The sequence below is a fragment of the Heterocephalus glaber genome, unplaced genomic scaffold (genome assembly GCF_053883595.1).
Source record: "Heterocephalus glaber isolate CG9 unplaced genomic scaffold, H.glaber_assembly_v1.0 deba00001733, whole genome shotgun sequence".
In the NCBI taxonomy this organism is placed as follows: Eukaryota; Metazoa; Chordata; class Mammalia; order Rodentia; family Bathyergidae; genus Heterocephalus; species Heterocephalus glaber.
In genome coordinates this window covers 6194395-6266483 of record NW_028258444.1, presented here as the reverse complement: position 1 = coordinate 6266483, position 72089 = coordinate 6194395, and the positions used below count along the sequence as shown (strand labels likewise).

Here is a 72089-nt window from a genome sequence, read left to right as displayed (position 1 = left end):
TTTTGCGAAGGCACAGTATTCAGATCGTAGCATTTTCAATATAAGCCTATTGATTTTGCAAAATTATGTGCATGCACATATTTAGCATGGAAAAAATTCACATTAAATAAAAAGAATGATAAGTAGCTTCAGATATATTTAGTAGCACTTTAAAATTCATTTTTTATTTTATGAAACATGATTGCATTTACCTATATTTGAACATTTATATATAATTTATATCTGTTAACTATCTTCAAAATGGTCAAAAAATGTCCATGACTCGGAACTCAGTACAGCTTTTGAAAGATCAACAACTCACAAGTTTGAAACCATTATTTTAAATCTTAAATTTTAACTCACTGAGGTCTGAGAAGGAGCTATGGTGATTGTACACAGAAAAACACATTGTGAAACATTCTTTTTTTGTGTGATTAATGGAACATATTGTAAAAGGGGTACTTCCTGAAGAGAGGGTGATATAACAAAATCTGTAGTAAAAAAGGTGATGATTTTCAGACAGTGCATGAAAAACATAAAGCTCTAAAATCAACCCAGCCTTCTCCCATCCCACTTCCAAGAATAATGGAGAGTACCCCAGGAAGAGAAAAGAATACATCCAGAGGTATTTGGTTGTTTTATCTTTATGCAAAGAACAAGCCTGAAAATTTACCTCCTCTGTTGAGTAGCTAATTATCTGTGATGTTGCTATGGCATTAGTAGTTTATATTATGCAGCAGCATGTTAACTAAGCTCCTTGGGAAGACAGTGCACAAACAGTTAACACCAATCTGCACCTTCTACTGCAAATTTACTATATAAAGATCACCAGTAAAGACATATTGGTTCAAATAAAATAAGAAAACAAACCAAAACATCAAATTCTGCCAGGCCTATCAGAGACTATTACTAAAGATATTAAGCCTAAAAAGCACACGTGCATTCTATAAAGATGAAGCATGACTCCAGAATTTTTTTCCTATGAAGATTTCCCTTTACTTCAACTAGAGGTGTAAATGTATAAACTACATCTTTTAGAGTCTCAGAAAACTTCACATTTTGTACTACTGCCTTGTTAAAGAGTTTATCATTTTAAAAGCATTTATATAATACCTTCTACATCCAACTATTGTGGCAAACAAAGCCTGTGTCAAGTGTACAAAGACAAAAAATTAAAAATGAAAACAAAACCCTTTTTTTGCCCCCTAAAAGCTCTATATCTAATAAGGAAAAGAATGCAAAGTCTTAACTGCAAGATGGGGTGTGTCCATGGAAGGAGCAGTTGAATGCAACTAATTGAATAAATTATGGCTACCTATAATAACACAGATATATCTTAGGAACATAATATTAAGGTAATCAGTAATTTGCAGATTAGCATGGTATGATTCCATTTATAAAGACTAATATATGCAAAACTGAAGAATTTATTGTCAAGGGATATAAATATAAGTGGCAAAATTACAAAGGAAAGTAAAAAAGATAAACACAAAATAGAGAAGTAATTTCCTCTGTACAACAAATAACCTATTTCTCTCCTGCTCAACAATCTACCACGGCTACCCACTGAATCTGATAGATTTCTACTATTTCAGAGAAAGAAGAGAAAGGATATAGGAATTTTTCTTTTCTTAGATGCCATAAAGATACAATGATGATACAATGGTAACTCACTTTTATTTTCTTTGCACTCTTTGAATATTTCTTAAATCTTCTACAAGCAAGTTAACATTTAGTGGTAAAGGGACAAAAGCATGATAACGTGATCAGGGAAGTGTGTGTGACCCGCTTCCAGACGCAGCCCTTCTCTCAGAGGAGAAGGTCTGGACCCATTGACTCTTCTGCAGGTGTTGTCCACTTACTGCTTTCAGATGCTTCTTGGAAGAAAGCTGCACAACATTTCAATCAACAGCAGATTACATACACAATAAGGATCCTGTAAGATTATAATAGTGCTAAAAAATTCCTACCACTTAATACTCTTACTAAAAACCAGTAAATAGATTTAGGTATACAAATACTTAACCATTGTGTTACAATCAACTACAGTTGCTGTACAGGAAGAGGTGGAGGTCTATAGCCCACAAGCAAGAGGCTATCTCATACAACCTAGATGCCCAGTGGGCTTTAATGACAGGTTTGTGTAACTGTACTCCATGATGCTGATACAAGGATGACATCACCTTACAATGTGTTTCTCCAAATTCATCCCTGTTGCTAAGCAATGCATGAATATATGTGTTCAGCTGTGATAATTAATCTTAATTGTCAGTTTAACTGGGCAATGGTGCCAAGATATTTGGTTAAACATTATTCAGGCTCTTTCTCTGAAAATATTTTTGAATGAGAGTAACATTAAATCATTAAACTTTGAATAACCCAGATGACCCTTCCTAATGTGGCTGGCCTGCTTTAGGTCAGCTAAGAGCCTTACCAGAACAGAAGACTGATCTTCCAGAGTGAAAGAAAGCTGCCAGAAGACAGCATTGGGGTTTGAACTGCAGCAGAAACTCTGCCCTGAGTCCTTCTGGTCCATCCTGCAAAGTTTAGGCTTGTCAGTGACATCCTAAAATATATATGGCGCTGTTGATCCTGTTTTTCTAAAGAACAATAGCCAATAAATAGTAATTAAGATACCAGCCATGTATCAAAAACATACTTTTCAGGTGTTTGCACAGGTTTTAACTCTAAGAACTACATTCTTAGAAAAATAGGTGGATCTATAGCAAATATTCAGTAAATAAATATTGAGACGAGGTAGAAACAAAGGTGGAGAGTGGGAGAAGACTCAGATTGATGGACAAGTCCCAAAAGGCTGCATTCCTTCTCAACTTTCCTCTGCACACGGCCAAAACTTCCTCAAACATCACCATCCTTTTCTCGCCTGTAGTCCTCAGAGACTCTCCCCATTAAATTCAATAGATTTCTGTGTTAGCCAGGAAGTTCTTTACTGTCCCCCAAATTGGCAATGCTGACAGCTAACTGCATGCTTGCTCATATTGTCCACCTGGAAGGTTTTCCCCTTCTCCCACTAATTATCTGCATCCTATCTTTCAAAATGTAGTCCATTTGCCTCATAAATGACATTTTTCCAATAACCTCAACCCAAGCCAAACTTTTCTGAAACCCCATCATAATTCATAGATTTTTCTGTAATTATTCCTTAGTCATTAGTCCGTGAAGACAGAGTATATTGGCTCCTTGTGTATCTTCACAGGAATAGTGTAGTGTCCTATTATTCATAAAGATGTCCTAAGAAACATGTTTAAATGCACTTTTTCATTAGTTGGTTATTGCCTGAGTTGATATTCCCCAACTTAGATTTCTTCATTTTCTGGGTACTATCTCTGGAGCTTTTTTCCATAGTTTTTGCTTTGATAAACACAAGCTAATTTGATTACTACTTCTGCTAACTACCCCAAACTTAGTACCTTGAAACAATACACACTTTAATATGCGTACAGCTTCTGTGGGTCAGAAATGCCTGAATGGCTTATCTGGGAGGTTTCTGTTAGGGTCTGTCATCTCATTACAGACCAGGTATGGTTAGGGCTGAAGTCATTTAAATCCTTAACAAGACAGGTTCTTCATATGGCTGGTGTTGGACCCCCTGGCTATTGGCTAGAGCTATGGACAGAATCATCTCCACATGGTCTCCCCACATGACTTGGCTTGCCCTTGACCTCAGGGGATTTGAACTTCTTAGCATCTCAGGGCACCAACTGTAAGTATTCCAGTGAACACACTGGGAGCGGCATCACCATGTACGACCCTGCTTCAGCGTTTGACACTGTCACTTTGCCAAACTGCACCAAAGTCATGTCCAAAAGCAAATAGAAAGAACTAAAATCAAACGAAAGTAACAGCTGCCAATACATGGATTACCTAAAATACATTTAGGGAATATTTCTCTAAAACTTTAGTAGTTGCAAATTCCAGGCAGTAGAGAAATGCATCATGCAAAGACTGAGTTGAGACAAAAACCTTTGCTAAACCTAATTACCAAGTAAGTGTGTGAAAGTTTTGTTTCACAGAGAATTACATTTAGAATATGTATTCTTTGGGTCCTGAGAGACTATTAGAATGATTATATTATCTAAAATGATAATCAGAAAAATCCCATGTTTAGGCTGAAAAACAGGAGGAAGAAGTAGGGATATGTGAAAATCCTCTAAATATTAACCTTTGAATTTCAAAACATCATGTTATTCAAGACTTGTGTTTTACTCTCCTGCAACCCAAAACTGCAATACTAAAACTGGATCATCTGCTCTTCTAAAGCAATCCACATTTCTACTTCTGATAGAAATACTGGTCTGACCTTCAAAGCATTATGCTAACAGCATCTTCACGAAGACAGTATGGTACGAGGTCTTCCTAGACATTAGACATGTCTGTCTTCTTCCCTAGGTGGATATGTACAGCTTTACCTAAGACTTTACAGAAAGGTGCAACAAAACCATAGTTCTCCCCTGAAAATTTGAGCTTAATTTGAAGTCCAAAATGCTCTATTATTTCCGAGAAAACACCCAACCCAGAAACAAAGAAAAAATAGCAGATTACTGTTTTTCTAGAAAGGTAAATAAAAACTCCAGTGCTTCTTCAGTAAATTATATTCATTCTTTCACATAAAAATATGAGAGGATCCCTGTCCTCAGTACATGAGTCATTTGTTAAATATAATTGCAAATTATCCCAGGCAAACTTCCCCTTATGTCGCAGAACATTTATGAGGTTTCTGAAAGCTTTTGTTGGTTAAAACTTGAAGTGACATTGACCAGTATATCTGACCAGAAAGAAGTGAGAAGGAGCTGCCTTGTGAACTGAAAGTAATGAATGAGATTGGGCTTCAGGTGTCATTTCTGCCTGAGTTCAGATTCCAGGGTTCCTGCCACATATTTCATGCAGGAATTTGTCCAGGTTTGAGCTTCCCTTTTCCCGTTAATGAAATAGAAATAATAATGTTTATTTCAAGAATAGCACATATAGACTACTGCTGTAGAATACATGTATCCCTAGCACTGTACCTGGAGTGGCTTGGTGGTATAACAAGTACAGACCTTGTGCCTAGTATTGTGCTAAAACGTTAAAAAATAAAACACACGGGGAATACAGGCACTGCTGTTGCCCCAGGTTCCAAAGTCTTGCAGGAGAGACAGGACAAAGATATAATTTTAAAAAGCAATTTAATATGTATTCATCAAAATTCTACAAAAGTGCAAAAAGGAAAAGCATTTGCTCTGCTGATAAGGAAAGGGTGCGATGAAACAGTCTTGGAACAAGGTCATTCAAGGCAGAATACAAGACCATATTTGACAACAACCAAAGGCTGTGTGTAGTCCTTTGCCTTTCTAGAAAATTGACTCCATAGAGGCATTTCGCCGGATCTTCAAGAGGAAGATTTCTGCCCACAACACCACTGGCAAGTGTTTATCCAAACTTTGATTGACATTTCAAAGGCAGGAAGTTGACTACTTTGTAAATAAGTCTATTCCATTTTTAATAGCTGTAATTGTTAGAAAATCCAATCTTTCCATAACTTCTAGTCATTTTTCTTAATTCTACCATCTGGTCTTTCAAACAATAAATACCTAGAACCTATTTTAAAAGTGTGATGCTCTTTTAATTAAGCCTAAATTATGTAATGCATTAAATTGAAATTTTAAAAGAATAACTTTGCAAGTCTCATCAATTCACCATGCAATGATCAAAACTAACTTTGCAACACAATTTTCCCTATTGCATTGTTCTGGCATGTAAGTTTAATGTACAATATGGAATTGAAAGTAGTTTCTCAATTCAATTTAGGCTCTCTGATGCTTTTATCTATCTCCTGAGTATAACTTGCCTGCGTTCACCAGGATTAAAAAATGGAATGATACATGGCTCCCCTAAGGACTACTGGATGAAATTAATATTCATGAAATTTTACTATTAAATGTCAATCTTATTCTTATCCTGTGGATCCAAGACTTGTGAAACTCTTAGAGCTCTCACAGGTAGGCTCACTGCAGTTCATACTTTCTGACACTAAATCATTCTTTGAGTCAAACCAAAGCTATTTTATATCAAAATCATTCCTCCAAAAAAAATCAAAAGAGAAGATTTAGAGTAATTTAGACCACCTGGAATAAACACAACATAAATGGTGAGTTTCTTATCTTTATTGATTGGTTGCCAATTTGAGCACATCAAAACAAAAACTGAAGGAACTTATCTGTACCAGAGAAAATCAAATTGAGAGCCACTGTGCACATATAGGCTATATAAAGAGAGGGGGTTTCAGATTAAGAACAAAACTGAAACTTCATTTGAAGAAAAGTGGGTGGTTATTTAAAGACTCAAGTAATTGAAATATCAGTTATAACTACATGTTATATATCTTCCGGCCATGGAAATATGTCATTATATAAATAACATTACCTTCTGAGGGTAGATTACACTCATTTTACTTTACATAGCTTCTTCCTACTGCTCACTTTTTAAAAGCACTTATATGAGCACCTATTAGCTTCTCTTGTAGGTTGATGCAAGTTACCAGTTTTCAGGGTTTTCTTTGAAAAAATAACAGTATATACAACTGCCCCTAGATTATCATAATACCGTGTAGTACTTTCTGGTTTTTGTGTGTGTTTTGTTAAAGATAGTTTTCATTTTTGTATGTTAACTTTGCTAAAATGTAAACATTGTTCCTTAAGAATACCAGTGGAGGGCCGGGGATTTAGCTCAGTGGTTCTGCCACCTGCCTCGAAAGAGCAAGGTCCCAAGTTCGATCCTTGGTGCCAAAAAAAAAAAAAGAATACCACTGGAAGCTTTCAGACAAATATTGTTAAGACACTCCCTTTAAATAATAGTAATTCTCAATAATATGACTCACTAGTTCAGATGAGAAAGTCTTTTTCAAGAGACAAAGCTCAGAAAGATTTTGCTGCAATTGGTATTTTTAAAATGTACAATATCTAAAAAACCTAAAATGCAATTTTGATTTGTCCCTGCTGTGGATAGTCTTTATTACATATACACAAAATGTATAATTAAATATTCTTACAATGTATACATTACAAATAATTCATAGTATCCAGAGGGAGAAAATAAATGTGATTTGACTTAATATTGTTCATAGTCTTTCTGTAAAATACATGTATTTTTAAATTACTTCCTGGATGCTACATTTATTTAGGATATGACATTATTAAACTTCTCTAAAGTGAAAAAATATATAAATATAATAGAAAGCAAAATAGGGTTTATTTGTTGAGTCAACTATATTTAGAGGCTAAGAAATGCTTAAGCCATAATAATCCCAAACAAAATCATAAATCTATATTTTAAAATATAGTTTTCAAATATAAATTCTGTGTGTATAGACAGATAAAATTGTAAATGTGGTGCCTACTATTTTGCTTTGTAGTTATGACTATGATTAGTTTTAAATTTTTTGGATTCAAAAATTTTTTCAGAATCCAAACGTAACTCTGGCAATGATCTCGTAAAATCATAATTACAATAAAATTGTTTATTAAGGAACTATTATGTGCTATGCTATGAGGGGGGTAGAACTTTGAAATTACTCATTAGGGTAAGTTTGCTAAAGCAACAAAATTAGCTGAAAATTTGGGCACATTTTGTTGAGCTACAGAAAGGTCCTGCAGTATGACAGCCCTAGATCCTCCCATAATGTACTCATCCTAGGAGAGAAAGTGACAAGCTGACCTAGTGTGGAAAATGAGTAGAGAATAGAACTTCTGCACAGAGCTACATTTGGGCTGTCTTTGGGTCTGGTGTGTGGGCACCTGGGCCAAGGTATCTGATGAGCTAAAGGACAGTGGGCTCTGCAGATCAGGCCCATCTCGATCCCACTCTCTAGTAAAGCTTCATAAGTAAGTGCTGCACAGGTGGCTTGGAGAAAAATAGAGGAGTGAACAGAAAAAAGCCATGAACTTCTCAAGCTCGAGAATGTTTCCTAGTGTTTCCCCAACAATGTGGAATTCAAGGCTCTCTGGTCTGACCCCAGGTTAACCATCTCATCGCAGCCCGGTTGTAAGTGCTACAAGACCTGTGGTCTGTTCTTACAAGAATCACCCCACACACACCCTGTGCTATCCCAACTCAGCTCTAAGTGGAACCGAACCTGTAGAAGTGCAACTTTATTTAAAAAAAGAAAAAAACGATGAGTAGAAAAAATAAACAGTGAAACGATACATACAAAATGTTGAAAAGCACTTCTCATAAGTACTGTGTTTATTATTATTGTCAAATATTATTAAATGAAGACTCATTTTGTTTCTTTTGTGAGCAGAAAAACATTATTATTTGCCTTTCATTGGACATAGAAATATGTTTTGCTTTCTACCCACTCAGTCAAGCATTTCATATCTTTTTCTTACAAAGAAAGAGCAAAATATAACACTGAAAACAAGAAACTGAAGTTTCTATTTTCTGTTTTTATTTAACCATCATCTTTGTTATTTCTGACATATAAAATTATACAGCAAGAGCTACATCATTTTCTTTATGCAGATTGCAGCGATGGGAGCAGGTGAGGTGGGCAGCATCCCATCTCCACAGAAAAGTTGGGTGTTTTCATATTTTGCCTGCTTCCCTGAGAATCAGATCTGATCACCTCTAAAGCCCCCTCTGGCAGTAAAATTCTGACTCTAAGTTCATTTCTGTGTTCAATCTTGGTTACCATTTTCACTTGATATTTTGCCTATATCTGAATATTTCTACTTGCTTGTCTGTCCTTGACTCAACTTTTGCATAAAGTTCCACAAATTCTAATAGAATTTAGTTTGAAATATGATAAAAGTCAGCTAGCAAAAAGATCTGATGCTTAATAAAATTATATTTATGGCTGTTGAATTATATCAACTTGTCTTCCTCTCTTCAATTTTACTGTTCAATATTCTATTTCTCTAAAAGAACCACCATCTTGGAATTGTGAGGACAGGTGTTACAATTGTACACCTGCTCATCATTCATGTTTTGTGGCAAATTTAGGAGAAAATTGTTTTGTTCTGGGGACAAATGTATGGATGAATTAAGTGTGAAGAACTGCTGCTACCCTACTTATACATTTGGATAGAAATATATCCATTTGTGTTACCTTTAAAGTTCAGGAAAAGAAGATAAATAAATATCTTACTGTTCAAATTTCCCTTTAAATCTAAAACACTGTTATGGCTTGTGTCTAGGTATCCCCCCAAAGCCTTATGCAGTCATAGGTGGGCTTTTCAGAGGTGGTTAAATCTAGAGTGATGCTGGGATTAAGGGTGTGTGATTACTAAATCAGTCCACTGATTGGTTTGGCATATTTCTCAGTAGGATTAAAGGTGCCTCACACTGGGTGTGAGTGTTACCCACCTTAAGTGTTGATATCCTGGGTGGAATACAAGGGGCAGAAAGAGGGTCATTGCTTGCCACTTGGTGCTCACTTCCTTGCTACTTCGCTACTTTGCTTCCTTCTTGTGTTCTGCCTGCCATGAACTGTTTCTCCTCTGTGATGCCCCTCTGCCATGCCACCCCATCTTGGAGCAACCAACTGTGGACTAAAACTTCTACAAACTGTAAGCCAAATAAACCTTTCCTTCTTTAATTTTGGCTGTTGAGAATTTGGCTCGGCAACAAGAAAAGTAGCTAAGATGAGCCATTATACAAATGGATAATGTGTGTTGTGGCAGTGCTCTGGGCCATGTTCCCTTTCTATTCCTCATAGAAAAGGAATGACCACAACCTACAATGATGTTCTCTAATTTTAAGGATGATCTTGTCTTTCACATGACATTTATACATTCTCATAAAACTCAACAGAAATCATTTTTCGAATATGTCTATGTACTCTCACTCTTCTTAATAGCAGGAAAAGAAAGACATAGTAGGATATAAATTCTACAAAGGGCAACCTACCTGTGATGATTGCAATGCCTAGGAAAAATTTGAATTAAAAACCTACAATAGTGAATAAATAATAAAGGAAACATAGAATTTTAGAACTAGAAGAGATCTTAAAGGTCAAAAATCTTCAAATAAAATCTAAGATCACACAAATAAATAATGCTAAAGGCAGAATCAAAGCTATCATCACTCAATGGCTTTTCTTCTCTGACACTTTGTTCTCATCTATTTATTTTTAACTTGATCTCAATCTCTGAGTTTATAAATGATAGATAAATATATGGTTGCTTTGGAACTCTTAACAGAGAAAATACGTGTCGAATTAAGTAGGTGATATTTCTTTTAATTTTATATTTGCTGAGTTTTATTGTATATTAGGCACAACACAATAATGTAGGCCTTGTTAAGAAGGTAACATTTAATTTAAGACCTAAAAGATAAAGAAGAAGAAAGTGGAGGGTGGAAAGTATATAAAAATGCCCTGAATCAGAAAAAAGTGAAAGAAAATAAGACATATTTGAGCATTTTCAAAGGAAAGAGAAAAGTGAAGTGGTGAGGAGTTAAAGTATATAGAACCCTGAGGGACAGGGTGAGAAGTTTTGAATAATGTTTGTTTGTAAAAATACAGAATATTTTTTCTTTTCTTTTTTCTTTCTTTCTTTCTTTTTTTTTTTTTTTTTTTTTGAGACAGGGTTATGGACTATGTAGTCCAGGCTGGCTTCAAATAAGTAACTGAGATTACAGGCATAGGCCACCATTACCAGAGAGAAAATATGGCATCTAAGTGTCCATGCTTGGCCAAACATGTTAGACTATTTTCAGATTATAAAGCTATGATTTGGAATATTCTTGTTCAAACAATTTTAAGTACTACTTTTCAGTGTTTCCCAGAGCCAACTCTAGGATGAGGGAAGAGAGTAGCTCTGTCTTGGGTACAAAATTTAGAAAAATACTGAAAAACTTAGTAACAAGATATACTTTTTAAAAACCAAATTCTGTAATGAAGAAAAGATGGATTTTTAAATACTATTATAACGTTTCAGTTTCTGTATGTCACTTTCCCAGTTGCTAGGAAAAAACATTCACAACCTAAAGGAGGAGAGGTTTGTCTTGGATCCCAGATTCAGTGGATTCAGTCCATGGTCAGCTGGCAGCAAGGCAGAAACATCATGATGGAGGAACGCTGCTCACCCTACGGCAGCAAGGGAACAGAGAGAGGAGAGGAGCAAAGGACTAGAATACATTCTCCAAAGTCATAAACCCAGTGACCCACCCTTCTGACCAGGACCTAACTCCAAATATGAGACTTTTGGGGGATATTTTAGAGCTGAACAGCATATACAACAGTATATTATTATATATTGTATTATTTATACCGCATAGTTCCTACACTTAGTTTAACTTTTATTACATTTCTTTTGATATTTATCTTAGTCTCCTGATACACTATAATTTTGTTGGTATTAAAAGCTGTGACCTACTAAAACTAGAGCTTTCCCTTTGTATAGAAAATCCTTAATGAATGTATGATTAGGATGCAGCTCTGGGCGAGATTTAGACAATCCAATGTGGTCCTCAGCACACACTGCTGGTAGAGGACAGTGGGCCGAGGTGGTCAGCTTTGTCGCTGCACTGTTCTCAGTCACCATCTTAGGCTCCCAGCAGAATGTGGCCTTGGACCTAAGGCTGAGACAGGCCCTGAAGGGACACAGCTGGGTGCTGTCAGGGAAGTGCCCACAGCAGCCTGTGTTCTTGAGAAGGGACATGTGACCAGGCCACCACCATGGCTACAAGAAGACTACTTGATGGAGGTAGTAATAGAAAGACAGAGGAAGCACTGAAATTGGTTAGTCTACTGGTCTTTATTTTACATTCTTATTTCCACAAAAAATAGATCCCCAAAATGATCTGCCAAATAAATTGTTATCACATCTATAACTACATTGTGAAAGCCCATGTCTGTTTGTCTAACGATTAAAATGTTCTGTATGGAGCTCTAAGAAAAAGTCTTTAAAACTGGATTTTACAGTGAAATTATATTGATTTTATTAAAAATCTTGTTCGAGGAAATACGTCTACACACAAATGGCAGTTTATTTTATATATCTTTATCTTGCTGAGTAAAAATAGGTATCACTTTTTTCTGTCTTTTGAAATGCACTAGAATGGGCTCAAATGTTAATGTAAAAAAAATATGCAAGAAGAAACCTGTTTCTCTACACACTCCATTTAGATGAAGATTATTCAGTTACTAGTAGTCTTATACAAGCAGGACTGACTTTTGCTTTCAAAATGCAAGCAGAACTTGGTTACAATATTTTGGCACATCATTTTAATATTCTTTATGTTTATTGTATAGCTCATTAACCTACTGGTTTGGTTGAAACTTTTATGACATTCTAGAATAAATTACCAAAGTCTAATACAATTCTTTTTCACATCTTTGAGATTAAATAAATGGCATTTCAAATTCAGGATAAATTTTTTAATCTTATGGAAAAACTGTAATAAAAAAATAAAAATATGGGCCGGAGATTTAGCTCAGTGGTTCTGGTACCTGTCTCACAAGCACAAGGTCCCGAGTTCAATCTCTGGCACCAAAAAATAAATAAATAAATAAAAATATTTTAAACTCATGTTATCTTTTTTTTCCTTTTTTTTCATTAAGTTTGTTGGTACATTTTAGGTATAAAATACAGTTACATTCATCATTGGGATCTTGTACCATTACGTGAGTATCTTGGTTCTTATTTTTTCTCCATTCCCCTCCCCTCCCTTCACCCCTCCACCCTTCCCTATTTACAAAGACTTTGTTTCTATTTTTTCCTTTACTTATATTTTTTCTTTTCCCTTCTTTTCCTTCCCTTACCCCTCCCACTTCCCCTGCTTCTTTAGACCTATTCTTTCTATTTCACAGTATCCATGTTATCTTTTTATAAAATAAACCTACACATTAGCATCTGTTACATAATTATATATATTATATATTATGTATATTATATATATGAAGGTTAAAATTTAAATAAAGAAAAAAATAACACTGGAAGAAAACGAAGAAAAATGTCTATACTATTTAAGTGAAGGAAACCTCTGTTATTATAGAAATCCAGAAAGCATAAAGATTTGAGCCATAAAAATCTGAAGACCATCATGTAAAAACCATAAAGATAAAATTTTTTTAAACAAACCAGATAAGATTCTTAATATCTTTTAAAATTCTTTTAAATCATTATGGAAAATTATATCTCAGTAGAAAAGTGAGGCAATTGATAGGAATAGGCAACTCACAGAAGAAATATAAATAGCAACTATATGTGAATATATGAATTAAATGTGAATTTATAAATTATATCATGAATAATTTTTAAATGCAAATTTGAAACAGTATAGTGTTTTGCCTGCAGAAATAGGAAAATTAAAATGAAGAAAATACCCAGGGCTGATGAGGGTAACATAAAAATAAGTCAGATAGTCTTACATACTTGAATTAAGTTAATATTTCTTTCTTGAAGACAATTTGCAATAGATATAAATATAAAATGCAAATATCTTTTGCTTCAGTTATTTTGTTGCCAGAAAATCTTCCTAAGGAAAAAGTACATATGTGTGTGTTTATATAAGGATGTGTGTGTGTATAAGAAAATCCATTACAACTTTGAGTATGTGTTCAATTGGGAATTTATTAAATACATTACAGGATATTCCTACTCAAGCCACACATCTTCATTTCCCACCAAAACACCTTCAGTTTCAGTTACCCTACATCTTCTGAAACACTTCTGCCTCTGCATCCACCATCACCCAGCTGCTGTCATGCTTGACTCTCCTATTCCAGATCCTTCAAAGAAAACCATCCTCTCAGGTCAGGTCCTAGGGAAAAGGTGACTGAGGACAGGCCATCCATCCCTTTATTACTTTAGCCCTTTCTTAGTCGCTGAAATATATTACCCTTCATGCAGTACCTACTAAGGTGGTAAAACAAACTACAGCTCTGTGCAGTATGCCATTTCCTTCAGCCCCAAGGGAAAGCAACCTAAAGCCAAAAGTTCCCAAGAGACTCTCTCATAGCTACAACTGTTTCTTAGCAGTTTTTCTTTCAGTTTGCATTTTTTGTTAGTATGTGGTTGCAGTATATAATGATTACATTCCTAATGGGAAATTGGTACATGTACACAACACATCTAATTCTTTTTTCATCCCTTCCCCCTCTCTTTCTGCTTCACTCCCTCCATCTCTTGGTCCCCTGACTTTTTACAAAAGATCTGTCTCCCTATTTCCTACTATCTTTTAGTCTGCCCTTTATTTATATTGTGCATTTCTCATACACATGTATGCATACATACATACATCATATAACCTGTCATAAAGATGGAAGTGTTTTCTTTTCTTTGGGTAAGGTCAATTAGCAGAGATGACCACCCCATAGAATTAGGAAGAACTGGGCTCCACATATGGTACTGACAAGTTCTCTTACATAAGAACAAGCTACTGTTCATCTTGAGAAAGTGAGTACCAAGATATACCACCCAAAAATATGACTGAGGCACCTGAGTATGTCACCAAAAATATGCATTTTTGGCATAAGGATTATTTGGAGAAACTGCATACACGGGAAACAGAGTAGAAAGTTTGAAAACGCAGTAGTAGTTTGAAAACAGAGTAGAAGTTTCCGTTATGTATGGGAAATTTACATCTATATAGCAACTTGTCATTTGTGAGAGTGTCTGTGTGTAAAAGAAGAGAGGTGTGACAAAATCACTAGAGACTCTTATCAATGAAGGAGGCATTAACTCAAATCCATAGATGTCCTTTGCTGGATGACCTTCCACTCACCATTCCTTTAGATGGGCCACAGATACCCACCCCACACTTTTGTAATGTAAATACGTACTTTATCTTAATGGAATCCAGATTTGCCTCATAGTGGCTGTGCCTGAGGAAAACAGGAAGTGATTTCTGTATTCATCCACTTTATAACAAAACTAAAGGCGGAGTACATGTTGTCAACAAGTTAGGCAGCAACTGTGATGTCACTTGAGACACCAGGCATTGGCCAATGGTTGTGTTTTACTCACTCCTAAACACATGTCAGGCATAAATAATTTCACAGTTTACAAAGAAAATAACAACCACAAAATATAACAGAGAAGTTTGTTTAGAGGATTGTGACAGAATTGATAAAAGATCAATTACAACAGAGGAAGAACAATATGTATCTGCCCAAGGGGCTACCAAAAAAAAAATCTGGAGCACACCAGCTGTCTTGGTTACTTTCTCATTGCTGAGACAATTGCTGTTATGGCTTGCGTTTAGCTGTCCCCTCTAAGGATCATGCAGTGATAAATGGGGCTTTTTCTAGAATTGTTTCCTGGTGCAAGGCTAGGCTCAAGGCCACTAGGATGGAGGGTGTGAGTACTACTTGCCCTAACTAATCTGCACAAGATAAAAGAGGCAGAAAAGCACTGCTGCTGAGCCCTCTCCCTTCCTTTGTTGCTTTTGCTGTCTTCCACCACTGCCACCACCATGAACTGTTGCCCCTCTGCCATATGCCACCCTGCCTTGGACCCAGCTGATTATGAACTGAAACCTCTACACACCATGAGATAAATAAACCTTTCCTTCTTTAATTTTGAGTGTCAGGTATTTTGTTACAGCAATGAGAGAAAAATAACTAATACAATACCTGACACCCAAAGTTAAAGATGGAAAGGTTTATCTGGCTCACAGTTCATGGAGGTTTCAGTCCACAGTTGCCTGGCTCCAAGCAGAGAGGCACAAGGCAGAGGGGCATCACAGAGGAGAAACAGTTCATTTTGGGCAAAGATAGCAAAAGCAACAAAGGTTCCTTAACAGTATTTTTCTATCCTATTTATTTTATCCAGATTACTTAGGGTGGGTAGCACTCACCCCCTTAATCCCACTGCCCTTGACACTAGCACTGTACCATGAGTCAGTTCCAGGGTCACCCACTCCAGATCCATCCACCTCTGAAAAAGCCCCACCTATAATTGCATGAGGCTTTAGGGGACATCTAGACACAAGCCATGACACCAGTGAACAGCCACATGAAACATGACAAGGACCTTGTAAGGCAACAAAAAAACAGCAAAATGTCAAGTATGTCCTGTCAAAAAAGACAAGAAAACAAGACACACATGCTATCAGTGTAAGTGATCCCTGTGTATGGAACATGCTGTTGTCATGTGTGAAAAATGTCTTAGGTGTGATCACTGAAGTACAGATTATTTCTATGGTAGAGTTTCATTTGTATTTTCACTGTAGTTCATGTATGAATTTATTTCTGTTGTAATTTTTTACATTTAGTAGGCAAACAGTTGTAGAAAATGTTGATGTTTATTCTAAACACTCATTACATATTTGATATTTTATTTTATTGATATTTCATTTTCCTGCTAAGAGCACATTGTATAATATAATAGGAACCTCCTGAAAAACTACTAAGGCAAGAGAGATGGCAAGTATATCTTGCCAAAAAAGACAGGAAAGCAAAACACACATGCTGTAAGTGTAAGCGATACGTGTGTATGCAACAAGTTTTCATGTATGAAGACTGTCTTAGGTGTGATCATTGAAGTACGGATTATTTTTATCATAGTTCTATTTGCATTTTCATTGTAGTTCACGTAAAAATGTTCACCATCAGGCTGGGGATTTAGCTCAGTGGTTTAGCTGCCTGCTTGGCAAGCGCAAGGACCCAAGTTCGATTCCCGGTACCAAAAAAAAAAAAATGTTCGCCATCACTGAGCCAGGGACTCAGTAACAATATCAGCAAACAAGAATCCAGAGACTGATTCAGGAGTCCAGCACCTTCTTAGAACAACTCCCTCTCAGAAGAACTTCCTCAGGCCCTTCCCAGGGCAGCACCTTCTATGGACTAAGGACTTCCCACTCACCAGACTCTACCTCTTAAGACGCTATCATGTCTCCCACTGCTACACTGGGATCCAACCCCCAACACAAGAACCTGTGATGATTGAACCACATCCAAACTATAGCACACATGTTATTAGGCATCTATTTGATTTTCTTATTAATCTGTCTCTTGCTAAAAGACTAAGAATTACAAAAGGTAAAGAAAAATTATCCCCCCATATTCATTTTAGGTGCTCGTTTTTTAAAATGGGTCTTTTAAGAGTCTAATTTTTTTGAGTTCTTTATGTATTCTAGATATTAGTCCTCTGGGCAATAGCTGGAAATAATTTTGTCTTATGCTGTAGGTTGTCTCTTCACTCTGTTCTTTCCTTTGCCACATAGAAACTTTTTAATGTTATTTAATCTTATTTGTTGATTCTTGACATTATTCCTTGTGCACTTGAGGTTCTATTCAAAAATGTGTCTATGTTTATGACTTTAAAGTGTTTTACCTATTTTATGTTCTAGCACATTAAATGTTTCTGTTTTAACATTTAGATTTTTAATTCATTTTTATTTTACTTTAGTGTATGATGAGAGATATGGGTCTAGCTTTTATCTTCTGTATGTGCATAACCAGTTTTCCCAGTACCGTTTATTAAAGAGGCTATCTCTCCTCCAGTGCGTGTTTTTAGTCCCTTTGTCAAAGATCAGAAGGTTGAATGTGTCTGGGTTTTTTCTACATCTTTAATTTTGTTCCATTGATCCTCATGTCTGTTTTTGTGCTGAGTTCATGCTGTTTTTATCACTGTAACTGTGTAATATAAGTTGAAGTCTAAGGTTGTTATGCCTTCTGCTTTGCTCTTGTTGCCCAGGATTGATATTCTGGTTCCATATGAATGTTAGGATTACTTTTTTTAGTTTTTTTTTTAGCACTAAAAATAAATAATAAGACATAGGCAAGCACCATATACAGATGAAACAATATTTTCCCATAGGAACTTCAAACTGTCAAGTGAACAAAATATGCCTTTTCTCCTGCATAAAGTTATTTTTCATTTCATAATAATCTATATGATTTGAATATTGCATATGGTAACATTAATCACAAAAAAAATCAGTTTGGTTTCTGAACTGTTTATGTGACCATCTGTCTATTCTCTAGGCAGTATACACCACATATACAAAAACTGACACTATTAGGTTTATTTACAATAAGAAATTCAGACATGTCTTTCTTGCTAAAGACATTCTATAGATGACAGGCACTCTATGGTATTTTTCTGCTAGTATATGTCACTAGCATCCCTATAAGGAAGTCAATGTCTACACAGGGTGATGAAAAATACATTAATATTAAAATTTTTAAAAAATGTATTCCAGTAAAAGATATTGCCATTAATCCCCCTAGCATCACTCCCCTTTGCTTCAAACACACTTATTCCATCATTCATGCCACTTTCTGAAGGAGTTCTGGAAAGATTTTAGCACAATGTTCAGTATATGACAGATTAAATGATCTAAGCAGAAAATGCAATAAGACAGAACTTTTTGCACATAAATTAAATACCGCACATGATTCTTAAGTGCATAAAAATTATTGAGAAAAATTTCACAAAAATTATTTCATTGGCATTACATTTTCTGAATTTAATAGTACTACTATGGTTATATCTCAGCTACTTTTTCTGAGACAAAATACCCAACACCCAAAGTTAAAAGGGGAAAGGTTCATTTGGCTTACAATGTGTAGATGTTTCAGTCCATAATTGGCTGGCTCCAAGGCAGGGTTGTAGAGGGCAACAGTTCATGGAACCAGAAGACAGCAAAGGCAACAAGGGACCTTAACAGCATCTTTCTGCCCCTTTTATCTCATCCAGACTGCCGGGATTAGTGTGGCGCCAAACCAATCACTCATGTGGTTTAGTAATCACACACCCTTAATTCCAGCACCACACACTCTAGATTCAGCCACCTCAGAAAAAAAAAAAAAAAACCCACCTATAACTGCATGAGGCTTTGAGGGGACTAGATCTAGATATAACCCATAAAGGGCTATAAAAGTGAATTATCTTTATTTATATGAAATATGCACTGAAGTATTAAGGGATAAAGTGACACAATGAAAACTATGGAAAAGAAGTAAAAGATGTAGGGGAAATTTCCCTACTACTCTTTCCACTTTCCTGTATATTTGACATTACTTCAGGGGAAAAGTTCACAAAAGATGGCTTATTTTGACAGAGGCTTGCATTTGTTTGGCTGTCTGTTCCTGTCAAACTCATTGCCCTATTTTCTCCCAAGCTATAAATCACAGGACACAGCACAGAGTCACTAGGACAACCAGATGCATTCTCAAAACACTGCACCAATACTGGAGGCTCAAAGTGATCCTTGTTGTTATATGTTTTGTGCTGAAACTTTCTACATTATTTTAATGAATGAGGACTTAGAGTAAATGCCAGCAATAAAATATGTTCATGCTTCATGTTCATTTTCCCAATATTAATTCTTTCCCTTAAAGTAGCCATGCATGCAAGAGCCAGACCTCAATATTTTATATATTAAGAATCAATTGTTCAACCTCCTTTCTAGAAGGAACATTGAAAGCTCTCTCATGGAGTGGAGAACACTGCAGATACTTGGTAAGTGCATTTAACAGTATGGATGATATTGTATGAAGCTTTTAGGGTGAATAAGAGCCTCTGATGATCAACTGGCAGACCATAGCTGTGTGAGCATGATGTAGCAGATTCTAGATGACGCTAAAGCTTATGGATTCAGACTGCAGTCCTTTGGGAAAGCAACTAACAGAACAAGACAGAGTGGCAGGAAACTAAGCAGAATTTCAGAATCTGGCACAGACAAGGACTGGAAGAAGTGCAGCTCAGGGAAATACAGGCGGCCAGCAATTGGAAGAGTTTCAGAATCAGATCCTGATTTGGAAGAATGGATGATTAGAGAAAGACATCAGAAAAAAGCTTCACAGAAAAGACTAATGCTAAACCCAAATCAAAGGAGCAACTAGGGCTGCTTACATACTTGCTGTCAGAAAGCCTGGATGAATAGCTATAGGAGTCAGAGGCTAGGGAAATGAAATATTATAACATTTTCTCTTTATTCCTCTGGGAATAAATTAATTTGAAAGGCAAATTGCTTCCTAAGAAAGCCTATATTATATATCACCTATAACTTCCAACTTAGAATTTCACTGGCCATACTATTTTCAAGTAACTCTTTTAGTCACTTAGTTTTGCCTCCCCAAGGGCATGTCTCATGCTTCTTTACAAGTCAGTGTTGATGCTAGAAAAATACTGGGATAGTAACAAATGTGTCTTTTACTGAAGAAGTAGGCTATAGATATAGTCCTCATTATATCTACAAGCAATTATAACACAGAAAATTTAGAAAATGAAAAATATATGCTTCTATTTCACAACAAAAATGAATTTATTTTCCCTTTCCTCATAATAATAGCTAAATAGTTATAGATTGCTTCCAGCCCTACCAGCCAGATGGCAATTACCATGTTAGGCAATGATCACACCCAATATTTCATTGTGTCAGGTTACAAGGAAAGCAGATGCCATTCTATGCTAATACTATCTTCTGGTAAGCACATTAGACATTGTGGAAAAGTAGAAATCTTCTCACCTTAGCAGAATAACTTTAAATTCATCATTCACCATCTATGCCTTCGGTCTGGTCTCTATTTCTTCATCTTTAATGTAAGGAAGGAGTTCAAATCTCTGATGTGCCATTAGCCTGTGACATTCCAAGACATTTCCTTATGAGTAGAGATCAACTGACTGTGGTCCAAAAGCTTGAGACAATCAATGAGACAGAAGTTACCCCGAAAGACAATAGCTGGAAAGCGAAGGAAAAACTCATTTATACTTCAGGGAAAGGTGGCACGTCGCCAAAGTCTCCTTCAGACTGCTGCTATTCATGATAGGTCCTAAAAGGAGTGGTATATAAGTAAGTCCTCCCAAAGTGAACTATTTTTCAAAGTAACTTAAATTACTAATTTGTTTTTGTTCATGTATTCTTGTTGGTAACAACTTTTAAAACATGCACCCCTGATGCATATTTATTTAAACATTATTCGTATTATATCATATTAGACATTACTCATATTATACATTCACTACTCTTTGATATGAGTAAAACATCTTTCTTATTAAGACAAACATACTACATCTCTCACTTGGGGGACTAATGTTTAACCACAAGAAGCTGCATTGGTTGGACGTTAATAAATCTGAGACTAGTGTATGATTCAATGGTAATTGTCAAATAAAATTCAACTCCAATATAGTTTTGAGGCCTGCTCAAACTAAAAACAAAGAGAGATACATTTTTGATTGGTAGGATGGAAAGACTTACCTGAATTGGGCACTAAATGCAGAACAAATCTTTCTCAGTTCTCCAGGTAATATTATTCAGAGAATACTATTGTGTTTAAATGTTTTACTTAGAATGTGAAGGATTCTTGCAGTACAAGGTGCTGTAGTTTTGACATGGCTCATCTCCTGAAAGTGCCTGTGTCCACAGCTTGGTCCTCAGCCTGGTAGTGTACAGGTGATGGAACCTTCAGAGGCAAAACATTGAGAGGGGACATTAGGTCTTTGGGGCGCTACACACATAAAGGACTAACACAGTTCTAGTGGAATCCCAGGCTCCCTTTTTGACTTCTTATTTCATGATCTGATCTCTCCCTCTCCCACGAGCTCTGGCCCTTGCAATGCCATGTATGAGCAGTCACCCTGTCCCTGAATGCCCAATACTGTGAACTAAATAAACCTCTTTTATGTCTAAGTATCTGGCCTCAGAAATTTCATTAAAGTAACAAAAAAACAGATTGATACACAGAACCAACATTTCTATCCAAAGCCTTGGTGATTATGGAGACAAGTTTTATGTATCTTCAAAAAAACTCAATGACGGCCAGTCTGAATCCATAGTCTGCCAAACCAGTACCTCCTAGGAGCCCCTCATTTCAAACAAATTAAAACTTTTGGAAGTTACATTGTATGTCTTCTCTCTTCTATATAACAGTATGAGTCCAGTGATGATCAGGCCTGCTGAACAGTCTCAATTATGACAAAGCTATGCCAGGAAAATGTATGTGTTAAACATTCCAGTTACACTGCAGACATTCCCCACCACACCACCACACCACAGTGTTATGGTTTGAATCCTAAAATCTACCCACAAAGGCAAGCGATGAGCTTCTGGGAGTAACTGAATTATGAGGGTGCCAGCATCATCAGTGGATTCATTCACTGAGTTCACATTAGAAAGGGCCCTTAGGAGGTGGGACATAGTTAAAGGGAGAGGGGAAGTGACCTGGGAGACTATTTTTTACTACTGTATTTTTGTGATACATAAAAACTACATTCATTTTGGTGAGTTGGACATGTTTATATCATATCAATCATTTTCAATCCCTTTACCCTCCCTCTCTATGGACTATATCTTATCCACAGCTGTATCTGTCTGTCTGTCTGTCTGTCTCCCTCTCTCTCTCTCTCTCCTTCCTGGCTCCCATAAGATGAGGCATTCTTCTGCCATGCCCTATACCATGATGCCTGTGCTTTAACACAGTTTTAATGGAGCCAGCTGACCACAGACTGAAATCTCTGAAACTGTGAGTCAAAATAAACCCTTCCTCCTTTAAATTATTCTTGGGTAAATTTTTGTTACAGTGACAGAAAACTAACACAATTCACCTTGATGATTCTTCCTTAAAAAAAAAACAAAAAACATTCAACAGTACCACAGTTGAAAAACAATCCTTTCTCTTCTTGGGAAATTTTCATCTGAATCCTAATCTTTAAAGGAAGAGTGCTGATGTCATTTGTGGCAGAAAAAAATCAAGTATTACTAGGAAAAAGTGAACTGGTGTGGATGGACATGAAATTCCTTATCCTGTAAGATTATACTAGACAGATGGTCACCTACCTGGGAGCCCAGCCCCAAGTCAATGCAAGGCAGTTGGTGAATGGTGTTGAGAGTCATTCCTCTTTCAAAGCTCCGTAGGTAATTCTACTGTGCAACCAGGTCTGAGAACCTCTAATCTAGAAAAGAAGTTGGATTATCTTATGGTAACTTAGAACCACAAAAAAGAGCTTGTTTTCAAAACCGACTATTTGAAAGAACACACACAAGTGCATATGTGATATATCTGTGTAAGTGTTGAGCATGTATTTTGAATCAGCTCCACAGATGACACTCATGTCCATAGTCTGGGGACCAAGATTTTAAACCATGTGCCAGAAAGAAAAGTAAAAAAGAAAAAAGAAGTGTCATTGTTAAATATGAGCAAAAATATAAAATATGTTAAGTGGGAACAATTCGCAGCTATACTTTGACGCTACTAGGTTCATTGCTATTTGTTTGGTAAACTGTAAACTGTGTGTTAGATGAGTAGAGATTGTATGGAAAGCTTATAAGAAAAATCATTAACACTGAGATGGGTTCAATATAAGTGAGCTATGTATAAATATGTTAAGCTTGGCATGAAACCTGCCAAGGTTTTCAAAATCGAGATATATAATTATATTGAAAGCAACTGATATAATAAATGCATATTTATTTTTATGGTTGTTTGTTCTCCTGTCAAATGTCCTAATGTTTAGTAATAGCTTTATGCCAAAGAAAGTTTGCATATACTCACCACATTCATCAGGTTTTTCTAACATGGATTTGATAGCTAGCAAATATATCATATACATCCATGTACTCCATGTACCTTTCAAAATACTAATCCTTTTCCAAACCTCAGAGATTTACCTAATGCCTCTTCTGGGTCATTCCCAGCTCCCTCATCAGCTATTAGATGTAACACTTTTCGGAATTCTTTCTGAATAGATTTTCCTTTCCCAGAAAATATGATATTCTGAGTGATATAGATAAAGAATCATCCAGTGATGTTATTTTGTTTTGTCTGACTTCTTTCACACAACACGTATAACAATTATTTCATATTGTTGAATGCACTTGCAGTTTTTTCTTTTTTCTTCTCCATGTAATAGTTCTTGTTATGAATATACAACAAATTATCCATTCTGTTGCTGGTCTTGTGAATTAAATTTAATTTGGGGATATTATGAATACAGCTGTAATAAACATTCCTGAAAATTTTTAATGTGGACTTTTTTTTTTTTTGGTACCGGGGATCAAACTCAAGTCCTTGCACTTGTGCTTGCAGGGCAGGTGGCATGTGCATATTTATTTTATTCCTTTGGGATAAACACCTGGAAGTATAATTGCTAGGTCAGAGAGTAAATGTACCTGTAATCTTATTAAATAAAAACTCCAAACTATTTCCCATGTTAATAGCATCAATTCACACTATTACCAGCAGTATATAAGAATTTCAGTTATTTCAAATTCTAACCAACAGAAATCTAAGAAATCTTTGCCTACTCTGAGGTCAAGAAAATATTCTACTATATTCTCTTCACAGAGATTTTATAGTTTTATCTGCTATTTTTACATCTGAGATTAGTCTCAATTTAAATTGCTTTCTACTGCAAGGCAAAGGTTAACAGAGGTAGCTAAATTTTTCCAGGGAAGCAAGGAGAGAAGTAACACTTTCCCTTCTAGTGCAAATTACAACAGAGTCCTCTCAAGCACTGTGGTTTCTCTTTTCAGCTTAAATTCCTTCCCGTAAAATGGTGCTGCAAAGTTATGAAAATATCCAAATTTTCCAGTTAAACAACTAGATGAAGACAAAGTAACTCAAAGAGCTACAAACCACAAGGAAAACCAAGAGCAAGACCTGACATGCACTGTTGAGGAGAATTTACCAGGAGTCAATCTTCAGGCACAGATATCCAACAAGTTATTTTCCTGCTTAAATAAAAATTTAAAAACAAAGTAAGAGCCCAAATTGGAAAAAAGAGGAGTTCCCCAAAATGAAAGTGTCTGGACTCTACTACTTTTCCTTTTCATCCAGGATTGGCTAGCTGCCATGACTTCTCCTCTGAAAACAGGCCATGCTTCTAAAGGGGCCCTCCTGCCTGGCTCACCAGTTCTCTTACCAAAGTCCCAGGCCAAGGGGCCAGGCTCCAGGGTTCCCAAAAGGCTAGGTTTCGCCAACTGCTATCTCACAAGTCAAATTAGAGACAGGGAGCAGGTTTTAGACATATATTCTTTAAATCTGTGTGCAGAGTTGAGCAGGAATCTGATCCAGAGGTTCAGGTACCAAAGGAGACACCCCAGGCCTAGGGGTTCTGCCACCTAAAAAATCCAATGAGAGAGAGAGAAAGAGTGTGGGGGGGGGAGAGAGAAGGGGGGGAGAGAGAGAGAGAGAACAGTGCAACAAGAAAGGAATTGTAATATTAGTGTGGACATACTGGAAAGAAGCGGAGGAACATCCTAAACCCTAAACTTGGGGACTGACTAACATTGGTGCTTTTAGCAAAAGCAGCTCTAAGTCCCTGTTACAAAATTAAAGATTTAATAACATCATGTATTAGAAAAGTATACATTACTAATCCACCCAATTTTTATGTAATTGTTGTAATCTTTACTTTTATATATGCAAAATATTATTTTGCAGTATTATTTTAATTTGAAATATACAATTGTTTTCAAGTAAATTATAAAACAGAATATGTAATCTCCTATATTTACTCACTTATTTGCCATTTCTAGTTTCTTTTATTCTGTCATTTAAACCTGAATTTCAAACTGTCTCTATTTCCCTTGAGCCTGAACAACATCCTTTAGAAAATGTAAATTTTTTGTTGGGTGAGGTAGTGCATGCCTATAATCTTAGCACTCAAGAAGCTGATACAGGAAGATTGCCACAAGTTTGAGGCCAGCCTGGGCTATTTAGTGAGTTCAAAGTGAGCCTGAACTACCTAGTAAGACCCTGTCTCAAAACAAACCAACAAACAACAACAACAAGAACAAAACCAAAAAATGCAAGTTTTTGTTAGCCCCAAGTAATTCAAAAGCTCAAATATAACTTTTACAGAATAAGAAGGGTAGATAGCTTCTAGTTTACCCAGTAATCACTCAGGTAGCTTCAGATGTAGGTTACATAAGATAAAGTTCCTATAAGCATATGTGACAGCTGCATTTAAGCACTGCCAACTTTCATATTTTTTTCACACATTATGTTTCTGTTACATAAAATGTAGTATATTTGGAAGCGTTTTTTAAATTTCTGTCTTCCAAGATTTCTTGCAGGTGGGAGAAAATCAGTAAGCAAAAGAAAATAGGGAAGGAGAAAAATATTAAGGTATGCATGTAGAGCACTCAGCTTGGACTGATGGCTGTCTTTTTTTAATCTACTGGACCGGTTTTCTTGGCTTTTGTATGTGTGTTGCTGGGTTACAACCACAGACTTTGTGTAATCAACATAAAACCAACTGGCTTAGCAGGTTGTTCTCCAGCAGCCTAAAAAATTCTTTTCATGGGATTAAAATTAAAAGTTCTCATCAAGAATACTTATTAGAGTTCTGAGATGAGAGGTTTGCCTTGATCATTAAAGATCCTTATGAAGATTAAGAGATACAAGACAACTGAACTTTTCCTCATTGCAAAAGCCAGCATAAATATTTCAAGTATAAAACAATGGCTAACCAGAAAGTAAATCTAGTTCACAATAAATACGTTATCATAAGCTTATGTCATGATAGAAAGTAGATGTTGACCAGATATAAATTGGTTTGTGATGTCTCTAATGGTCAGTGTCCCCAGAAATTAAAGAGGAGGGAAAACTATGTGCAAAAGTGTTTCCTCTCCTCAGATTTCACTGTGATGGTCATAATTTCTATTTCCCTGCTAGATGAAAACCTATCCAATGCAAAATGTGTTTTGGAAATGCTAATGCCATAACAAATTGACAGATGGTAGCTAAGAATAAGGCCAGCTGGTGATATGGGCTAGTCTTAAAGTCAACGGAAGCGTTTGGAGTAGCAATTCTTAAACATGACTACCTTATCAAACATTCTGAGACCATTTTTGAAAGAATGTTTATCCTTTCACCCAGCCTTCTTCCTTTCCATCTTCAACAGAGCTTGCAGTACTGAAAAAAAAAATTGGTCATTTACAAAGTTGTTTTTATACTTGCATCAAATCACCTGAAGAACTTTTAAAAACAGACCCCACCCCGAGAGTTTCTCACTCAGTAGGTCTGGTGAGGGACCTAACAGTTTGCAAATCTTAGAAATACACAGATAATACTGATTCTGCTGGTCTAGAAACCACACTTTCAAAAGTATTAGCTTAAAGAAGTTAGACATGTGAAACTGATGATTTCATCCAAATTGAAGAGTATCAGCATATGGCACAAAACAGTAGTCTAGTTGATGTAAGATCAGTCCAATAGAAATATCTGGGAACAGCAAAAAGTCACTGTGAAGAATGTTTCCACACATAAGAGAAGTGTTTCTAGAAGAACTTAGGGAAAAGGCACTTGATGTCACAAGATCTGAGATTCAGCTGTCTATAGGCAGAGTAAGTTCCAACTTATATTGTAGGTAACATAGTTCTATTCCCTATTCTCTAGAAATAGAAACTGTTCCCTGACCAGTTGTGAAAGCCAATATACCTGGGAATGAATCTGAAAGGGTACAGTAAAAACTTGACCATCACGTACCCTAATTTCTTTATGGAACAGGAGTAAACATTGGGGAGCATTTTGGTTTGAATGACTAGGAAAACACAAGAAAAGGCAAAATTTCAAACTAGATAGCTAATTAAGATTCACTGATTGCAAGGTTGCAGGAAAAGAAAAGAAAGAAAATGATAGAAAGAAGTTAATGTAAGGTTGTCACTAGCAGGGACTTAGGATAGACAAGATCTTTACTGTTTAAAGAGGGGGCCAGGATAGTCAAAGCTCTTATCAGGCCACTGTTTATTGAACACACAGCTTCTTGAAGGCATAAAGGGCAGTACAGGGAACAGTGGAGAATATCCTAGCAGGAACAGCACATTGATTAATGGGAAATTTGTTTTTATCCCATAGATTAATTTTTGCTTCTATAGAAGTTTTGTGTACAAGTCATGCTGCCCTTGGCTGCACTATTGTCTTGCCATCCAAGACATCACAGTGTCATGGATCATTGAGACCTCCACTGTGACCAGCGGCATAAGGAGTTGTTCCATTCCCACACACCAACTGCTGGCCATTGTGGGCCAATAGGCAGACTGAGACTTTTAATATGAAAAGTGAATTCATAAATTTGTAGCTCACTCAGGGTGATCTCCATCAAGGGGGTCCTTTGAAATTGTCCTTTGCTCCCCCTGAAGGAGGAACCAGTCATGGTCCTCACTCCATGTTGTTCTTCAGACCTGTTCCATGTTTGAGTCATTTCTCCTCCCCAGCTTATCTCAAATTCCAGAAATGATAACCCCTATAGGCGATTATTCCACGATGGGAACCAAACTGCCTCCCTCCAAGCAATAACAATTTCCCTGGTGCCAGCAGTTCCCATAGAACCAGACCTGAGAAAATGATTAAACAGACTACAGTGTGATCAAGCTTGCTTGACGATGCACACTTCTTGTGTCTGCCCTAATTGTTGTCCTCTGTAACTTTATAACTATTGTCAATGTCTGGGAGATTATGCTTAGGACACTAGTTCTCCCATTCCTTCCCAGTGTGGCCACAGTGAATGATTTCCTTTCCTGCTTTATGTGTCTCTCTCTCTGCTGTTTGGACTCATGGCAAGTGTCCAGATCTGCTTTGTTGGGACCCCTGGAGCCAGCCTTCTCTGCTTCAGGACTCTGGTACCCACATTTCTAAAGACTGTGTGCTACACGGGTCTATGATGTGGAGATGGGTGATGATAAGCCCAAGAGAGTCAAACGGCCAATTCTAGGCTTCTCACTGACCTGACCTCTGTAACATTTCACTGAGGCAATAGTCAAAGATGCCCCACATTTGGAGGGAGATCTTGATTCATTTTTCCAATGGCAGCTATGTCAAAAATGTGTGCAAAAATAAGATCCCAAGTATGCCAAACCGTCAGCAGCAGCAGCAGCAACAGAACATTCATTTTAAAGCTTTGGAAAGCACCCAAATGTCTAGAAAAATCATCTGTTCATGAAGACTGACTTGGAGATGAAGTCCTGGGCTTCTCCCATCTGCATCTCTTCCCGCATGCCTTCAGGAGTGATAATATACTGCAAACAAGGGCAATGTGTAAGACTTTGCACAAAACATCCACAGGTATTTCACAGGCTGGAACTTGTAGTCTCTACCAATACAGGGTGGCACCTGGGGACAAAGACAGAAACCATCTGGTAGCTGTGACTACTGGAAATTGTGACTTTGGTGCACCCCATCTGTTCATATAGTACAGGTAGGACATTATCTTATTTTATGCCAGCAGAGCTAAAAACAAATGAAAGCCTGCTGGATACTGAGCTGGGAGCTAGCCCATTTATCTCCCTTCCAGCTGCGGAATGAGCAGGGAATTGATTCAGCCAAGTAGACAGAAGAAGACCCAAGGCAAATTGCTGGCACCCTCTCTGCAAAAACACTCTCCTTTGGCAAATTCTCAGACTCAAGAGATTTGTTTTCATTTAAGGATGAATAAAACAAAAACATATCAAATGATGCAAAAGAAAGAGAAGCAAACAAGGAAAGGTACATAGAAAGTTTTAGAAAAATATTTAGAAATATTTAGCATACTCAATTAGACTAGCAAATATGTAGCCTCTTTGAAACAGGACCAAACAGACATAGGAAGAGAAGATGAAAATATAACAGCATTAGGTCACTGGGAGCCAGATGAAATGAAGAGTTATACAATAGTAGCACCTCTTTCTTTGAATTGTATTGCTAGTCATTACCTTTGTCTAATATGTGTGAAATATGTAAGATATAGACATAAAATACTGTTTCTGAAATCAGCTTACCTAACAGCTGAGTTAGTGCTGAGGTTTTTCTCCACATTTTCTGTGCAAACTTTAGTATCATCGTTTTTCAGTTGCTGAAGATTTCTCTTCAATAAAAGATGTTGTGCAGAAAAACAGAGAGATTGAGATACTTTCCTAGGTGCTCATTTGGTCAGTTTTATAAACCAGTATAAAATCACTGTCTTTTAGAAAAAAAAGGCTCACCAACCATATGTTCCTCCATGGAGGTCTATGTTTGTTTCTCTGCTGTTGACCAAGGGGAGTGCAAACCCTAGGAAGTTTAATGAATCTCATGGGTAGATATAAGCCTTCACCACTACTGTCAATAAAACTGTTTAGGATTTTTTTCCCCTCAATCTCCATTACCTTGGGGTCTTGGAATTTTTTGTGTGTAAGTCCAGACAGAGGAAGGTTAATATTAATTTATTTAAACAGCGACCCTAAAAAGCTTTGTTCATGATCTTTTTGGTCCAAACTAAAAGTTTATTGGTTTATGAAAATCATCCCCCAAAACAGATTATAAGGATACTTATAATCACTTATTTCCAATGATGAATGTCATTATATTGTATACCTAAAATGTACCAGTTAATTTTTTTAAAACTAAAATAAAGAGAGATTGTATGTAGAAAAACATTAACATCAGTTTTCTATCTCTGAACGAAGAAACTTCTGAGTATATCCAATCCAAATATATATGTGTGTGTGTGTGTTTTATAAAGTCTCATTGCTTACATCAAAAGGGTTTCTATAACAACTGCTTCATAAATTTTGTTAAAAATGGTTTCAGAATAGTTTTCATTTCAATATTCTGTGATTTTCTATTTTTGTCCAATGGGCATGAATTGCTCACACAATCAAAAAATGTTAAAATAAGGATAAGAAATGTCAGTTACTTATATATAGTTATCTTCTTTAAAGACTGTATGAATAAAATAGGAAATTCCAGAAAAAGATTGTAAGTTCCAGAGAATTTAAGTATTTCAAGGCTTAGGACCTTAACTCTTCACTGAAATACATGAGTGATTTCTCTTTCTTGCCTAGGAGCTCTTTTCAGATACATATTTTGGCAATTATAAACTTTATGAGAAACTAATATTATTGTTTGGAAAAGCATAAAAATTCATGTTATTTTATTTGGAAAAATAGAACAAGATAAGAAATCTGCAATTAACAAGCCAGTGACCTGCCTTTAAGCTACTATTTTGTTTTTGCGATAAGAAGCTACACATCACATCAGCTTTATAGTTGCAATAATGTACAGAGTAAGAGAGATTTAGAATGGAGACAGCACAAAATCAAATCAGTTTCCTTGACATTCAATCTAAACTGAGACAACCTGTTGGCAGCAAGCTTTATAATTTGTCTCTTCACCCATCTACTGGTCTTTCTTTAGCAAAAGTGACCGAGGGGCTGAGGTTGCCCTTAAAAGCTAATTCATTTGAGTTTTCCTGACCATCAGTCACACGTGCGTGTGGTCAAACAAGCAAAAGAAAATTGAGTTTTCATATAAAACAAAACAGGAAAATTGATTTTCTTTTCAATTGTACAACTCATTCTGCAAGTGTTGTATTTCTTAACAGAGTTCAGTGTACTGAACTCCCTCAGTGGTAACACACTGTCCCTCTCCTTGGTCCCAGCCACCAGACCTTGTGTTGCTCCACTTGCCATCATTGGCTGGTTTCTTATCGGAGGGTGATCAATATGCTGACTACTTAGAAAGGGGGAAGGGGAGGGCTAAAGAAAAAGAGAAAACAGCGGCTTTCATAATTTCAAGTGTACTGGAAGCCTTGAGGTCAGTGCCTCAGAGCAGACAAAGACAAAGACACTCCGAGTTTGCCACTGTTTATTGGGTTCATAGGGAGTATCAGATGTCTCAGAGGGTGGTGGTAATCCTATGACAATGAGGATTTTGTGCTGATGAGGATGAGGAGCTTATGTTGATTAGGATGTGAGATGAGCAGAAATGGTCTTACAACAGTAGGTGGGATGAGTTAAGCTGATAAGGATTTGCCCCTTCCCTGGTGAAACCTTTCTCTTTTTGTATTACTACTTGTTTCTTAAAGAACCAGGATGTCTTCAGCTGATGTAATCTTGCCCTTGAGCATCACAGCATCATGGGAACACTGAGCCTCTCACAGCCCTAATTATAGTGAAATGATTTTTTTCCCAAAATTATGTAGAATGGCTCCCAACAGTTTCTCAGCCCAGAGAAGGCTCTGACCTTTGGCTCCTCTCCTCTTTATCTGAGTGTGATGCCCCTGCCACCCATTTAATGCATCTGTTCTTCTCACTAATGATGCTGATTACCATTTGCTAATGCTGAGGTTTCATGTAGTCTGACAAATATCAGTTCTCTACTTCCCTGATTTATAAGATAACTGCAAAATGAGATCAAAACTATCATATCTAAGCATTCCCCCATAAGTGTGAGCTGTGATCAGCCAATTACGTACAAAGATTGGAGTATGAAAAAGGGGTATGGGAGAATAACTGTCCAGAGGTTAAATCTAGAAAACAGCACCTTGGCCAGGTAATTAGCTTCACATAATCAGCAGTGTCATGCTGATAGTTTGTACCCTGGAGTTTTATGATGAGTAAAAGCACTTCACTTTTGTTGTCTTCTCCTACCAGACCATCCCTGTCTAACTATGAAAAATAACACCAAACAAACCCCAAATAAACATGTTACAAAATACCTGACCATCTCAAAACATTAAAGTCATGAAAAAAAGAAATGTCTGAGAAACACTTACAAGCCAAATGACAATTAAATCAATCCTGCATCAGGACAATAGAATTTTGAATTATAAAATCAAAACTAGGCAAGCTTACCAGAGTCATGACAGTCACAGGACACACAAGCTTCCCTGAATGGGGCCTGAACTTCTAAACAGCTTAGGAGGCACAGCAAAAGGTGTGTTTTCCCCAGGTACCTGGTGCCCACCAGCAGGGAAGGGACTGAGTTCCACATTCTTGATTTCGCTCCCAATCTCATCAAGGGTAAGGCATTCTTCCATCCCTGCAGAAGAGTGAGAGCTCAGAGACAGACCCAGAGTATAAATACAATGGCGTTATCTAAAATAAAACAGGAATGGAGGGCCGGGGATTTAGCTCACTGGTGCTGTCGCCTGTCTTGCAAATGCAAGGGCCTGAGTTCAATCCCTGGTACCAAAAAAAACAGGGATGGAAAAGGAAATATTCCTTCTGGATATTGACCCATTATTTGCTCTCTTAGCCATCTGATCTAAATAATAAAGATGATGGTCAAGGCAAAGTTGTTTATCTTTTTTTGATGAGGAGAGCGGTAGTTTCTTGCCATAAGCTTGCTCCCCCTTTCATGAGGCCAATACTCCATACGTAGTTTTCTTATGAGGACCTGAGACCTCTGATAGACAATGTTTGACTTCTGTTCCCAGCGCTCCTGAAGAGCATCTCAGTGAATATAACTCTGAGGCTATATCCAGCAAGACACGAAATCCTCTCCCTACACTCTTTCTCATCTATATTTTGTGTAGTTGTGTTTCCCACAAAAGCCTATCAGAAGGACTTCCTTTGCACACACTTGGAAGTCATCATACCTGACTTTACAACAAGAAAAAACTGAACACACTGAAAATCAGTTGCTTTTGGGGGCGACCAATTAGAGAAATGAGATGACAGGGAAAATCATCATCCTGAAATCTGGAAAGGCAGGTTAGTCCAGAGATTCATAGATGCGATATGCTAATAACATTTAGATGGTAATTTTGACAAAAATTGATAGAGTTTGAGTGTAGATTGACATGAGAGTAAGAAACTCTAAGGACTGTAGGCTTAAGGCAAACCCTGCACATTGGCAGGCTAAGTCTCTAGGAACCCTCTCAGCCTCTCATAGTGAAGAGTAGAGAAAGATGCTTTCTGTATGTAACTGAGAAAAGAAAGATAATCATTATTCAAAAATATACTCAGACCATTCTCCATAACAAAGAACAATTTTCCTGGAGAAAAACTGCCACAGCTTTATCCAACATGGAGAAAGGATACTTTCTCCTTTCTAGCTCTTTTATCCTTTCTATCTCACCAAAAAGAAATAAATAGAAAGACAAAAGAAAAACAAAGCAAAAAAACATTTGTGAAGTCCCAGGGACGCAATCCTACTAAAAGACTAAGATTTAATCCAAATATTATAAAATGCTTCCCCTCATCCACACATCAGCCCTACAGGACTCTAGTGTAGAAAGAGTGTGTATCTTGCAAATAGAGTATATATTCTCTCTGAAAAGCTCATAGAAAGGCCCAAAGTCAACAGAGAAGACAAACATAAGGACACAAGAAGAAACTGAAGCCTCTCATACCTTCAGCTACAGCCAAAATTAAACACAACCCAACTCCTAGCCAGATAATATAAAATTTCATGATACTATCCTATTTATCTTTGTTTGTATTATCTAAGACATCATGCCTGGCTTTCAACAAAAACTTACAGGTCATGCTAAAAGGCAAGAAAAATACAATCTAAAGAAAAAGTAGGGAGCAAAGCAAGACTTAGATATGACTTGCTGTTAATTCAGACAGGGAATTTAAAATATCTACAGTTAATATGCAAAGGATTCTACAGACAACAGACAACATACAAGCCCAGATGGATAATATAAGCAGAAAGATGGAAAGTCTAAGAAAAATTCAAAAGGAAATAATAGAAATTTAAAACTTTTAAAATTTTCTCTGATGGCCTTCTCAGTAAACTGGACACTGCCAAGAAAATAATGAATGAGCCTGGAAATAATACACCAACATTTACCAAACTGAAGTACAATGAGGATAAAAAGGATGGATAAAGAAAAACTCAGAAAGGAACAACCATGAAATGTGAAACCATTTTTAAAAGGTTTTATAATACAGTGTAATTGAAATACCAGAAAAAGAAAAACAGATAGGATCTGAAGAAATATTTGTAGCAATAATGGCTGAGAATTTTCTAAAATTATTGACAGATAGCAAATCACAAATTTGAGAAACTCCACAATAAGCAAGATAAATGCCAAAAAATATATACTTATGCATTTCATATTCAAACTGCAAAAATCCAAAGACAGAGAAAGAACCTTGAAAGGAACTAGAAGAAAAAAATCCCCTCATCTACCTACATACATAGGAACAATGTTAAGAATTACAGTGGACTTCTCATCATAAAATATGTAAGTAAGACAAGAAAAGATTGCAGTGTTTAAAATGTTAAAAGAAAAAGTAATTTAGAATTATATATCCTGTAGGACACTGTCCTTCAAAAAAGCGTTGAAAAAGTAGACACTGACAGAGAAATAAAAGGATCTCATGACCAACAGAAGACATAAACTGCAAGAAATATTTTCTAAAAAGAAGTCCATCAAAGAAAGGGAAAATAAAAAACAATACAGATCAGAGACTTGAATTTACATAAAGGAAGGACATTAAAGAAAGAGTAAATGAAGGTAAAATAAGATATTTTGTCTTCTATTCTTAACAGATCTAAAAGGAAACAACTTAATGAATAATGTATTACAGTGATACATGCATACCTATGTTCATAGTGGCCCATCTCATGAATCTTAGATCTATATGTCCATCAACAGATGAAAGAAGAAAGAAAATGTGGTATTTATATACAATAGAGTGCCACTCTGCTAAAAAAAAAAAATGGTATTTCAAACAATCCTAATAATAGTACATCAAAAGATTTTAGCCAAAAATTGATAGAAGTGAAAGGAGAAATAAACAAGTCCAATATTATATTTGGAGATTCTAACAGCCTCTTTCTGATAATTGATAGAACAAGCTGTAAGAAAATCAGTAAGAATATAGCTGCCATAAAGAGTACTATCAGTCAAATTGACATAATAGACATTAATAGAATACTTCACCTAACAACAGCAGAATACACATTATTTTTAAGATCACATGGAAAATTCACCATGAAAGACTAAATTCTTGGCTATCACATACATTTTCAGCTTGTTTTTTAAAGAAAGAAGTCACACACAATATGTTTTTTCAGCACAATGGAATTAAACATAACCAGAAAATCCCCAAATATTTGGATATAAAATAAGACACATCTAAATAACACAAGTCAAGGAACAAATGTCAGGAAAAATTTTAAATATTTTCATCTAAATTAAGTTATAAAAAGTTATGGAATGCAGTGACACCAGTGTGTACTAAATGCATATATTATTAGAAAAGAAGATGTAAAACTAATCACCCAAATTCTCACATTAAAGAACTAGAGAAATAAATTTAAGACTAAAACAGGTAGATTAAATAAGGTTTCAATATAAATAATGAAATTTAAGAAAGGAAAATAGTAGAAAAATCAATGAAAACAAAAGGTGGCCGATTGAAACTTTCGGCCAATTAGAAGCCGTTAACTAATGAAGAGAAGAGGAACGAGGCACAGACTGTCAGTTCCAAAACCTGCAGAAGGGTAATCACTACTGAGTCCAAGGTCACTAAAAAATGATAAAGGGATAGCCATAAGTTTGGAAATTCAGATAAAATGGACCAGTTCTTTGAAAGACACAAACTACCTTACTAGAAGAAACAGATCATCTGAATTGGTCTAAAATATTAAGTAATTTGAATCAATAATTAATAACTTTCCATATAAAGAAAGCGTCATGCTCTGATAGGTTCACTGGTGAATTATACCTAACAATTAGAGAAATTATACCAATTAACACAATCTCTTCTAGAAGTATGAAGCATAGAAAACGCTTCCCACGTCATTCTATGAGGTAAGTATTACTCTAAGATTAAAACAAGATAAAGATATCGTGGAAAGGAACACTACAGACAAATAAATCTCATAAGCAAATATGCAAAAACCCTCAACAAAATATTAGCTAATTGAATCTAATGATGTATTAAAAAGTTTTAAATTGCAACCAAGTGGAATTTATTCCAGGTATGTATGACTGAATTAACATTTAGGTCAACAACTATTCTGTATCGTATTTATTCTATCATATCTATTCTGTATCATTGTGTTTACATATAATTTAGGTATAATTATAACTTTTTAAACATTGTTTCTCTACCAGTGATTCCAGTGCCTAAATCTTTCAATTTAACACGGACTGAAAAGAGTGGAAATTTACACTGAAAATTCATTCTAATAGTTGTAATAACTGTATGTGTGGCGTTTAGAAAGGGATGAAGTCTAAAAGAGTAGCTAGGCTTTAAAACCCTTGGGTTTAGTGAATTCAGGTATGCAGAATCTATACCTTCATATATTAAAATCAAGACAAAATAAATTAGTGTTGGACAGAATTTTAAATGGTATGATACTAAACAGGAGACCACGGGAGATATTTTGTTCAGGTAGCACCAAAGTACACCTGATGGTGTTTCCAAAATGAATCTTCCTGTTGACTCTATTGCTGGCATTTTGAGTGGAAATATTTCTTCTCTAGTGAAGCTTCCTACACATACTGTTTGGCAACATCAACCTGGGAAATGGTACACGTGTTTTGCCCACCCACTGATCTAGCTGCTATTTTTCAGGTGTTTCTGTAACAGTGTTAAAAATTAAATTAAAAAGCATTGAAAGGGTTTATAGTAAGCACATTTTTAAAATAAAATGAAAAAATGTAATCACTGCTAAAGAGGTTTTCACATATTGTTTAGCTCCAATAAAACCTGATCTAGCACCCGATGCATACCAAGGTTTTCTTCTTTGGCATGAGCCACTTTGTCTTCTAAGTCCTCAGTGCTCTTTTCCAGTTTAGTTTCTGACCTCTCCAAAACCTAACTCTGCATCGTAAGAAAGAAGTTCAACCTTTTCCTCGTATTGGTCTTCATTTTATTAGCACCTCTAACTCTGAGCCTCCTGTGACTGCAAGTTGCTCATAATTTCATTTCTTCAAGTTTGGCACATTTGTCTTCTGAGAGTTCAGCCCCCACATTCCATGCCATTCTCAATGATGACCAGCGTATGTGCCACTTCTTCATCGGCATCTTCAGCAATGTGAGGGGCCTCTTTCACTGGACCTCCTGAGTTTCTATTTTTCTGCATTCTTTTGGCTCAACTGTCAATGATTTTCCTGCCTCTCTCATTCTTGTCTGCTGCCTTCTTAGTTTCCTCAACTTCTGCAAAACCATTGCCAGACACTCCCAAACATAATCCAACTCTTTCTCAATCAGTTGGGAGAATCTGTTCAGAGAAACTACATTGGCTTCAGCATCAATAGCTTTCTTTTTTTGTCTTGTTTGTCTTCTCTGCCAGTTCTAGCTTCTCCTGCAAATCTTTCAGAGACTTTGAATATTTGTCCAGATCATCTTGGATACCCTTGAATTTCTTTTGCTTATCTTCCAGCTAGTGGCTCTTGTACTTAACCCTTCTGGAACCACACTCGGCATATCCATCTTCTTGATGGCATCCATGGTGACATGAGGCCCCTTGGACTACAGCAGGAGTAGTAAGGTGAGTGTACTGTGGGCTGACTGGGATGGAGTGTAAGCCTATTATCTGGTATTTCTTACCCTCCCCAAAAATTTGGAAATGTGAGGCATCCTTGGAAAGAATTTCCATGTCCATTTTCCAGTTTTCTGAGAAGGGCAAACAAAGATTGTGGCAAAAGTAGCTTCCTGCTTCTGGCATAACTCTTAAGTGTCACATCAACAGAAGTACCTTCTTTGGCAGACTAGCCTATATTGTCCAGCAAATCTTCCCAAGAGGCCCAACTGAAAATTAAATACTTTCAGCACTCCTACTAATCTTCAAATTACTATATATTCGATCCATTCTAAAAACTTTTTTCATATTTGTACATTTCTGAATTTGGAATACACTTTATAGTCAATGGCATTATTAGAAATGCCACTAACCATGTAACATTCATGACACAATTTTTAAAAATTTTTCCATTGACAACTTCTATAGAGATCAAGAAAGCATCAGCATCAGTTCACCTTGTTCAATGAAACAGGGTCATCTCAAATATAAATGACATCACCCTCGAGGTTCTTAGAGTATTTGGTGTTTTCTGGAGTAAACTACCGATAAAAGAGCAGATTAGGCTCACACACTATTTGCTCAAGGCCATGTGCATACTAGTCCCTGAAAGCCTCTTCCCAGCTGAAAAAAGAGTTTCTTGTTGGGGGAAGAACCATCTCAAGTTGTGACATCTCCATGTACAAATCCATTATGGTTAGTGCTTCATTATAAAGCTGCCTGCCTAGGTTGTTAACATTATAAGTAGACCTTGACTGTAAAATCTAGCCATGTAGCATAATAGAAATCATGGCAGGGTTCTAAAAGCCAACTTAGAAAACCATCACCAAACTAAAAATAATAGAGTTGGTTATTCTGTTCACCTAAAGCTATCTTTCTACAGTCCTGACATTTTCACAAGAGGTTAGTGTTTGGAGCAGGGGACTACAAATACCATCCATCTTCCTTGCTTAAATTCTGAACCACTTGAGAATAAAACCAAGAAAATTTTGAAAACCAGATGAAGATATTAACACCATCATAAATAGATTGATGATGATGATCATAAATTAAACTAAAAGTAGCAGACTTAACATTCATCACAGCAGCACAGGGCCACCTCCTTCCTCCACGTTTGGGCTGTGTTCCTTAAACACACATGAGCTGTGGCTTCTGCAGGGTGTGGCCCCCAAGAAGGGAATTAAAAAGAAGTGAGCCCATGTGCACATGAAAATGAAGGTAGATTCAGATTAGAAAAACACAATGTTGGGCTTTTTGCTCTTAGTTTTATTTTTATAGTAGCTACTTCCAATGGATTTGTTTAAATTTTGGTTTTCTAATTTTTGATTTTTATTAGTACATGTTTGCACTATGTAATGATTACATTTATTGCAGAAAATTGGTACATATACGTAACACATCTCAATTCTTTTTCCCTCCTTCCCTCCACCCCTTTTTCTTCTGACAGCATCACACTCATTTATTTATCTTATAATATGTATATAAAGTTATTCTCATATATACAGATCAACAACCAGACTAATAGGCCACAAACACATAAGACGATTATACTAAATCAAGGTACACTTTTAGATACATTGTCTGTACTCACAAAATTTTTAAAATAATATCAGTCACATCTTTTAAAACATTTCTTATACCTACTGCTTCACAATATTTACTCGTTTTTAAAAATTCTTAGTAGGTGCCCAGAAATTCCATTTTTAGTATACATTCAAAAAGAATTAAAAGCAGGAGTAGAGCAAACATTTGTTACACCAGTGTTCAAAGCAACATTATTCACAACAGCCAAAAGGTGGAAGCAATGTATGTCCTATACATGTATTTTATGTAATATATTGTATATTATGTTATATGTTAAATAGCTAGACAAGGAGAAAGAGAGAACAGCCATTCAATAGAGTATTATTCAGCCCATAAAAGCAAAGGAAATTCTGACACATGCTATAATATGGATGGCCCTTGAAGATAATATTCTTTTTTTTTTCTTTTTTTCTTTTTCCTGGTACCGGGGTTTGAACTCAGGACCTTGTACTTGGAAGGTAGGTGCAGTGCCACTGAGCTAAATCCCCAGCCCTGAAGATAATATTCTAAATGAAATAAGCCACACACAAAGGGACAAATACTGTCTGTTTATGTATTTCAAAATGTTCTTTAAATGTAGACTATATAGACATTACATGATATATATGATGTAGATGTATATGACCTACAATTCACAGAGACAGCGCAGAGAATGCTCATTCCCAGTGGCTGAAGGTAGAGGGTATAGGGAGTTATTATTTAATGGGTACAGAGTTTTAATTTTATGAGATGAAAAGTGTTCAGCATAGATGGTTGTAGTAGTTGTGTAACTTAATGCCACTGATTATACACTGAAAGTGATTAATAGAAAATTTCATGTTATGTACATTTAACCAAAACAAAAAAAGTCCCATTTCTGTCTTAGTCCCCTTCCTCATTGCTGGGACAAAATGCCTGATACCCTTAACTTAAAAGAGGAGAGGTTTACTTTGGCTCATGTTCTAGAAATTTCAGTCCTTGCATGGTGAGCAGTATGAGTGGAGAGCTGCTCGCCTCATTGCAGCTGGGATGCAGAGTTACTAAACAGAGGAGGCAAGGGAGCTATACATACTGCCCTTCTAGGTCACACACAGTGACCACCTCCTGAGACCAGACCCAGCCTTCTAACAGCGAGTTAGCTGTCATGCTCCCATAATCCAGTCACCTTCCAAATGAGGCTCTGGGGACCATTTTCCATCTAAGTCCTAACAACTTCCTCTAAGGAAAATGAACACCATCTTAGGTACAAATAGGACTTAGAATGTGTCATTTTTTTCTCACATAAATGCTACATACAGAAGAACTCTTCAGGGGACATACTTCTAAATGTTTCCTGAGTAGCCCTCTTCTCCTTTCCTATTGTCATTTTTCATTCCATTATTACTGGATATGCTAATATTTCTTTGAAGACTGTTGCTTAATTTGGGTTTAATTTGGTGTTTGATAATGATTTGTTTTAGCTTACTTGCTTCTTGTCAGCAATACTATAGCAAAGATGCCATATCTTTCTTAGCCTATCATTTGATAGGGCATCTCATGTTGGTTGGTTTGTCCACTGATGGTGAGCTGTTTTATTTACTTGACTACAGTGAGGTTCACTAGATTTCTGCACTTCTAATTTACCAAGTTTCCTTTTGTAATTAAGAAGTATATGTTAGGAGATGATTCTTGGAGAGACTCACACTCCCTATTCAGCACTAATAATAATGATTGAAAGTCTACATATAAGTTGCCTGATTACATTAGGAATATTTGTTATCAAGTGGCCAACACATAACAATTTGGTTTGGTATGTTGGTGCATTTAACATTTCCCTTTGATCCCTTCATTTAGAATATGCTTTTCTTTTTTTAGTCTTAAATTGTTTACCTGACATTAGAATGTAAAGTTCTAGAAGATTAGGCTATGTATTTTTTAATTGTATATAGTAAAAACATAGTGCTTACACATGTAGGAGTTTTTAAAGTAGTACTTAAACTCTACAAACATCTAAGGTAATTAAGAGTTTGAAAGGTTTGCTCAACTTTATCAGCTTTCTCTCTTAGCTTTCTGATATTACAAAATAGTTTATATATGAGAAGCTTTTTTTAAATTTTACATCACAATAATCTGTAAATGCTATTAAAATTCAAGTGTAGTACTCTACCTTACGTACACTGGAGCTTAAAACGGTAAAATTATCATGGCCTTTCAAAGACTGTCTAAGAACCTTATAACACTGTACTGGTAGATGACAGCCCATTATTTAAAACTGATGAAAAATTAGTCCAAAATCTTGAAAGTAGCCAATTTAAGGTTCACAACACACAGAAAATTCTTTCTAAATATCTAGCCCAGATAGTCACCTTGGACTTCAGATTTATATTCTCTGTTGCCCTTTAAATTTCTCCCCAAGATAATATGTTTGCAAATGTGGGGAAACATTCAGTTTCCCCACTGGGAAGCTGCAAGACACCCTAAAGTCACTACTTTTCCTTTATACATGCATGTGATTATAAAAGTGCAACTGAGGTAACTTCTTAAACAACTCTACAACCCATTTCTTCACCACCAACACCAGCACCACTGTCTCTCCGGTTTAAATTACTTCAAGGGCCTACTAATAGCCATGTCCTTCCATAAGCTGGACATTTTGTCATGTGATCTTTCTGGTAATACTATAACAATGCAGCTCATCTGTTGTCTCTTTTCTCCTTCCACCTTTTCTTTCAGCCATCCCAAACTAGTTGCATTGCTTGAACGTACTACAAACATATTTGTTTGGACTGAATGTACTAGGGCTCTCCATAGGAAGAGATCCAGTGGAATATAGATAATTATAAAAGGGGATTTTAAAAATAGGCTTACATAGTCAGAGGTTGAAAAGTCCACAATGCCTGTCTGCAGTCTGGAAAAACCAGTAGCTTCTCAGTCCAAGAAGCTGGAAGCCTCAGAACAAGAGATCAATGATGCAGCCCTAGTCTGAGGCCTAAGGCCTGAAAGCTCCCCAGAGAGGCAATTGTGCAAGTCCAGGTTCAAAGGCTGAAGAATCTGAAGTCTGGTGACTACAGGCAATAGCAGAAGCAAAAGGAGCCAAACAAGCCAGGCGTGTTGGGTCAGGCCTGTAATCCCCAGCGCTGGGGGAGACTGAGGCAGGAAGATTGCATGTTGAAGCCCAGCCTGGACAATTTAGTGACTTAGAGAAAGCCTGTCTCAGAGAGAGAGAGACAGAGAAAGAGATAGAGAGGCAGAGACAGGGAGACAGAAAAAGAAAGAAGGGGGAGGAGGAGAAGAAAGAGGAGGGAGAGGAGGAAGAAGAGACAGAGATGGAGGCGAGGAGGAGGAGTGGAGATGGGCACAGGAAGGGGAGTGCACAATTGGAGCACCTGCTGGTGAGCTCCCCTGCTGCTTTTCATCGCATCAGCCATCAGACTCTTAGAGCTGCCACACACATTCAGGGTAGGTCTTCCATGCAGCTCGCTGGCTCACATGTCAATCACCTCTGGAAATACCCTCACAGATGCACCTACAAATGTTCTTTTCCATTTTTCCGTGTGTGTCACAATCCAGTCACACAGACAACCAAATTTAACCATCACAATAAATTATCTCACACTCCTCACTTAGCTTAAGATTTCTTTAAAATTTAAACAAAGCCCAAATTCTCTCCAAGAAGACTGAGAATTCCAACACCCTCTCAACCAGGCTGAACTTCAACATGAAATTTATTTAACATCTCCATTCTTAGACCTCCTAGCCTGTGCTTCCATCTCCTCGGGCACCCATCGCTCTGTAGTCATTGTTCACTTGTCTGTTTCCCAGAGCCTATGCCATCCCTATTCCAAGAGCTGCATCTAGGGACAAAGGAGACCTCAGGAGATATTTGTGGAATGAATGAATGAATCAATCAATCAATCATCAATCAATCAACTAACAAAGCTTGATTCAAATTCATATCCAAAGTCCATGATCTTTTCACTTCATCATAACCATTCACCTGAGCACAGTGACTCAAAATAGGCATGCAGGGGAAACTTAGGACACATTCATAAACATTTTTCCACGAGTCTCTTTAAATTTATCAGGGGAAAAGAAGGAGGTTCCTGCTAACTGCAGGTGGTACTTAGTGTTTATCCACCATTGCAGACCATCATAGGCATGAATAAATACACCCCAAATAGGAACATGAAATTCAACCTTCACAATCTGCAGAGTTCTTTGCCTATTGATGGAGGGATTATACTCACATCAAAAGCATTTTGGGTGACACACAGAACCAAACTCCCTGTTTTGAGGTTTGTGGATTTATATTCTAACAAATACTGTGGTTAATTTCTCAGTTATATAAAAATAGAGCTTACATGTGTAAATTGAGGTTCTAAAGCAACTGCTCTAAAGCTTCACTGGAGAGTTCTAAATGTGACAGAGGAATTATATACTGTTATTTCTCAAAACAATTTTCAAGCTATAGATTAGATTTTTTAATATTGCCCATTTTTTAACTTATAGGAGTAAAGAGCACATTGTACTGCAAGACAGAAGAATATCAGATGAAGTATATCACTATACAAGAGGATGTCACCTGAGAGGTCACCAGGACCATTGACTAATGTGCACAACAAAATTGATGTACTCTCACATCCATAGTTAGCAGTTCTTCACTCACTGTCAAGTCTTCAGTATTTGAATTTCCCAAGAGAACAGACAAGACACCCTCAACTCAACTCGGGTGACAGAACTACTATGCCATCTTCCTCATCAGAAAGCCAGGACCCTCTTAACATGGAAATTAGCATTATCCCAGGACCTTCCCACACTTTCAATGACAGAGTTGTGATTCTAAGACACCAGGTCTCCACCTTATCCACAAGTCCCTGCTTAGCTAGGGATGCACTGGATCTTATCAGGGTGTCTTTCCACCTATGAAAGAATCAGCACTACTGAGGCAACCTCTCCCAGCTCAATTCCCAGCCTCTCTGCTCATAATTTCCAGACAACCCCACATGAGTCACCAGCCCTTCATGATGTAACCTTCAAATTCTCCTGATAAGTCAGAATGAGAATCTTTCACCTATGGCTGTTTGGAAAAACACTATGCATTTTGTGAATTTACCCATACCCACAAATGAACTAAAAGCAAGGAGAAAGTTTAGTTTCGACCTCTTCTACCTTAGATTGTTTTCATAGCCCTTTCTCACTTTCAGTTACCACTCCCAGGGACATTTGTATCTTAAGAGGTGTTCAATTTACAATAAGAAATCAGTCAATATTTCTCAAGAAGTGAGTAAATTAGTAGGTATGTTCATGTAGTAGATTTTTACAACTACCTATGAAGTGTTTTTAATTATTCCCAAATATAAGAATATAAATGAAAATTGGGAGACAGGAAAATTGAAAATTTCACAAAAGTAGCAAGTGCCAAAGCTAAAATTCAATCTTCTGCTTTATAAATATGAATCCGGCATTCTTTTAAAATATTACTGCCTCTTAGGAGCAATTTCATACACATAAACTCAATTGTAATGCTACTTGACAGATGAACTCAGAAAACAGCTTGTCCCACATTAGAATTTTTTTTAAAAAGCTTGTGGAAATCCAACTTCACATACAAATTTCAATTCTGATCCTTTTCTTCAATTATTCCTTTGCAATCTGAGCAGAGGCCAAGGATACTGCTATACATTGTAGGACACACAGAGAGACCTAAAGACACACGCACACAAACACACACACACACACACAAAGAAGGCCCCTAAAAATTTCTCCTGTGCCAAAGTTGAGAAACTGCCCTACACCAAAGATTCACCTATTAAGTATCATAACCAAAACTTGAATTTGACTGAATCTTTTAAATTTTAATACATTCCCCACTTACTTAACTCATTTTTCTCAACAAATGTGTCTAATACTTGTTAGGCGTGTATGTTCTAGATTTACAACAGTTAGTGTTAATAATAGCAGGTTCAGGTTTCCATAATGACTGTGCACATAGGCTTGAGGGCTCACTGTGCTCAGGAAAACCATTACCCACTTATCCAGAGAAAAACCACCTGGGGCTCCTGAGCCGGGCACAAAAGGTGACTTTGGAAGCTTCCTCTCTTTTCTATGCAATTCTTAAAGTTGAAAGGATGAGTATTTTAATCCTTAAAAGCAAAGTACTTCAGGTATAATTATCACTCTTTTACTTAAGATTTATTTTTATTGTTTTAAATTGGTTTTTTCCATTTCCATAATATCAGAAATTAATTAAGCACATTTGGGATTCTAATGTATTTGGAATGACTTCCTTCAACAGCATGCCACACAATTCATCTCAGTAGTGTGGGATACATGTGAGAGCACCCTCTCTGCAGTGAGAGAGCTTCCGATGCAGTTTGAGACTCTGTCCATCGGAAGAGGGAACCGCTGGGGTCAGCCACAGGCAACCATGCTCAGTAAGTGATATGTGTCATGGAGTATGTTCAGCTTCCCTATTTAGGTCCTTTTCCTGCTTTGGTGTCCTTGTCTTCTTTGGGTACTCACTGTGCTTTGCTTTTCCAGCTCCCCTTACATCTCCTGCCAAAACTCTCCGAAGTCCTAATACCTTCATCTGCACAAGTATTAATGATTGATGTTTAAACTGGCACTGCATCGGGACTATCCGTGTTGCTATTGACTTTCAGTCCTGAGAGATAGATGTAGAGGATTATATTAGGCAGGAGGACTGTTCAGTCTCTATAAGTCACACTGACTTGTCCAAGCCAAAACCCATTCAAGTTAAATATTTGGATGACCCAGAATGACCTGCACTTATATATGTTTCAGAAAAGGTCCAGTATATCTTGTATCTACTGACAAGCCTTACCAAGAAAAACAACTGTCACTGGCAAAATAGATTCTGTATGTGAAAACACTTTCTTTTTTCTTCTTTTTTTCTTTCCTTAAATTCTTTTATTGGTATATTTTAGGTATACATTTACATTAATCATTGGGAACTTGTACCTTTACATGATGCATCTTGGTTCTTATTTTTTCCCTATTCCCTGCCCTCCCTTTACCCGCTCCACCCTTCCCTATTTGCAAACACTTTGTATCCATTTTTTTTCTTTTCTTATAATTTTTCCTTTCCCTTCTTTCCTTTACCCTGCCCCTCCCACTTCTCCTACCCCTTTGGACCTTTTCTTTCTATTTCACATTATCTATTATTCATTTTAATCATTTTAATCCTTATTTACACTTTCAGTTTCTCACACCACAGAAACTACTTGGTATTTACACATGTGTTTCCTATTTATTTCACTTAAGAGTATGGCCTCAAAGTGCATCCACTTAGCTATAAATGTCTCTAATTTCTCATTTTTTATGGCTGAGTAGTACTCCATTTTATAAAAAAACCACATTTCCTTTATCCAGTCTCCAGTTGATGGGCATTTGGGCTGTTTCCAAGTTTTAGCTATCACGAACTGTGCTGCTATGAACATGGGTGCACATATATCACTGTGGTATGATTCTTTTAATTCTTTGGGGAATATCCCCAGCAGTGGAATAGCAGGGTCAAATGGGGCTTCCAGTCCTAGTTCTTTGAGGTATCTCCATACTGATTTCCACAGTGCTTGCACCAGTCTACACTTCCACCAGCAGTGGAGCAGGGTTCCTCTTTCCCCACAGCCCCGCCAGCATTTGTTACTGGTTGATTTCATGAGAGCAGCCATTCTTTCTGGAGTGAAGTGGAATCTCAGTGTTGTTTTCATTTGCATCTCTCGAATGACCAGTGATGTTGAACATTTTTTCATGTACTTATTTGCTATTTCTACTTCTTTGTCTGAGAAATGTCTGTTCATTTCAGATGTCCATTTTTGGATTGGGTCTTTAAATTTGGGAGATCTGATCTTTTTAAGTTCTTTATAGATTCGAGATAGTAGACCTTTGTCTGAGGAAGAGCAGGTGAAGATTATTTCCCACATTGTGCATTGTCTCTTCACACTGCTGCTGGTTTCTCTTGCTGTGCAGAAGCCTTTTAATAAGAAGAGATCCCATTTGTTGATTGTTTGTGCTAGTTCACGGGCAACTGAGATTTTGTTCATAAAATCTTTTCCTACACCGATGTCTTCAAGGGTTCTACCTAACCTCTGTTCCAACTGGTTCAGAGTTTCTGTTTTAATATTTAGATCTTTAATCCATTTTGATTTTAGTTTAGTGCATGGTGAGAGATACAGGTCTAGTTTCAATCTTTGGCAAGTTGAAGCCCAATTTTTCCAGCACCATTTATTAAAGAGGCTATCTTTCCTCCAGTGAGGGTGTTTGGCTCCTTTGTCGAAGATGAGATGGCTGAGTGTGTCTGGCGTTGTTTCTCCATCTTCTAATCTGTTCCACTGGTCCTCAGGTCTGTTTCTTTGCCAGTACCATGCTGTTTTTATCCCAGTAGCTTTGTAGTATAGTTGTAGGTTGGGGATTGTGATACCCCCTGCCATGTCTCTGTTACCTAGAATTGCTTTTGCTATTCTCGGTCTCTTCTTGTTCCAAATGAATTTTTGGATTGTTTTCTCAAGGTCTATGAAGTATGCTGCTGGGATCTCAATTGGAATTGCATTAAATCTATATAGCAGTTTTGGAAGTATGGCCATTTTCACTCTATTAATCCTTCCTACCCAGGAGCAGGGGATGTCTGTCCATTTTCTGATATCATCTTCAATCTCTCTTTTCAGAGTGCCATAGTTTTCAGAGAAGAGGTCTTTGATTTCTTTTGTTAGGATGATTCCTAGGTATTTCGGTTTTTTGGATGCTATTGTGAAAGGAATTATTTGCCCTATTTCTGTCTCAGTGAGTCTGTCATTCATGTAGAGGAAAGCTATTGATTTTTGTGTGTTGACCTTGTAACCAGCTACTTGACTGAATTTGGTTATTAAGTCTAGAAGACTTTTGGTGGAGTTCTGAGGGTCTTCTATATAGAGAATCATGTCATCTGCAAATAATGACAATTTGACTTCTTCATTTCCTATCTTTATTCCTTTTATTTTTTTCTCTTGTCTAATTGTTGTGGCTAATGTTTCCAGAACTATATTGAACAAGAGTGGTAATAGTGGACATCCTTGTCTTGTTCCTGATTTGTGGATTAAGGATTTCAGTTTTTGACCATTTAGTATGATATTGGCTGTTGGTTTTTCATAGATGGCTTCTATCAGTTTGAGGTCGAGACCACCTATTCCAATTTTTTGTAGGGTTTTTATCATAAATGCATGTTGGATTTTGTCAAATGCTTTTTCTGCATCTATGGAGATAATCATATGGATTTTGTCCTTGGCTCTATTGATATAGTGTATTACATTAATTGATTTTCGTATATTGAACCATCCCTGCATCCCTGGGATGAATCCCACTTGGTCAGGGTGTATGATCTTCTTGATGATCTTCTGCATTCTGTTTGCCATTATCTTATTAAGGATTTTTGCATCTATGTTGATTAGTGAGATTGGCCTATAGTTCTCTTTTTCAGTTGGGTTTTTCTCTGCTTTGGGGATCAAGGTGATGCTTGCTTCTAGGAATGAATTTGGGAGTATTGCTTCCCTTTCAATTTCATTGAAGAGTTTAAACAGTAACAGCAGCAGTTCCTGTCTAAATGTCTTGTAGAATTCATCAGTGAAGCCATCAGGGCCCAGGCTTGTCTTAGTTGATAAGTTTTTAATTACATTTTCAATTTCATTGGTTGATATTGGGTTGTTCAGAATTTTTAGGTCTTCTTCATTCAACTTTTGTAATTCATATGTATCTAGGAATCTGTCCATTTCTTCTGTGTTGTCCATCTTATTGGCTTATAGGTTCTGGAAGTAGGTATTGATGATCCTCTGGATTTCTGCTGGGTCTGTTGTAATTTCCCCCTTTTCATTCCTAATTGCATGGATTTGGGCCTTTTCTTTCCTTTTTGTGACAAGGTTGACTAAAGGTTTATCAATTTTGTTGATTCTTTCAAAGAACCAACTCTTCATTGATTTTTTGTATCGTTCTCTTAGTCTCCATTGCATTGATTTCTCCTCTGATCTTTATAATTTCTTCCCTTGTATGAGCTTTGGGGTTGCCTTGCTCTTCTTTTTCTAGAAGCTTGAGGTTCAGCATCAGGTTGTTTAATTGGGCTCATTCTGTTTTCCTAATATGCGTATTCACTGCTATGAATTTCCCTTGTAAGACTGCTTTCATTGTGTCCCATAGATTCCGATATGTAGTATTGTCGTTGTCATTTAATTGAAGGAACTGTCTGATTTCTTCTTTAATTTCCTCTATGACCCATTGCTTATTCAGAAGTGTGTTGTTCAATTTCCATGTGTTTATGAAATTTTTCCAGTTTCTTTTGCTATGGATCTCCAATTTCATCACACTATGGTCTGATAATATACAGGGGATAACTTCAATTCCTTTGCACTCACTTAAACATGTTCTATGTGTGAGTATGTGGTCTATTTTGGAGAACGACCCATGTGCAGCTGAGAAGAATGTGTATTCTGATTTTGTGGGGTGGAACACTCTGTAAACATCTGTTAAGTTCATTTGTTCAAGAGTTCGATTGAGTTCTAGTATTTCATTACTTATTTTTAGCCTAGTTGATCTATCTATTTGTGACAGTGGGGTGTTGAGGTCCCCCATTACAATTGTATTAGTGCATATATGGCTTTTCATGTCTGTTAGTATTTGTTTTATATAGTTGGGTGCACTAGTGTTTGGTGCATAGATATTTATGATTGTCATCTCTTCCTCTTGGATTCTTCCCTTTACAAGGGTGTAGTGTCCTTCTTCATCTCTCTTAATTAGTGTTGGTTTGAAATCTACTTGATCTGCCAGGAGGATAGCTACTCCTGCTTTTTGGGGGGTTCCTGTCATATGGAGTATTGTTTTCCACACTTTAACTTTCAGTGTATGAGTTTCCTTTTGAATTAAGTGTGTTTCTTGTATGCAGCATATTGTTGGATTTTGCTTCTTGACCCATTCTGCCAGTCTATTTCTTTTGATTGGTGAATTGAGACCATTAACATTGATGGTTATAACTGAAACGTATTGACTTGTCATTGCCATGACTTTTTCTTTTTGTTGGGTTCTCCCCCTTTCCATTTAATTTCTTGTCATGCCAGATGGGTTCATTCTGCTTTGCTTCCTGGGGTTGTGATCCTCAATGTCTGTTCCTAGGCTATTATGTAAAATTCTTTGGAGTGCTGGTTTGGTATTCACAAAGTTCCTAAGGTGCTCTTTGTCATGAAAGTATCTTATTTCTCCATCCATTTTGAAAGATAGTTTTGCAGGGTACATCAATCTGGGTTGGAGGCTGTTTTCTTTTAGGGCTTGGAATATGTCACTCCAAGCTCTTCTTGCCTTGATGGTTTGTGTTGAGAAGTCTGCTGTGATTCTGATGGGCTTTCCTTTGTATGTGATTTGTTTCTTTTCTCTGACTGCTTGGAGAACTTTGTTCTTCTGTTGAGTTTCTGGAATCTTAACAATTATATGCCTATGTGTAGATTTTTTTTGATCAAGGCTATTTGGAGTCCTATATGCCTCACTTATCTGTATGTCAAGCTCTTTTCCCCTGCTTGGGAATTTTTCTGCCATTATTTCTGTGAAGAGATTTTTTATGTCATCTCCACTCTCTCCTGTTTCTTCATTGAGCCCAATCAGTCTTATGTTATTCTTTTTTGCATCATTTAGCAGCTGCTGGATTGATTTCTCATGTTCCCTTAGAATTTTGAAGCAATTTTTCTTTTCCTGGTCACTAATTGCAATCTTATCTTCTATATCTGAAATTCTGTCCTCACACTGGCTCATTCTGCTGTGTAGACTTTCAATGGAGTTTTTCATGTCCTGGAAATCTATTTGCATGTGTTTTATGGATTCCATTTGTTTCTTATGTTGGGATTCCATCATGTTCCTGAGCTCCTCTCTAGATTTATTAATCATGTCTTGCACTAAGGGCACAATTTCTCCTGTTATCTGAGAAATTATTTCTGATTTCATTTTTTCCAGATCCCCTTTTGTTGCCAGTTCGGTGAGTCCAGGTGGTTGAGTATCAGAGTGTTCCATCTCATTTCCCTTTGCAGTTTCTGTAGGTGATCTGGAAGTCTGGTTTTGAGACTTATTTATGTGTTTTCTCATTTTGACTGGGGCAGGGGGCTGTTAATGCCTGCACAGATTACCTCCTCTGAGCTTGGAGAGGTGGGACAGGGGCCAGGAGCAGCAGTAGGGATGGTGACCCAAAAGCCCTTTCCTGTGGGCTAGGAGCAGCCAGAGGGATGGTGGCTGGGAAGCCCCTTCCTCTGGACCAGGAGCAGTGGGACGGTGGCTCAGAAGCCCCTCCCTCTGGGCCGAGAGCGGTGGGAGGGATGGTGGCCCGGAAGCCCCTTCCTCTGGGCCAGGAGCAGCGGGACAGAAGGTGGCCCAAAAGCCCTTTCCTCTGGGCTGGGAGCAACGGGAGGGATGGTGACCGGGAAGCCCCTTCCTCTGGACCAGGAGCAGTGGGATGATGGCTCAGAAGCCCCTACCTCCGGGCAGAGAACAGTGGGACTCAGTACCTTGGTCTGGTGGTCTGGTGTCCTCTGCACCTTGGTAATGTGGAATCAGGTGGCTGCCTGTCTGCAGTGGGGTGATTCGGTGTCTTCTGCGTGACTCAGGACCTCGGCAGGGTGTGGGCAGACCTGCCTGTCTGCAGAGGGGTTATTCGGCGTCTTCTCTAGTGCTCCATTTTATTAAACACACACATGCACACACACACATCTTCTTTATCCAGTCTCCAGTTGATGGACACTTGGACTGGTTCCAAGTTTTAGCTATTATAAACTGTGCTGCTATAAACATATATAAACATATACAGGCTGCTATAAACATATATATCGCTGTGGTATGATTCTTTTAATTCTTTTGAGAAGATACCCAGCAGAGGAATAGCTGGGTCAAATGGGACCTCTAGCCCTAGTTCTTTGAGGTAGCTCCATACTGATTTCCACAGTGGTTATACCAGTCTGCACTCCCACCAACAATGGAGAAGTGTTCCTTTCTCCCCACAACCCTGCCAACATTTGTTATTGGTTGATTTCATGATAGCAGCCATTCTTTCTGGGGTGAGGTGGAATCTCAGGGTTGTTTTCATTTGCATCTCTCTCTTTCGAATGACCAGTGATGTTGAGCATTTTTTCATATGTTTATTTGCTGCTTTTACTTCTTTGAGAAATGTCTGTTCATGTCAGATGCCCATTTTTTAATTGGGTCTTTAAATTGGGGGGGGGTCTGATTTTTTTAAGTTTTTTATATATTCTAAATAGTAGTCCTTTGTCAGAGGTACAGCTGCTAAAAATTTTTTCCCACATTGTAGGTCATCTCTTAGCTCTATTGGTTGTTTCTCTTGCTGTGCAGAAGCTTTTTAATAAGATGAGATCCCAGTTGTTGATTCTTTGTGCCAGTTCCCATGCAACTGAGCTTTTGTTCATAAAGTCTTTTCCTATGCCAATGTCTTCAAGAGTTCTACCTAACTTGTCTTCCAGCAAATTTAGGGTTTCTGTTTTAATACTTACATCTTTAATCCACTACCATCTTAGTTTAGTGCATGGTAATTTTCTTTTTTTTTTTAAGAGTAGGAAATATTTATTGGGAGAAAGAAAACTTCTGCCTAAGAGAGACAGAAGGGGTACTGGAAAGTGGGTTGCCTGCCCACCTCACTTTTCAAATATGTTTTATACAGCAAAGCCATGTGGTGAGGCAGGTACAAAGTGGGACAAAACTATAAGACCCAATGGAAATTTACAAGGGGGTCATGAGGTGAGATAAAACCACAGCCAGGCAATAAGATTACATGTACAGTCACTCAGGGAATATTGATTAAATGGGGGTCAAATGGGGGAGCAAGTCACGTAGCAAGCATACAAGCATTTTCAGTAAAGGGTGGGCCAGGGATATTTCCTGGAGAGGCTGGGTTAAAACCTTGGCCCCACCCAGGTGATTGAATCCTGTTTAGAATATCGATCACTGCTATTCATCCTACATGGGTGTGGTTTCTTTCCTTTTACAATGCTGGCCTTCAGTGAATGTGTCTTCACGTCCTCCATGTTGGCTCCTTGTGGGCTGGCCCAGTCTAACTGCCTAACAAGATACCTAATTAGCTTACCTATCTGCTATATTCCCCCTCTGAAGAAGTACCCCTAACTGCTGTGAGGGGTCAAATGGCAAAGACCATTCTGGCTACTTCCAGCTGAAGAGGGTCATAGTTGTGACCACCAGTCAGAGTTACTCTATGGAGGATCTATCTAAAGGCCTTCGATAGGTGCCAGGCATTGTCATCTTGTTAGCTATATAGTTTTGAGTCTGGAGGAGACAAAACCAAAGAAACAGTTAAGAATATATGGACCATAAAAAAAAAAAAAAAAAGAATACATGGATCAAATACTAAGGTTAGCAGGACTGCTATGAATATAGCCAACAAGGGTTTCCATTGGGAGGAACTAGTAATAGCCTCCCACAAAGGGGATAAGAAGGCTCAGGGGACTTTAGAATCCAACATAGAAGTCATATTGTATAGTTTAGCAGTTATGAGCTGTTTACAAGGTCAATCTGGTTGATCCTGAAAACACTTTCTTAAACTAACATTACTAAGGGACTTACTGTGTAACAGATCCCGTCCTCTGAACTTTGCCTCTTATTCTTTATTAAAGAAGTAATTTTTTCAAAGATTAATTTTATTCTTTATAATACTGTACTAGTTAAAAAGTAGGTGCCTTGCTGGGGATTTAGCTCAGTTGTTATGCCTCCTGCCTCACAAGCGGAAGGTCCCGAGTTCGATCTCTGGTACCAAAAAAAAAAAAAAATGGTCCCATTGTCCCTATTTACATATAAGAAAATAGAAAAAAATGAGACTCTGAGTGGCTTTCATAAAGTCAAAATATCAGGTTTTTACAAAGCTTATAAACTTGGTTTTCCGATTCTTCTTATCAATCAATGTTATTCTCAGAGGCTGTTGGGTGAGAGGCTGTTGGAGAATGAGATGGAATGATTCTGTTGTGTTAACTTAATTTAAGGAAAAGTACAGGCAGCATAATGATTGTTGGTAACACTTAGTAAGCCTTTTTCAAGGCCCAGGTAGCCTGGGGAGGGTGACTGCGGCATCATCTTTAGTGCTCCATACAGTTTTGGAAGTATGTCCTGTAAGCTCTCTTCATTCAACAGATAAGAAAAACAAGTCTTAGGGAAACTTGATTTTCCAAGGTAGTATATACAGTAAGCTGTGCCCTCAAGATCTTCCCCCACCCAGGTAGCCAGCTGTTTATGGAGGATTTAGCCAATACTAACTCTGTATAAATGGCTTTACATACTTTATCCCATATTATCTTCAGGGTAGACCTATGAGGAATGTTAAATAGATGGGGAAAACAATCAAACTATTTGCTCAAGTTTTCACAGCAAGTAGGTACTTGAACTGAGATTTGAAACCAGCTCTGTATAATCCTGTTAAAAATGGCTGAGATCTCTTTTGGGGTTCATTCAACTTTTTGTCTCATTCTCCTCTAAGGAGAAGTTATAACATAGGAGAAAATTCTAGAATGCTGAAGCAATGAGAATAAAGGGATGGGCAGGTATTGGGAAATCAATCTCAAGAGCTCTGACGCAGTCTGTGTTTCAACTCATTTTCTGCAAGTCGTGAGCATTCTTCACATGAATATTATTAATAAGGTCTTAAAATAAAACACATATCAAAAGCAAAAACACCAGCTGCAAATAACTGTAGGTGAGGATCATGTTGGTTTTGACAAAGAGGAATAACTTGACTTCACTAAGGACCACTAGTCCACAGAAGAAAGTAGAGGTACTGTAGACATCTAGAAGTTCCATGTTGCTGACCATACATATTCAACTAGGACTATAAGTGGAGATAGCATATTTTTTGTTTTGCATAAGAAACTCAGGCCAGCTAAAGTAAATGTATTTGTCAACTGTTTATCTGGATATATTGGACTAAGTATATTTACTGAATTTGTAGCCAGTGCCCATTACCAAGACTAAGATGCTTTGAAATCTGTCCATGAAAAATGACATATTGATATAACAGATGAGCAGTTGTAGCATTCAGAGTAGGTATAATGACATTATAATAATTGATTGCATGCTGAAATAAAGGGAATGATTTTTGATACAAAGGAATTTCACCAGCTAATTTTATTCCCTTGGAATGAAAACTCCTTTGTTATTCACTATAGGAAATGATACATCTTGTCTAATTATATGTCGAGAATATTCCAGAGAATCAGTGCTTTACACAGTTCCAGATAAAATCCTTGCTGGTCTAGCTTTCCCAGAATACATCTATTAAGTTAACCTTGTACTATGTTTTACGAATTTCTTAGCTTAACAAATTAGCTAAGCAAATTCTTAGCTTACCAAAAAGCCTAAAACATGCGATTTGCCCTTGGATTGTAAGATTTTTCTAGATAAACTCTCCCATCCATGCAGTGCTCCAAAAGCACAAGAACAGTTCTATATCTTCTTAGATTTGATTGTTACCTTACTTCTTCATGTACATCATAACCTAAATTGACTATATTCATTTCTCTATAGCCAGATCCTAGACTATCAGAAAAAAGGGCTGAGATTGTCTTACAGCACAGTATTTGCCATGTTTGCCAAACAGTCTGAAGGACTGCAGTAGTAGTCAGCTTATTTGGCTGACACCTAAGAATTTTACTCACTCAGAATTTCCCAGTAGAAATAAATAAATAGAATTTCAATCAACACTGGCTAAAAGATGAGTGTATAAACTATTATCTTACTGCATGATTCTCAAAATTGCAATAATTGAATATCACTTCTGAATATTGTATAATCCAAAAGTGACTTGACCATAGCACTAGAAAAATAATAGGCACAATACAGATGGTCTGTAAATATTCAAAATATTCGAGTTATACCAATCAGATCACTTTGCACAGGACATTCAAAACCTTTTGTCCTTTAGAAACATCAGTCTTCATTCATAGCAAGCCATTGTCAGCCCCTTCAACTCACAGTTTTTGATACAATTGTGCTATTTGCAGGAATTCTTTTGGTCTTGACCATGCTAACACCAGTTTTCAAATCTTTTTATTGAAGGGTAATATAAAAGATAGTACATAAATTTGAAATGTAGCCATTTCAAACAGAGATATACAATGTAGTTCCATGTAGATTAAGATATGATAGAATATTATTGGCATCCGCACTAGCATTTCTCACAACCATGCCCAGAAATCAATCACCCCACAAAGGCAATCACTCTGTTAACTTCTGCCACTATAAAGGAGATTTGCCTTTTAAACTTTCTATAAAAGGAATTATAGACTATGTGCTATTCTGGGTCTGGATTTTTTCCTTCATCATTATGTTTGTGAGATTCATCTCTGTTTCATGGAACAGTAACTCATTTTGTTCATTGCCAGATAGTATATCACGCATAGTATATCATATACACACATGAATATGTTGGACAAAATGATTGAGTAGACTGTGGTTGTTACAAATAATGATGCTATGACTATTGTGGTAAACTGTTTTTAGAAAACATTTTTATTGTTTATTGGTACATTTAGGTATACCTTATAGAAAACATTTTTATATACCATTTTCAAGGAGTGGACTATCTTTCTTTTTTAGAGATAGTATTGCTAGATCATAGAGCTTGTGAATGTTCAACTCTAATAGATAAACCAAATAGTTTTCCCAAGTGGTTGCATGAACTTATAATCCTTCCAATTGTTAATAATAGTTCTTATTACTACATATTTGCTAATAATTAATAGTTGCATTATTTGTTTTTGTTGTTGTTGTTTACCATTAAGTAGGTACATAGAGGTATTTCACTGCTTTTTAGTTGTGCTTCCATGATGAACAATGATGTCTGATATCTTTTCATATACTTAAAAATCAATAGCCTCCCTAGTGAAGGACCTCTTTAAGTATTTTGCTTTTCTTGAATTTTCTGTCATTATAGTATCAATTAACAGAATTATTGACAAATATGCTATTGAAAGCAACTTCTTGGGCCGGGGATTTAGCTCAGTGTTTCCACCACCTGGCTCTCAACCACAAGGTCCCAAAGTCAATCCCTGACATCAAAAGTAAGAAAGCAACTTCTTCCATTTTCTTGCATACTTTTCATTCCCTTAATAGTGCATTTTGATAAGCAGTTTTTATTTTAATAAAATTTAATTTATAAATATTTTCCTTATGGTTAATACTCTTTGTTTTCTACATAAGAAATATTTCCTTGGCTTAAGACCCTGAAGACATTCTGTGATGTTATCCTCCACACTTTTATGGCATTATTTCAAATGGGACATGTGCAGTTTATAACTCACTTACAATTGATAACAGTGACCTCAGTGTGAAATGGGATCGAGGTTAATTTTTCCTACAGATATCAAACTACTCCAATATCATTTATTTAAAAGCAGATCCCTTCCTCACTATCTGTGTCTTTACAAAGTATTTTTTCTAAAAATAAAAAGTAAAAATCAATTCACACAGTAAGTTGTAGGAACTCACTATAAATATCAAAATATTAGCTCTATTAAATTTCAAATTGGCTGCCCTTCTCTTCCTGAAAGTATTTGTGATCTATTGAAAAAAATATTACATGCATGCATAAAGGAGCACTGTTCCTGGGTAGAAATGAAGAAGGGTTTGAAGGTGTTACCAGAAGACCTATACTGAAAGCAGCTCCTCTCTGTAATTTGTCTCACTTCTTTTTTTAATCATTAATTAGGTTTATTGGTACAATTTAAATATACATAATGATCACATTCGTCATATGGAATTTGTACTTGTATATATATCTTGATTCTTGTTTTTTTCCATTCCCCTCCCCTCCCTTCTACCCTTCTTCCCCTTCTTATTTACAAGAGTTTTGTTTCCATTTTATCTTTCTTTTCTTGTTTTTGTTTTCTTTTCCCTTCCTTCCTTTCCCCTTCCCCCCTCCCTTGTTTCCCTTCCCATTTAAATATTTTCTTCCCATTTCCCACTATCCATTATACATTTTGGTCCTTATTTACACTTTCAGTTTCTCATACCAGAGAAATAATGTGATATTTATACATGTGTGTCTGATTTATTTAACTTAAGAATATGGTCTATAGGTATATCCATTTAGCTATAAATGTCACAAGTTTATCCTCCTTTATGACTGAGTAGTACTCCATTGTATAAAATACCATGTCTTCTTTATCCATTCATTGGTTAATGGACATTTGGGTTGTTTCCAAGAGTTAGCTATTACAAACTGTGCTGCTCTGAACATGGCTGTGTATATATGACTGTATGATGCTTTTAATTCTTGCAGGAAGATACAGAGAAGGAGGATAGCTGGGTCAAATGGAACCTCTAATTCTAGCTTTTTGAGGAATCTCCACACTGATTCCCACAGTGGTTGTACCAGTGTACACTCCCACCAACACTGAAGAAGGGTTCCTTTCTTCCCACACCCCCACCAGCATTTGTTATTGGTTTATTTCTTGATAATAACCATTCCTTCTGCAGTAAGATGAACATTTGCATATCCCTAAAATGGAAGATTTATTTTTCAGATGGCTTTATTTATTTATTTATTTATTATTTTGGTACCGGTGATTGAACTCAGGTCCTTGGGCTTGCTAGGCAGGCACTGGAACCACCAAGCTAAATTCCCAGCCCCAGATGGCTCTATTTTTTATTTTTGATTTTTAGGCCAAAAATCAAATGAAAAACCATAAAATAACAATACAGTTTATAGAACAAGATTTTTAAAAACAAAGCTTTGCTAATGATAAATAACATCTTCTTGAGCTGGGCATGGTGGTACATACCTATAAACCCAACACTCAGGTGGTTGAGGCAGGAGGATCGCCACAAGTTCAAGGCCAACCTGGGATACACAGTGAGTTTGATGCCAGCCTAGACCCTGCTTCAAGAAACTAAAAAAATAAATCTTCTTTGCTTAATATCTTATTATGTTGTTTTTTTCCAGCATTTTGGCGAGTGGTAGGGGAGTGAGAAAGACGGAAACCCTAAAACAAGCTAATCTCCTACTATCTCATATAAGAAATCAATAAAATCAAAACATGTTGTTTGTAAACAAAGGTTACTGTAAAAATGGTAGGATGCTACTACTTAACATATATAATATACATCAATTATTAAGAATCATAGCAAATATTTCTGTAGCATTGGCTATAGACCAGCTATTATAGTAAATGTTCTACAACAAAGCAGATGTTTAAGTCTCACAGTAATCCTATCAGGGGATTAAAAATAGTATCCCCATTTTACAGATGGGAGAGTAAGGCACAGAAATATTTACTACCTTGCCTGGTGTCACACAGTAGGTGGATTGGTGTGGATTCAACATTTTAAAATATACATTTATTTAATTTTGTTAGTGCATGTTTGCAGTACTTCATGTTTATGTTCCTTGTGTGGAGTTGGTACATGGACACAGCACATCTTCACTCTTTTAATCCCATCCCTAAAGCTACATATTATGGCTCTAATGGTTCTTGTATTAATTACTGTGCAACCACTTTCTCACAGCTTGTAAGAAATTTGACAAAATGAATAACAAAGTTGCTAAAAGATGTATATTGTGTTATGAATAAATTTATTCTAATCAATTCTATCTCCCCGTGTCTATTTTCAGTTTTTATTTTTTATTAGTATGTATTTGCACTGCATAAGGATTACATTTCCTTGTGGGGAGTTGGTTCATAACACATCTCAATTCCTTTTTTTTTTTTTTTTTTGACTGTCAGTTGTCACAGAACTTTGATTAAAAAACAGAACTGTAAACACAGAACTTAACTGCTCAAAAACAATGCTTGATTTTTTTCTACATTGTCATTGTTTGAATGCAGCCATGAAAGTGAACAGTCTGTCACTCTGAGAAGACACTATTTTTCTCAAACACAAAATCATCTCAGGCCTGGCTGGCTTCTACATACATGGATCTGGAGTCTCCTTTTACCCAGGTACACAGCACTGGCTTTGGCTGGGAATCACCCTGAGCTACCCAGTCCAAATCCAAGATCACGCCTGAGCACAGAAGATAATTAAGTTTGAAGGAAAGAGGTCACTGGTGTCACTCTGCTCCTCCATTAAAATAAACCCTAATAGCTGGGCATTTAGCTCAGTGGCGCCACACCTGCCTCACAAGCGCCACACCTGCCTCACAAGTGCAAGGTCCTGAGTTTGATCCCTGGTACAGGAAAAATAAAAATAAAAATAAAACCATAATAAACAGGTAATTTGGCACACGGATTCTGGAACTAGACTGCTCCATTCAAAGTCCATCTTCACAAGCTCAGACACCTCATTTCTCTTCACCTGTGCCCTCTGTACTGTAGAGATGAGAAAATTAAAGCAACCTCCTAAAGTCCCTGAGAGGACTAGCTAAATTAATATACACAGAGCAATCAAAAGGACATATTTTACAAGCCATATAAATAAAATAATCTGAAAACCATCTATGAATTTATAGCAGCAATTGGTTCTAGCCCAAGCTATCCATCAGACACCTCAATAATCCCTAGGCCACGACATTCCGGGGCATCAGAGTTTTTAGTGCTCTCAGATTTTGCAAAAACAATATAGGTCTCACAAATATTTTTACTATTTCATCCAAAATAAAGTTGTGGTTAGCTGTCATTCTGCTTATTGATATTTCTTTATATCCTTCAACTTTTTAAAATACTTGTACTGGGTACATGCAGGTGCTGTTTATTACCTGCCCATCTTTCCACTCCTTTCTAGTTAACATGTGGTTTTGTGCACATAAACCATCCTACCCCTAACCACGAGTTCCAGGAAACTGAACCATTCATAGCTTTAGGCTGATCCTGCCATGTATGTCCAATCTTATGATCTCAGGCTCTTTCCAGTGGCCTCTAGATTTCCACTGTGATAACAAACTTATTCATACTTTAAACTAATTTAGTACAAGATTTTCTATAATGTAAAATTGGCAATTCCTGAGATAGTACTCATGTAGATCTACAAGCAGCTTACTCTGAAGTGAGGCTGGTGTCCATGGATGTTCTCTCGATTTCCACCACTGTGGGTGACAGAACCTTATCTGCTCTATGGCTTGCACATTTTGTAGGTCATTGCTCCAAAATACCTGGTGTCTGGCATGGTTTAAAGGAAAGCAAGAGACTTGAATATTAATTTCAGAAAGCCATTTTACTTTGCATCACATTGACTTGATTATTAACATTTTGAAAATATTTTAATATTTTAAACAACATTCTAAAGAATATGTCAATATATAAAATCTCATCTATTGTTAAAGACATACATGTAAATACATTTAAGCAGTCGTAAATCAAATGATGCATTTATTTACTTGTCATTATATGACAATATAAATTTTCATTTATTGTATACTTCTAAGGCAGTTAATATTAAGCACATTAAAAAATAAATGTTATGTTCTATATAAGCTATTAATCACTGCAAGTTGCAGCTCAAACTATTTTTAATTATTTTCTTGGAAATGTTATTTTAAAAAAGTTAAAGAGGCTGGGGATTTAGCTCAGTGGTTCTGGCGCCTGCCTAACAAACGCAAGGTTCTGAGTTCAATTCCCGGTACAAAAAAAAAAAGTTTCCTTCCATCTGAGCTAAGTGAGGTGGCCTCTATATAAAAAGTTAAAGAACATGGTGTCCATAAAAACCAATAAAAATATTCAGATTATCACTAACAATTCTGTAATACAAGGGAAACAAAATTTTCTAAAAGGTATTCAAAAGATTTATTATAATTGAAAAGAGTTAAGTATAGTTTTAAAAGATATATAAATATATAATTACTACTTCTTAAGAGTCTCATAAGAATTAAAATGAGAGAAGTTGGAGACAACATTCTCCATCCTCAACAGTAAAACACAGCTGGATTTCTCTAGACACTGCAGAAGAATGAATTACCTTCTTGGTATTATGTGTGCAAAGATATTCACCCTAATCAAACAAAAATTCTGAAAGCAAATCTTGGAGTCCAACCAGTAGTAGACCTCAACTAATTATTATCTAAAATCAAATTTATTGCTGTAATGTTTTATATTTTCTGCTGTAAAGGAAATCAATTTCAACATTCGTTTGCATGTAGCCATGATTTATTAGATGTGGCAGGGCTGATACTCATTCAAAACTCTGTATAGCATCCTAGCTGCCCAAGGTTAACTGTTAGCTGTGAGCCATCTGTATATAACTAATAAGATTTTATATATAAATATAAGAGAGAGTATCACTATCATGCACACTTAAAATTTTAAATATTACAAATCATGTTTCATGTATATATTCAAATCACCATGTACATCTTATGCACATACACAGAAACTATCGACACTAATAATCATTAAAAAGACAAGGTTAACACACCCCAGAAAGAATGGCTGCTATCAAGAAATCAACAAATAACAAATGTTGGCAGGGTTGTAGGGAGAAAGGAACCCTTCTCCATTGTTGGTGGGAGTGCAGACTGGTGCAACCACTGTGGAAATCAGTATGGAGATACCTCAAAAAACTAGGGCTAGATGTCCCATTTGACCCAGCTATTCCTCTGCTGGGTATCTTCCCAAAAGAATTAAAAGAATCATACCACAGTGATATATGTGCACCCATGTTTATAGCGGCACAGTTTGTAATAGCAAAAGCTTAGAAACAGCCCAAGTGCCCATCAACTGGAGACTGGATAAAGAAGATGTATTTTTTTTATAAAATAGAATACTACTCAGCCATAAAGAATGAAAAACTAGAAACATTTATACCTAAATGGATGCATATTGAGGCCATACTCTTCAATGAAATAAATAGGACACACATGTGTAAATACCGAATAGTTTCTCTGGTGTGAGAAACTGAAAGTGTGAATAAGGATTAAAATGAATAATTGATAATGTGAATTAGGAAGAAAAGGTCCAAAGGGGTAGGGGAAGTGGGAGAGGAAGGGGAAAGGAAAATTATAAGAAGAGGAAAAAATGGAAACAAAGATTTGTAAATAGGGAAGGGTGGAGCGGGTGAAGGGAGCACAGGGAAAGGGGAAAAAATAAGAACCAAGATACATCATGTACAGGTACAAGCACCCAATGATAAATGTAAATGTATTGTATACCTAAAATGTACCAATAAAAGAATTTAAGCCAAAAAAATAGGCAAGGTTAAATATTCTTTCTTCAATTTAATTTACAAATCTGAAAAAATCTTATACTCAAGCTACAATTCCTTCAAAGTATGAGAAAGTTTGGATGTGGCTCAGAAAAATAGTATCTCTAAAGCCTGTAAAACTTAAGCATGTCTAGTATGAACATGGCCTTTGGTAGACAACTCTAGGAAGTGCTCTCAGAGTCTAAATTGGAACCATGGTGAAAAGGACCACTTTTACATAGGAAGCTGATGGAAGTTATGGTGCTGTGTGATGAATGTAAAATAAAAAACCACACCATTCTAAAAGAGCAGCATTATTACTTTAAAATCTAAAGCAAAGGTTTTTAGTAAGCATTATGTAACCTTATTTTTATGAGTTTCTGGGCTCAGTTCTACAATACCCCCTCCATCATCATAGTACATTGGCCGTGGCTATATAATATTTAATGCATCTTTTACCCATAGACATCTTGTAATTATGTAATGAAAGGAGTCTGTACACACGTGTGTTCATTAACTTTCGGTGTCATGAGGATTCAGAAGGACTGAGCTCAGCAGTCCTAGCTGGAGCTAAAAAAACTATCTTTAGAAACCTTTATTCTTAACCTTTTTCTGGAAGAATCTCAAGTTTTCATGCTTTCCAGTCTTCATTTGAGATGATTTAGATGTTGTTTGTCTTCCCAAGTGCTCATGTGTTAGGATCTTGGTCCCCAGAGTGATGGTAATGAGAAGTGATGAGGAACCTTGGAGAGGTAGAGCTAGGGAAAGCATCTCGGATCAGTTGGGAAAGTGCCCTCCAGAGAGATTTGGGCATTTCTCATAGGACACTGGTTAGCTCTCAGGACTGTTATAAAAGCCAGAGCCCGGCCCAGCCCCTCTCTCTACCTCCTGTCTCTCTATGTGGTCCTTCCCCTGACATGTGCTCCCTCCACTGCCAGCCTCCATGATGTGACAGAGCGAGAAGAGCCCTTACTAAGTACTGGGATGGTGTCGGGATGAGCTATGAGCCAAATGAACCTCTTTGCTTTTAAAAGTAATGTGGATCAGGTATTTTCTTATACCAAAAAAGAGCTGACTAATACAATATTATAAACTCTAATCCTCAGAGAGACAAAAATACGGGAAGCCATATCTTCTTTCTTGCCACTACCTACCTATGTGCAGATCCTCCTCAACCTACAGTGGGGTTACATCTCATTGAAGCTACAGTAAACTGAAAATATGGTAGCTCAGACTTTAATATACCTAACCTACCAAATATCATAGCTTAGCCACAAAGTGCACTGTTTGTCCAGTTGCTTCTCCTTTTGACCATGTGGTTGACTTGGAGCTGCAACTCACTCCCACTACCCAGGATCAGAAGAGAGTATGGTACCACATATTGCTAGTGGGAGAAAGGTCAAAATAGAAAATTTAAAGTGCAGTTTCTACTGAACACATAACACTTTCAAACCATTATAAAAGAAAAGATCATAAGTAGAGCCATCATGTGTTGGGAGACTGTCTACTACTTATTCACTGCCTTTATCTTCCTTTCCAATTTTGCCTGACACAAGTACCATTAAAAGTGTTAGCTAGCAGTGGAAAGGAAAAGAAGGCCTGTCTGCAACCCTATCATGATGCATACAGTGATCCTCATAGGAGTACCATGTGTGAAGAATAATGTGTTAGGTGAGAAACCTGAAAGCCATTAACATCTAATAACGAAGTGAAAGCACCAAAACAAAGAAACCAAAAAATTTAAAATATGACACAGAAAGCAATTTAATTTCAGGCAAAACAAGACAAAATCCAAACCATCTGGACGTAGCCAACACTGCAAAAGTTACAGAGAAGATTATAGGAAACATAAGTGGTCACCAAATTAACACAATTCTAATAGAATGGTGAGATAAAAAGCAGAAGTTTCATATATGAATTAGATGAGGTTAGAAATTATGGTTCAAGAAAGTTTAAGGTTAGAGTTTATTGATAGGCAAATAAAGAGGTCCCCGAAATGCAATGAATGCCTAGGAGGAAAGAGGAAACTGAGCAGGAGTGGATGGTGGTAAACAATGTTTGGTTATTGGAGAAGACAAGAAGTTTGAAATATTCCTCGGAGGCATGATAAATATCTACCACAGGGACAAGGGAGGAAGTATGTCACAGGGAGTCTGGAAGAACACTATGGGGCTAGGTCCCCGCTTCTTTCAGTTACTCCTTCCCAGGTCTCAGCTCTGTTCTCCATTTGTCTTGGTCTTTAACACTCAAGGGAAAATATAACCAAAATTATATAAAAATAATTTTAATCAAAAGCTGGGATAAATATAAGAGGGAGACAACTCAGACTGCTGTAACATTTTTCTGTTGGTTACCAAAAAGGTAGGGAGCTGGAGAATAGGAGAGCCTAGAGCCTCCTACCACATGGAAGGGGAAGGGGAGGCACATAGCCTCTTGTTTTCCATGATATGTGATTTATAGTCAAATTAAAAGTTGATTTTTTTTCTCCAAAGGTAAATTAGAAAATAAAAAGACAAAATCTCCAGCTCTTTCCACCCTGCTCACTCTTTCTGGTTATAAGTCTATAATAAGAAGTTTCTCTCTCCAACCTCCTCACTGGTATTAGTTTATTATAAGAAATGTCTATGCTAATTGGTCACCCCAAAAAGTTCAGACTAGTCAATTTATAATGAACCTAAAACAGATTATTATAGCTACAGCTCAACTTGGCTAATATTTTCTTTTTTCACTCATTAAGTTTATTGGTACATTTTAGGTATACAGTATGATGACATTCATCACCAGGAATTTGTACTTTTACATGATACACCTTGGTTCTTATTTTTTTCCCCATTCTCCTGCCCTCCGTTCAAATCATTCACCCCTTCCTATTAAAAAAGACTTTTCCTTTTCTCATATTATTCCTTTCCCTTCTTTCCTTTCCCCTACCCCTTGCACTTTCCCTTATCCTCCACCTTCAGACCGCTTTTTCCCTATTTCACATCATCTATTATATATTTTGATCCTCATTTACACATTGAGTTTCTCATACCAGAGAAACTATTTGGTATTTACATATGTGTTTCCTATTTATTTGGCTTAAGAATATGACCTCAGTGTGCATCCATTTAGCTATAAATGTCTAGTTATTCATTCTTTATAGCTGAATGGTACTTCTTCTTTTTTTTTTTTAAAGAACACATTTTCTTTATCCAATCACCAGTTGATGGGCAATTGGGCTGTTTCCAAGTTTTAGCTATTACAAACGGTGCCATTATAAACATGGGTGTGCATATATCTCTGTGGTATGATTCCTATAATTCTTTTGAGAAGATACTCAGCAGGAGAATAGCTGAGTCAAATGGGATCTCTAATCCTAGTTCTATGAGGCATCTCCACATTGATTTCCACAGCTGTTGCACTAGCCTGCACTGCCCCCCAACAATGGAGGAGGGTTTCTTTCTCCCCACAACCCCCCAGCATTTGTTATTGATTGGTTTCTTGACAGCAGCAATTCTTTTTGGAGTAAGATGGAATCTCAGTGCTGTTTTCATCTGTATCTCTCAAATGACCAGTGATATTGACCATATTTTCATATGTTTACTTGCTGCTTCTACTTATTTGTCTGAGAAATGTCTGTTCATTTCACATGCCCATTTTCTAATTAAGTTTTTTAATTTGGGGGGTCTGATTTTTCTTAAGTTCTTTATAGATACTAGATAGTAGTCCTTTGGCTAAGGAACAGCTGCTAAAAATTTTTTCCCACATTGTAGGTCATCTCTTAGCTCTATTGGTGGTTTCTCTTGCTGTGCAGAAGCCTTTTAATAAGATGAGATTCCCAGTTGTTGATTCTTTGTGCTAGTTCCTGTTCTACTGTGGTTTTGCTCATAAAAACTTCTCCTATGCCAATGTCTTCAAGAGTTCTACCTAACCTATCTTGCAGCAAGTCTAGTGTTTCTGATCTAATATTTAGATTTTTGATCCACTTCAATTCTGGTTTAGTGCATGGTGAAAGATATGGATCTATTTTTAATCTGTAGCATGTTGAAATCCAGTGTTTCCAGCACCATTTATTAAAGAGGCTGTCTTCTCTCCAGTGAGAGTGATTGGCTCCTTTGTCAAAAACAAGGTCGATGAGGATGTCTGGAGTCATTTCTACATCTTCTAATCTATTCCACTGATCCTCAGGTCTGTTTGTTTGCCAGTACCATGCTGTTTTTATCACAGTGGCTTTGTGGTATAGTTTCAAGTTGGGGATTGTGATACCTCCTATCATGTCTTTGTTGCCTAGAATTGCTTTGCTATTCTGGGTCTCTTCTGGTTCCAAATGAATTTTTGGATTGTTTTCTCTACTTTTGTGAAGTATGCTGCTGGAATTTGAATTTGAATTGCATTGAATTTATATATCACTTTGGGAAGTATGGCCATTTTCATTATATTGGTTCTTCCTACAAAGGAACAAGGGATGTCTTTCCATTTTCTTATATCCTATTCAATCTCTTTTTTCAGAGTGCTGTAGTTTTTAAGGTAGAGGTCTTTCAATTCCTTCATTAGATTAATTCCTACATATTTCATTTTTCTGGATGCTATTGTGAAAGGAATTGTTTCCCCAATTTCTCTCTTAGTGAGTCTATTATTTGTACACAAGAAGGCTATTGATTTTTTGTGTTGACTTTGTATCAAGCTACCCTACTGATTCTGTCAATTAAGTCTAGAACTCTTTTGGCAGAGTTTTGGGGGGTCTTCTATGTAGAGAATCATATCATCAGCAAATAATGGCAGTTTAACTTCTTCCTCTCCTATCTTTATTCCTTTTATTGCTTTCTCTTGTCTATTTGCTGTGGCTAATGTTTCTAGAACTATATTGAACAGGAGTGATGATACTGGACATCCTTGTCTTTTTCCTGATTTTAGCATGAAATATTTCAGTTTTTGACCATTTAGTATGATGTCGGCTGTTGGTTTTTCATAGATGGCTTTTATCAGGTTGAGTTGAGACCATCTATTCTAATTTTCCATAGGGTTTTTATCATGAATGGGTGTTGGATTTTGTCGAACGCTCTTTTTGCATCTATTGAGAGGGTTATATGATTTTTATCCTTGGCTATATTAATATAGTATATTACATTGATTGATTTGTATATGTTGAACCATCCCTGCATCACTTGGTCAGGGTGTATGATCTTGATGATCTTCTGCATTCTATTTGCCAGTATCTTATTAAGGATTTTTGCATCTATGTTCATTAAGGAGATTGGCCTGTAGTTCTCTTTTCTGGTTGGGTCTTTCTCTGGTTTTGGAATCAGGGAAACACTTGCTTCCAGGAATGGATTTGGGAGTATTGCTTCCCTTTTAATTTCATGAAAGAGTTTAAGAAGTAGTGGCATTAGCTTTTCTCTAAATTTCCTGTAGAATTCAGCAGTGAATCCATCAGGACCTGGGCTTTTCCTTGTTGGTAAGTTTTAATTACATTTTCAATTCCACTGATTGAAATTGGGTTATTTAGAAGTTTTATATCTTCTTTGTTCAACTTTGGTAATTCATACATATCTAGGAATCTGTTCATTTCTTCTGTTTTCCATAGAGTACAGGTTCTCAAAGTAAGTATTGATAATACTCTGGATTTCTGCTGGATCTATTGTGATTTCACCCTTTTCATTCCTAATTGCATGGATTTGGGCCTTTTCTTTCCTTTTTTTTATAATTTGAATACAGGTTTCTTGATTTTATTTATTCTTTCAAAGAACCAACTCTTTGATTTGTTGATTTTTTGTATCATTCTCCTAGTCTCCATTGCATTGATTTCTGCTCTGATCTTTATAATTTGGCCCCTTGTATGAGTTTTGGGTTTGTTTTGCTCTTCTTTTTCTAGGAGATTGAGGTTCAACACTAGTTTGTTTATTTGAGATCGCTCAGTTTGCCTAGTATGGGGATTCAGTGCTATGAATTTCCCTCATAGAATTACTGTCATTGTGTCACATAGATTCCTTTATGTTGTATTGGCATTATCATTTCATTGCAGAAACTGTCTAATTTCTTCTTTAATTTCCTCTGTGACCCATTGATTGTTCAAGAGAGTGTTTCCATGTGTTTGTGGAGTTCTTGTGGTTTCTCATACTACTGATGCCCAGTTTAATTGCACTATGGTCTGATAATATATAGGGGATAACTTCAATTCCTTTGCATTTACTTAGAAATGTCCTGTGAGCTAGCATGTGGTCTCTTTTGGAGAATGACCTGTGTGCAGCTGAGAAGAATATGTATTCTGATTTTCTAGGGTAGAACACTCTGTAGACATCTATTAAGTCCATTTGTTCAAAAGTTTGGTTCAGCTCTAGTATTTTGGTTTTGACTGTCTAGATGTTCTGTCTATTTGTGACACTAGGGTATTGAGGGTCCCCACTACAATTGTACTAGTGCCTATTTGGTTTTTCATGTCCCTTAATATTTGTTTTATATAGTTGGGTGCCCTAGTATTTGGTACATATATATTTATGATTGTCATCTCTTCCTCTTGGAATGTTCCCTTTACAAGATGTACTGACCATCTTTGTCTCTCTTAATTAGTTGTGGTTTGAAATCTACTTTGTCTGCAAATAAGATAGCTATTCCTGCTTTTTTCCAGGTTCCTGACCCATGGAGAATCCCATCCTTTTACTTTCAGTCTATGAATTTCTTTTTGAGTTAGGTGTGTTTCTTGTATATAGTATATTGTTGGATTTTGCTTCTTAATCCATTCTGCCAGTCTACTTCTTTTGATAGGTGAATTGAGACTATTAACATTGATGGTTATAACTGACATATATTGACTTATCCTTGTCATGACATTTTCCTGTTGTTGGCTCTTTTATTTTTTATTTTTGCCCCCTTTCCATTTAATTTCTCACTTTGCCTGATAGCTTCACTCTTTTGGGCTTCATGGAGTTGTTACCCTTATTGTCTTTTTCTAGGATATTGTTTAGAATTGTTTGGAGTGTTGGTTTGGTATTCATGAAGTTTCTCAGGTGTTCTTGGTGTTCAGGCGTCATGGAAGTATATTATTTCCCATCAATTTTGAAAGACAGTTTTGCAGGATACCTCAATCTAGGTTGTAGGTTATTTTCTTTCAGGGCTTGAAATACTTCACTCCATGATCTCCTTGACTTGAGGACTTTTGTTGAAAAGTCTGTTGTGATTCTGATGGGGTTTCCTTTTATGTGATTTGTTTCTTTTCTCTAATTGCTTGTAGTATTTTATTCTTCTGTTGAGTTTCTGGGATCTTGACTATTACATATCTAGGTGTAGTTTTTTATCATGGTTATTTGGAGTCCTATATGCCTCACTTATCTGTATTTCAAATTCTTTTCCTCTGCTTGGGAAGTTTTCTGCCATTACTTCTGTGAACAGTTTTGTTAATATCATTTGTACTTTCTCCTGCTTTTTTGTGTACTCCTCTCAGTGCTATGTTATTCTTGTGTCTTCTAACAGCTGCTGGATCGATTTCTCATGGTTCCTTACTATTTTTAAGAAATCTCTCTTTTTCTGATCTCTAATTGCAATCCTGTATTCTATATCTGATATCCTGTCTTCACATTGGCTCATTCTGCTGTGAATACTTTCAATAGAGTTTTTAGTCTCCTGGATATCTGTTTGAATCTTTTTCACGGATTTCATTTCTTTCCTGGGTTGGGTGTTCGTGGTTTCCATTTCTTTCCTATGCTGGGCATTCATGGCTTCCATCATGGTCCTGAGATCATCTATTTTTTTATCTGTTTCTGTCCTAGAGTCTCTAATCATGTCTTACATTTTGCTCACCATCTCTGTAGTTATCTGGAAAATTATTTCTGTTTTGAATTTTTCTAGAGCCTTGTTCATCTGTTTTGTTACTTTCCATGTTATCAGTGCAGGATGTCCAGGTGGTTGATTATCAGATTTTCCACCTCCTTGCCCCTATAATTTGTCTTTGGTGAGCTGGAAGTCTGGGTTTGTGCCTTGTTGAGGTGTCCTCTCATTTCCATTTTTATATTTTTTGTTGTTGATATCTTTGGTTTAATTTCTGGGTTGATACTTCAATATTGCTTATTGTGAGTATCTTTATTGCTTATACTTAGAACCCTTAAGAAATGACTGCTTCTCAGAGGTGTCTTCCAGGTATACCTGGTCTTTAGGTTTTGAGTCTCTAATGACTCTTAGGCAATCTCAGTTTCAGTATATCTAACTGATTAGATCTATCACAACACCTTAGCCCAAGTGATACAATCAGTATCAACAATAGCATCAAACACAACTTAGAAAATGACAATTTGTGGTAACTATTAATCTGTCACCTTTGACCACATGAACTAGA

The 72089-nt window shown here is 36.7% G+C and overlaps 1 pseudogene; it reads right to left on the bottom strand.

Moving 5' to 3' along the window:
* Positions 1 to 37263: 37263 nt before the first annotated feature.
* On the bottom strand, positions 37264 to 46277 carry LOC101712411 (uncharacterized; annotated as a pseudogene).
* Positions 46278 to 72089: the final 25812 nt, after the last annotated feature.